Source organism: Papaver somniferum, chromosome 6, assembly GCF_003573695.1.
Source record: "Papaver somniferum cultivar HN1 chromosome 6, ASM357369v1, whole genome shotgun sequence".
NCBI classification, from domain to species: domain Eukaryota; kingdom Viridiplantae; phylum Streptophyta; class Magnoliopsida; order Ranunculales; family Papaveraceae; genus Papaver; species Papaver somniferum.
In genome coordinates this window covers 7,438,480-7,505,908 of record NC_039363.1, presented here as the reverse complement: position 1 = coordinate 7,505,908, position 67,429 = coordinate 7,438,480, and the positions used below count along the sequence as shown (strand labels likewise).

The following is a 67,429-nucleotide window of genomic DNA, read 5'->3' as shown; positions in this document are numbered from 1 at the left end:
CTCTTTATAGGCAGTGTTAGACCGACCATGCACTGTCTAGATTTTTCTGGGCTAAACGACCTTGAACAGCCTCTAGAGAATTCTGTTCTCTATGTTTATCTTGACCAACCAGTTACATTTTCATCTTTTCACACTACTACAACCGACCCAGTTTTGTCTCTAGCATTCTCGAGACATTTCTAACACTTCATATTATGGAGCCTCATTCATATTTACTCAAACTAATCTTGATTACAAAATTACCCTTTCCAACATCCCCCTGTAATTTATAATCTCCACAGAAGTTGTAGTTTTGATCATTACCCAGATCTCCGTCTTCTCTTGCCCGTGCTTGCAGTAATTTGTTCACGTTGGCGTTTCTTCTCGCAAATATTATCTCATCTTCATTTCAATCTCATAGTCGTCTCCCTCTTTGTTTGCTGTTCCTCGACAAGTTTTCTTGTGTTCTTCTTGCATCTTTTGCTAGGTTAGTAGTTTTGCTAGCGTGTTGTCCTTCCATTTTTCTTGTGTTCTTCTTGCATCTTGTGTTCTTCTTCCCTTTTTGTGTTCATCTAGCTTAGTAGTTTTGCTAGCGTCTTAGTGGGTCCTACCCACCGTCTCCTGCCATTTTTGAAGCTTGATCGTCGCGATTCAGAGGCTCCTTTCGGCTGTTTTTTCTCGTTGGGTTTTTACGAAATTTCGAACATGAAGAAGCTGCAACACGAGCATAAGAAGATAAAAATGGATCAGAAAATTGGGCGAATATCAAAACTACAACATCTATGGCGATTACAAATTACGGGGATGCTGGAATATAATTTGTAATCTGGATTAGTTTTAGCAAGTGTGAATGGCGTTTGGTCTTGATGTAAGAATAGTCTAGAGTTAACTAAGGTCGGCTAGTTAGTGTTTAAAGAGAACTAGTTGGTCTAAGTTAAAGATAGAGAACCGAATTCTTTAGAGTCTGTTCAGTCAAAATAGTTTAGTGAAGAAAAATCTAGAAATGTACTGGTCGATCAATTACTGTTAAAAAACTCTAGAGAGTCAGTTGAAGGCTATAAATAGCCATGGTCTATTCCATTGTAATCTTGAGCAAGAATATCAATAAATCAGTGAGTTTACAAAGCATAGTCTTGCTCCATACTAGGGGCTCCGTATGAGCAATTCTAGTTCTATGCTCATATATCTCCGAAGATCATCAAATATTTAAAAAACCAACATGGTATTAGAGTTTGTTCTCGATCCATATGGGCGTAAAGCTTCCGAGATGAGAAGAAGAAATGGAGCCTAAGAAGTAAAGAGAATAAAAAATGAAGTCTAAGAAGACAAGGAGAAGTAGACATGGTATCATAGCTTAGTTTGATCTATATGGGCGTCAAGGTCCGCTGGAAATCGATGAGATGATGTGAAGACAAGAAGATGCAACCCCCAATAGAAGCTATCACCCAAGAATGTAAGAGAAACATGTAAACAGATGAAGAACAAGAAAAAAATATGAAGTGAGATGAAGAACAAGAATATGAAGGAATACTAATGAAGTTCTAAGTATTGAAGAGAAAAATCAAAAAGTAAGGAAAGTTTGCTCGTGGGTTTAGACTAAGAAAAGTTGCAGAAGTTTTCAAGATGAAAATCGTCTCCATGAAATTTAAACAACAACAAAAGAAGGAAAAAAAGTTGTGAGAGGTGCAGACGAATTGCACTTCTGCAAACAGGAAGTTGAGGGTAAGAGCATTACACAATTACTTCCTCAAACACAGAAAAAAAAAATTGAGGGCAAGAGCAATAAGATTGCTCCGTCAATTGCAAATAAAAATTGGAGATGCATAAGAGCATTTCTGAAAACAAGAATTTGAGGGTAAGAGCAATAATCAGATTGCTTCCTCAGATTGAAAAAAAACAAAGCAAAGAGAATTTTTTTGAGTGAAGGTAAACCTCTGAACCAACTAAATGGTCAAGTTCATAAAAATCCGACATGAAAAAACTGCCGGACGGAGCCTCTGAATCTATACGATCAAGCTTCAAATATGGCAACTGAAATGCTAGCACACTACTAAGCTAGCAAGAAAAGAAGAAAACAGAAGACAAGAGATGGAGACAACTACTGGATAGTGAGAAGACAAGACGACGGCGTGACGAAACGCTGGACGGAAGAGGCAACTACTACGAGCAAGGGAAGCTAGAAAACTACCAGGCGAAAATTGGGTGAAGATCAAAAATCAAAGGCCATTACAAATTATTGGGGAGTGTTGGAATATGCTAATTTGTAATGTCCAAATGAAGTCCAAATGAGTTTAGGATAATCTAGTTAGTTTGATAAGTATGAACAAAGTTAAGAAAAATCTAGATCTGGAAATGCCCAGGTCTGTAAAATCGGTCAAATAACTTATGTTAAGAGAGTCCTAGAAAGGCAGGAACTGTATCAGTCTGAATGTTCTCTAGAGAAGAATTCAAGTAATTGTATGGTCGGCAACTATAACATATAAATAGGCACATCTATCATCAGTTGAAACTTGAGCAAGACTAGATTTCTTTAAACTCTCATATCTTATTGTGTTCTTGCTCAAGTTACAACTCATGATAGAAGTTCCTATAGCATGTCGACCATACAATTCCTGGAATTCTCTAGAGAACATTCAAACTGATACAATTGCCGCTCTTCTACGACTCTCTTAACATAATTTATTTGACCGACTTCACAGACCTGGACATTTCCAGACTCTCTAGACATTTCTTTACTGTAGCCAACTCTAGATTTTTCTTAACCTTGTTCATTTGGACATTACAAATTAGCACATTCCAACAATATTCGTAATACAGTCTTTCTTTCAAATGTCGATTTATCTCGTGGAACTGAAAGACGGAAATGGTATGTAGTTTGCAAAGTTTTTCGTGAGAAACCTGTGAACACGCATATTATTGTCATCTGAGTATTCATAAACAACGCGCGCAGAGTCACCATAATACAGTAAATAGACTGCGCCTGGAGGGAATGGATTGGTAATGTCGAGTCCTTGACTCAGAGTTCTAATACTCTTCCTCGTCTCATCAACTACAATCATTGTCCTTGGCTCGTACAATAAGATAAATAGTGGACGAAGTATAAAATGTACGAACATGATATGCCATAAGTAACGAATTGAATATATAAAGTACAGATGCATGAATATAGACGATACGATTAACTTATATGATTCTCACTCAGATCTCTGTCTTCGGGATTGGGTTTTTCATTATATGTGTGAAGGTTACAGAAATAGTCAAATGACTTTGAGACCAATATAAGCCTGCGTAGCAAGAGGAAACTCACTTACACTTTCTCTATTTCTCTCTCTCTCTCTCTCTCTCTCTCTCTCTCTCTCTCTCTCTCTCCTATTGTCTTCTCAATGTTCCTCCCTCCCTCTCTTCACTTGGGAGAGGGGTATATATAGGGTGGTTACATGGGGTCCACTTCTGAGGCCCGTTATAACCTTATCCTCTTGTGTCTTGTGCCGCTTACGCAGAGGTCTTCGTGTTCTTGGTCTTCTCTGCGCAGAGTCATGAATATTCAGTGCTATCTGCGCTTCCTCCACAGGTTGACTGACACATATGCTGTTTATGGGTATTTAATGCGGGTAGTTGAGATGTCTGTCCGCGGTAGACAGCTTTCCTCTGCCCCTGTCTTGTATGCGTCAGTCTGACTATCCTCAGCCGTAGATCTTAGATCTTTCTGGGGATAGGGTAAAGTGAATCTTGGGTTATCCTTCAGTGCTTCTCAGTGTTCTAGTGCTTCCGTCTTCCTCGATCCTCTACCATTGGATCTGGTGGGTGGCGAAGCTATCTTGATAAGGCGCGTCTCTTGGTTGTCCACGTGTGATATCATATCTTGATGTTCTCAGCCGCATGTCCTCCACGTGTGTTTTTGTGGACACGTGGCGGAAGATGAAATGTGTACCTACAAAACCAATGTCAATCACGCTTGTTGTTAATCACGCTCGTCATATTTGGTCTCTGCATAAGGACTTCCAATTTCGTACTCCAGCTCCAAATATCTTTCAAATACGATTCCAGTCTAAAGATGAGTTACTAGAAATCCTCAAAAATGTTTCTTGGTCTCTTGTCGGTTATTTATTTCGTATACATCCCTCGAATCCATCGGTGGATTATAGAAACTTAAACTTTGGTATACAATATTTCTTGCTTGACTTCAAAATTTTAGTACCAGAATTTTTCGATGTGGATGTTATTTATGCTATGGGTGGTCTGGTGGGTCAGGTTCAAGCAATTGTCCCAGAAGATACTAACCCAACTGATTTTAATGTGGTGAGTGTCGGTGTTAATATTGACCTTAAAAAAGACTCTTGTTCGTGAGACTCTTGCGGTTACTGCTGCGGGTTATGTTCAGTGGATTCTTTTATTCTATCAAAAACAGCCTCATAATATATGCCTTTCGTGCTTCATTATTGATCATGTTGAAGCTGAATGTGCTGAAAGATTGCTGAACTTAATGAATGAGCTCGTAGCATTTATAAATTTGGTACGCATGGTGCTGAAGTTGCACCTAATGCTCCTGATACTGATGATGATCCTGATTTTGGCGACGCTGTTGTTATTCGCTTACCACCTCGCTATCGTAGACAACGGACTCATAAGCAGGTTTTGTTAAACCAGATGAGGGGTCAGATGGTTAGTTCTTTCTCAGTCACTAATTCTGTTACCTGAACTGAAAGGTTATCTCTTCGTAAGTACAAACGCACTCGTAATCAAGCCGCTCTCTCTCGACAAGATTCAAGTTCTTTCATCAACCAACCTATGTAAGAGGATAATATTCAGGAGCCAGATATTAATGATCAATGTGGCCTAAAGCATGCTAATAAGTCGGTTAATTACGATCAGATGATGATGATGCAGCATACATCTTCTCAACCAGCTGTTGGGGATTGAGACAAATTTCTTCCTTCGACTGCCAGCAACACCATGAGTTATCTGGCAGGCTGGATTGATCAGGTCCAGTTCTTATCTTCTACTTTTCCTAATGTTTTTGTTCTGATTTCATTCACGTCTTTGCTTTACTTCATTCATCTCTTTACTTTTTATTTTATCTAGGTCTCTTTGTATTATGAGGAAATGTCAAGGGTTTGGTCCTAAGCTGACTCGAGATCATATTTCTACTTGCATCTTTAACTATCAGTGTGACATTCTCTTTTTGTGGTATACTAAGTCGACAAATTAGAAAGTTCAATCTCTTTTCTCTTCCTTGAATTATCCGAATCTGTGGTGTTTCAACAATCGAGGCAGAGCAGGGGGATTGCATTATTACTCTGGAAAGATGGGTTTCAACTTGAGCTCATGCACTATACTTCGTCAATGGTGAATGTCATTATCCATTCAAGTCCAGCTAATAGTGAATGGGTTCTCACATGTCTATATAACTCTACTTATACTGATGAGAGACAACAACAATGGAAGTTGATCAAAGATATGGGAGATCATATGGATTTACCTAGGGTAATTATGAGAGATTTCAATTCTACTCTTTACAGTAATGAGATCCAAAGTTACACCATACGCACTGCTCCCTGCAGGACAGTTGGAAACTTTACAAAGTTAGTAGGAAAAAATCCTGTTGGATTCTTGCAACAATTGAAGAAACGTCAGATGTATCAAACAATAAATATAAAGAACAGTATCAAACAACTCTACCACGAACAAATTGATGAGGGCAGAATCACAGGTTCAACAAGCTGTCCTTAACACATTAGTTCGCGGGTATACTCTGAAGTAATGCTAAACCCCAACGTGCGAAGATGTGTCCAGGATAAGACTGCCCGATATAACTTGAGTTAGCACAATGCAAGTTACCCACTCTTGAACTCATCAACAGGGATGGAAGCAAAACGCCGCACAAAATATAAGAAGAAGAAGAAAAATAGACCTAGAGATAGTCGCTGCTTGTGTGTTTTTAAAAACAGAATTTCGAGTCATATTTATAGTATGAGATACTTGCAAAACAAGTTAGGTTTTCTGTTTTCTTCAAAAACAAGTAAAACTCGTAAAAGGAATTTCCCACATATAAAACTCTTAAAAAATAATTTTGGAATTAAATTCCTAAAGAAAAAATTCTCCCAAAAATAAATCCGTGTAGGAAAGGGACTTGGTGCATGGTATACGCGTATATCGCATGGGTCAAAATATGTATTTTTGCCCACCCGCTCCATCCACGTTTTACAATTCATACATAAGTGTATGATTATATAGTGGAGCTCCTCTTTAGTTTTCCACAATGTGGGACTAAAGGTTCCACTTCATTCACCCAAAAATGAGTGAGTATCCTTAGACCCTTAGATCATTAGATCAAACCATACCAAGACCATAAAATCTTTTTTAATTAAAACTCATTTTCTCCAACAAATCCATGATATGGTAGATAATCCTATATGAAATTTTCTGGGAGATATTATTTGAAGGAGAGGGACAACAGGATTTACGGGGGAAGAGTCAAGCCAGTAGAGGACATTAAGATGTTTGTGAAACAGAATATATGACTCTGGAGTTCGCCGAAAGAAATCTTAAAGGATTACATTTTCAACCAAATCTTGTTTCAATCTTACTATAATAAAGAAAAGGGGTTTTTTCGGTGGTCATGTGTACTTGATAAGACCAAATTACCCTTCATATTTTACATATCTCTCTTCTCCTATTTTATATATAATTTGAGTGGAAATTGCTGGCCTCACATTGAAAGTTAGACCAAAAGCTCGAATTCTAGAGCTCCTGGGCCACGACCAATAAGAATCAAGGATTGACGTAGCAAATTATAATGGATAGGTAAATGAGCGCCGAATCATGCTCTTCCTGGGCCACGACCAATAAGAATCAAGGATTGACGTAGCAAAATAGAATGGATAGGTAAATGAGCGCCGAATCATGCTCTTGGCCCCCCACCAATAAGAATCAAGGATTGACGTAGCACAGTAGAATGGGTAGGTAAATGAGCGTCGAATCATGCTCTTCGTGGGCCACGACCAATAAGAATCAAGGATTGACGTAGCAAAATAGAATGGATAGGTAAATGAGCACCGAATCATGCTCTTGGCCCCCGACCAATAAGAATCAAGGATTGACGTATCACAATAGAACGGGTGGGTAAATGAGCGTCGAATCATGCTCTTGGCCCCCGACCAATAAGAATCGAGGGATTGACGTAGCAAAATAGAATGAGTAGGTAAATGAGCGCCGAATCACTTTCAATATACATAACCTATTTTTTAAATAAAAACCTATACGCTTACATGGATTAATTACCTTTGGGACAACCAATTTGAACACGTGCAACGGACGGGCGCACATCTATTTACCATTGTATTCGGCGATTTTCCTTTCACGCTACATATAAGGTGATGATTACTCCCACGGATTGTGAGTGCCATTAACAGATACCTAACTGCATAAGGTGATGATTACTCCATAAACCATAAACCATAAACAGATACCTAAATTGTAATTTACTTGGAGCTGTTGACCATTTAGGCTAATGAATCTGGGAAGCTTTACATAAATATAGTGCTCGATGTGATTAGTTTTTTTTAGTTGATCTGTATAACGGTTACACTCTCAATTTAACCGTTGCAGAACAAAAAATATATGTGATGCAGGGAAAGACACCTGTTGGCAGTCACATGGGAGAGGATCAAAAGAACAACGAAGAAATGCTAACATTTTTCGACATAAGTTAAAACGAAGACGAGGGAGAGGAGACTGATGACAAAACGCCACCGCTGGTTGAAGATAGTGATGGCGAAATTCCGATATTTATCGACCATAGCAATGGTAAAAACGAAGGTGATGAGAGTGATGACGATTTAACTATTTTATAATTTTTATGATAGCAACGGTTAATTTGTTACTGTTGCATTTTTTCCTTGGATTAGAACTCGATAGAAACATTAATTAGATTCCAAACTGATAATTTCTCCAAACCAAGTTGAATCTGTAAAAAAAAAGTAATAATTTTCTTTTTTTTATTACGAAAATCTAATCATATCTTGATGAAACTGATAGAAGAGAAAATATTTGTCAATTGGTAACTGAAGATGATTAATACAATTTCAGAACCGGGAAAAAATTACAAAATTTAAGCAAAATCCCCGAATATAAAAACATTGAATTAATTAATTTATGCATTTATATCATAGTAACAAATTCGGTATGACAGATTTAAACCCGTGCAACGCACGGGCTCAACACTAGTCCTTATAATTTCGATGAAACTCTAAAACACGAAGCTCTCTTTATTGCACTGCATACCACCAGCGTTGTCATCATTGTAGCCAGCACAACGACCACCACCACCACCGTCGCAGCATCACCAACTACCATAACTAGAAGTACCACTAAATTATGTTATTCCCAATCAAAATCCATACTCTCTTGCTTAGATTCTAATACTCATTCCTTCACCACCAACACCATCACCACCATTGGAACCAGCAGCATGAACCTCCGCCAGCACCTACTGTCATTCATCTCTACCGTAGTCATTATTTGAGGTACACATTTTTCTCCAATTTCAATTTTGACTTTCGATTTTTCCAATTTTCAGTACCGAATTCGAATTTTGATTTTCCCAATTTTGAATTCGAATTATCGTTTTCCCAATTTTGAGTGTTACATTACTCTGTGTTTCGATTCCAACTGGAACAGTACCAACCGGATTTCAATTTAATGAAGAACATGCGAGATCAACTGCAGGTCCTTCAAGTTTGGGCTAAACAAAAACGTAGTATGATGTTAGTGAAATTTAAAGAAAGCACATCTATAAAGCTTCAATAAACTGATTGTAAAGTTTGGGGGTTCAATTTCCACTGTGTAAAATTAGGGCTGTCAATGGGTACCCATTACCCGGAACCGGTAGATTTGGGTCTGGTTCCGGGTCCTAAAGTTGGACCCATTAGCTACTTAGAACTCGACGGGTAATTACCCGATTTGACACGAATCTAAACGGGTCCAAACGGGTAATACCCGTTGGGTACCCGCGGGTATCGGGTACCCGTTTATTCATACTTTTATTCATGTTTTTAGCAAAATTATAAGTATTTTTTCTAGCTTTAGCTTTGATATTTTACTCATTTAAATTTTTTCTCTTACATTTAATCTTTATTTAGTACATTCATAAGAAATAATAATAATTTTTTATAAAAATTACTTAAATCCAAGCTAAAAAGAGAAATATATTAAGTTTTTGAGATTTTTTAAATAGTTTTCTTTAGATCCAATGGGTACCCTGAACAGACGGGTACCCGAATATTTAAACGGGTCCGATTCTGGGTCCACAAATTTAGGAACCAGACCCGGAACCGTTAGGAACCGGATCCGACCTTTATAAGTAGGGTCCGGGTCTAGTGATACCCGGAAGGACCCGGACCCGTTGACACCCCTACGTAAAATACAACTTCCTTTACTGAACTTCAAGTATTTGACAAAATACCCCAGCGAAAAAATTCTAACTAAAACTATTCATTTGGGGATTAAATGTTCACTTCAATATGCTATATCGGTTAATTTGTATATCAAACTGGGGGTTCAAGTCTAACATTGTGATTGAATGATTGGTCAAGTGTATGGTTCTTATTCTTCTTCATAGAAATAAGAGGTAGTTCTTTAAGATTTCGAATGTTGATGAAACTGTCAGTACACTATATGCTGTATATTGGTTACCGACTAAATCATTTCAGTTCCTTTTTCAATTTTGATATCTTGCTTACCAACATCAAATCAAATGAATATTATGTGCTTCAGAGTAATCCTTCATTAACTTAAGTAGTTAGCCTTGGTGTAACTGTTGTGTATTATAACACTGTATGGTCGTGTATTGTTACAAATGCAACCAGGAGTACATTAGTGATCAGTCCATATTTTTGTTTGCAGGGAAAAATGGTAGCAAAGATGTTTTGGACAAGCTGGGCACAAATAGACTAAATGCTCATCTCAAAGAACTCATGCTGGGCCTCACATGTGGTTGATGGAAGTTAAATATCACAACCGAATGAGGTGATCTTGGCTGAAAAGATGGTGTTTTATGAACGTGCAAACCAACAGTTAGTTTTTTTATTTTACGGTTGAATAACCTACTTTATGCTTTACAAATTGACTGTTCAATGTCAATTTTGTAGGTTGCGAAATTATCTTGCAAGTCCCACCGTGCCCAAATGTTAAGTTGAATGAGAAAACAGTTTGAAGGTAACTACCACTTTATAATTTTAAGAAATATGGTTTTTATAGATACCTGTTACAATGTAAATGTAGGTCAAACAAATCAAAAGTTAAAAAAAAGATAGGGGTTAAAATAGCTTTTAGAGATTGAATGAGGGGACAAAGAAAATCTTGACCCCTGAAGTGTACGTGGATATTTCTCTTCTTTACTCCATTAATCGTTATATGGATTATTTTTGGGCAATTTGTTTTTTTTCCATTTAGATGCTATTCAGAACTTGAATATGTTTTTCTTTTCTATTGAACCGAATAACTGATATTACTGCTGTAGAAGAGAAATAGTGGATGCAGGATCGTGTAGTAGTACCTGATCATAAGACTTGATTAGCCAAGGGATAAAATGAGCGCAAAATCATGCTCTTGGCCCCCACCAATAAGAATCAAGGATTGACGTAGCACAGTAGAATGAGTGGGTAAATGAGCGTCGAATCATGCTTTTCGTGGGCCACGACCAATAAGAATCAAGGATTGACGTAGCAAAATAGAATGGATAGGTAAATGAGCGCCGAATCATGCTCTTGGCCCCCGACCAATAAGAATCAAGGATTGACGTAGCACAATAGAACGGGTGGGTAAATGAGCGTCGAATCATGCTCTTGGCCCCCGACCAATAAGAATCGAGGGATTGACGTAGCAAAATAGAATGAGTAGGTAAATGAGCGCCGAATCACTTTCAATATACATAACCTATTTTTTAAATAAAAACCTATACGCTTACATGGATTAATTACCTTTGGGACAACCAATTTGAACACGTGCAACGGACGGGCGCACATCTATTTACCATTGTATTCGGCGATTTTCCTTTCACGCTACATATAAGGTGATGATTACTCCCACGGATTGTGAGTGCCATTAACAGATACCTAACTGCATAAGGTGATGATTACTCCATAAACCATAAACCATAAACAGATACCTAAATTGTAATTTACTTGGAGCTGTTGACCATTTAGGCTAATGAATCTGGGAAGCTTTACATAAATATAGTGCTCGATGTGATTAGTTTTTTTTAGTTGATCTGTATAACGGTTACACTCTCAATTTAACCGTTGCAGAACAAAAAATATATGTGATGCAGGGAAAGACACCTGTTGGCAGTCACATGGGAGAGGATCAAAAGAACAACGAAGAAATGCTAACATTTTTCGACATAAGTTAAAACGAAGACGAGGGAGAGGAGACTGATGACAAAACGCCACCGCTGGTTGAAGATAGTGATGGCGAAATTCCGATATTTATCGACCATAGCAATGGTAAAAACGAAGGTGATGAGAGTGATGACGATTTAACTATTTTATAATTTTTATGATAGCAACGGTTAATTTGTTACTGTTGCATTTTTTCCTTGGATTAGAACTCGATAGAAACATTAATTAGATTCCAAACTGATAATCTCTCCAAACCAAGTTGAATCTGTAAAAAAAAGTAATAATTTTCTTTTTTTTATTACGAAAATCTAATCATATCTTGATGAAACTGATAGAAGAGAAAATATTTGTCAATTGGTAACTGAAGATGATTATACAATTTCAGAACCGGGAAAAAATTACAAAATTTAAGCAAAATCCGAATATAAAAACATTGAATTAATTAATTTATGCATTTATATCATAGTAACAAATTCGGTATGACAGATTTAAACCCGTGCAACGCACGGGCTCAACACTAGTCCTTATAATTTCGATGAAACTCTAAAACACGAAGCTCTCTTTATTGCACTGCATACCACCAGCGTTGTCATCATTGTAGCCAGCACAACGACCACCACCACCACCGTCGCAGCATCACCAACTACCATAACTAGAAGTACCACTAAATTATGCTATTCCCAATCAAAATCCATACTCTCTTGCTTAGATTCTGATACTCATTCCTTCACCACCAACACCATCACCACCATTGGAACCAGCAGCATGAACCTCCGCCAGCACCTACTGTCATTCATCTCTACCGTAGTCATTATTTGAGGTACACATTTTTCTCCAATTTCAATTTTGACTTTCGATTTTTCCAATTTTCAGTACCGAATTCGAATTTTGATTTTCCCAATTTTGAATTCGAATTATCGTTTTCCCAATTTTGAGTGTTACATTACTCTGTGTTTCGATTCCAACTGGAACAGTACCAACCGGATTTCAATTTAATGAAGAACATGCGAGATCAACTGCAGGTCCTTCAAGTTTGGGCTAAACAAAAACGTAGTATGATGTTAGTGAAATTTAAAGAAAGCACATCTATAAAGCTTCAATAAACTGATTGTAAAGTTTGGGGGTTCAATTTCCACTGTGTAAAATTAGGGCTGTCAATGGGTACCCATTACCCGGAACCGGTAGATTTGGGTCCGGTTCCGGGTCCTAAAGTTGGACCCATTAGCTACTTAGAACTCGACGGGTAATTACCCGATTTGACACGAATCTAAACGGGTCCAAACGGGTAATACCCGTTGGGTACCCGCGGGTATCGGGTACCCGTTTATTCATACTTTTATTCATGTTTTTAGCAAAATTATAAGTATTTTTTCTAGCTTTAGCTTTGATATTTTACTCATTTAAATTTTTTCTCTTACATTTAATCTTTATTTAGTACATTCATAAGAAATAATAATAATTTTTTATAAAAATTACTTAAATCCAAGCTAAAAAGAGAAATATATTAAGTTTTTGAGATTTTTTAAATAGTTTTCTTTAGATCCAATGGGTACCCTGAACAGACGGGTACCCGATATTTAAACGGGTCCGATTCTGGGTCCACAAATTTAGGAACCAGACCCGGAACCGTTAGGAACCGGATCCGACCTTTATAAGTAGGGTCCGGGTCTAGTGATACCCGGAAGGACCCGGACCCGTTGACCCCTACGTAAAATACAACTTCCTTTACTGAACTTCAAGTATTTGACAAAATACCCCAGCGAAAAAATTCTAACTAAAACTATTCATTTGGGGATTAAATGTTCACTTCAATATGCTATATCGGTTAATTTGTATATCAAACTGGGGGTTCAAGTCTAACATTGTGATTGAATGATTGGTCAAGTGTATGGTTCTTATTCTTCTTCATAGAAATAAGAGGTAGTTCTTTAAGATTTCGAATGTTGATGAAACTGTCAGTACACTATATGCTGTATATTGGTTACCGACTAAATCATTTCAGTTCCTTTTTCAATTTTGATATCTTGCTTACCAACATCAAATCAAATGAATATTATGTGCTTCAGAGTAATCCTTCATTAACTTAAGTAGTTAGCCTTGGTGTAACTGTTGTGTATTATAACACTGTATGGTCGTGTATTGTTACAAATGCAACCAGGAGTACATTAGTGATCAGTCCATATTTTTGTTTGCAGGGAAAAATGGTAGCAAAGATGTTTTGGACAAGCTGGGCACAAATAGACTAAATGCTCATCTCAAAGAACTCATGCTGGGCCTCACATGTGGTTGATGGAAGTTAAATATCACAACCGAATGAGGTGATCTTGGCTGAAAAGATGGTGTTTTATGAACGTGCAAACCAACAGTTAGTTTTTTTATTTTACGGTTGAATAACCTACTTTATGCTTTACAAATTGACTGTTCAATGTCAATTTTGTAGGTTGCGAAATTATCTTGCAAGTCCCACCGTGCCCAAATGTTAAGTTGAATGAGAAAACAGTTTGAAGGTAACTACCACTTTATAATTTTAAGAAATATGGTTTTTATAGATACCTGTTACAATGTAAATGTAGGTCAAACAAATCAAAAGTTAAAAAAAAGATAGGGGTTAAAATAGCTTTTAGAGATTGAATGATGGGACAAAGAAAATCTTGACCCCTGAAGTGTATGTGGATATTTCTCTTCTTTACTCCATTAATCGTTATATGGATTATTTTTGGGCAATTTGTTTTTTTTCCTTTTAGATGCTATTCAGAACTTGAATATGTTTTTCTTTTCTATTGAACCGAATAACTGATATTACTGCTGTAGAAGAGAAATAGTGGATGCAGGATCGTGTAGTAGTACCTGATCATAAGACTTGATTAGCCAAGGGATAAAATGAGCGCAAAATCATGCTCTTGGCCCCCACCAATAAGAATCAAGGATTGACGTAGCACAGTAGAATGGGTGGGTAAATGAGCGTCGAATCATGCTTTTCGTGGGCCACGACCAATAAGAATCAAGGATTGACGTAGCAAAATAGAATGGATAGGTAAATGAGCGCCGAATCATGCTCTTGGCCCCCGACCAATAAGAATCAAGGATTGACGTAGCACAATAGAACGGGTGGGTAAATGAGCGTCGAATCATGCTCTTGGCCCCCGACCAATAAGAATCGAGGGATTGACGTAGAAAAATAGAATGAGTTGGTAAATGAGCTCCGAATCACTTTCAATATACATAACCTATTTTTTACATAAAAACCTATACGCTTACATGGATTAATTACCTTTGGGACAACCAATTTGAACACGTGCAACGGACGGGCGCACATCTATTTACCATTGTATTCGGCGATTTTCCTTTCACGCTACATATAAGGTGATGATTACTCCCACGGATTGTGAGTGCCATTAACAGATACCTAACTGCATAAGGTGATGATTACTCCATAAACCATAAACCATAAACAGATACCTAAATTGTAATTTACTTGGAGCTGTTGACCATTCAGGCTAATGAATCTGGGAAGCTTTACATAAATATAGTGCTCGATGTGATTAATTTTTTTTAGTTGATCTGTATAACGGTTACACTCTCAATTTAACCGTTGCAGAACAAAAAATATATGTGATGCAGGGAAAGACACCTGTTGGCAGTCACATGGGAGAGGATCAAAAGAGCAACGCAGAAATGCTAACATTTTTCGACATAAGTTAAAACGAAGACGAGGGAGAGGAGACTGATGACAAAACGCCACCGCTGGTTGATAGTGATGGCGAAATTCCGATATTTATCGACCATAGCAATGGTAAAAACGAAGGTGATGAGAGTGATGACGATTTAACTATTTTATAATTTTTATGATAGCAACGGTTAATTTGTTACTGTTGCATTTTTTCCTTGGATTAGAACTCGATAGAAACATTAATTAGATTCCAAACTGATAATCTCTCCAAACCAAGTTGAATCTGTAAAAAAAAGTAATAATTTTCTTTTTTTTATTACGAAAATCTAATCATATCTTGATGAAACTGATAGAAGAGAAAATATTTGTCAATTGGTAGCTGAAGATGATTAGTACAATTTCAGAACCGGGAAAAAATTACAAAATTTAAGCAAAATCCCTGAATATAAAAACATTGAATTACTTAATTTATGCATTTATATCATAGTAACAAATTCGGTATGACAAATTTAAACCCGTGCAACGCACGGGCTCAACACTAGTCCTTATAATTTCGATGAAACTCTAAAACACGAAGCTCTCTTTATTGCACTGCATACCACCAGCGTTGTCATCATTGTAGCCAGCACAACGACCACCACCACCACCGTCGCAGCATCACCAACTACCATAACTAGAAGTACCACTAAATTATGTTATTCCCAATCAAAATCCATACTCTCTTGCTTAGATTCTGATACTCATTCATTCACCACCAACACCATCACCACCATTGGAACCAGCAGCATGAACCTCCGCCAGCACCTACTGTCATTCATCTCTACCGTAATCATTATTTGAGGTACACATTTTTCTCCAATTTCAATTTTGACTTTCGATTTTTCCAATTTTCTGTACCGAATTCGAATTTTGATTTTCCCAATTTTGAATTCGAATTATCGTTTTCCCAATTTTAAGTGTTACATTACTCTGTGTTTCGATTCCAACTGGAACAATACCAATCGGATTTCAATTTAATGAAGAACATGCGAGATCAACTGCAGGTCCTTCAAGTTTGGGCTAAACAAAAACGTAGTATAATGTTACTGAAATTTAAAGAAAGCACATTTACAAAGCTTCAATAAACTGATTGTAAAGTTTGGGGGTTCAATTTCCACTGTGTAAAATTAGGGCTGTCAATGGGTACCCATTACCCGGAACCGGTAGATTTGGGTCCGGTTCCGGGTCCTAAAGTTGGACCCATTAGCTACTTAGGACTCGACGGGTAATTACCCGATTTGACCCGAATCTAAACGGGTCCAAACGGATAATACCCGTTGGGTACCCGCGGGTATCGGGTACCCGTTTATTCATACTTTTATTCATGTTTTTAGCAAAATTATAAGTATTTTTTCTAGTTTTAGCTTTGATATTTTACTCATTTAAATTTTTTCTCTTACATTTAATCTTTATTTAGTACATTCATAAGAAATAATAATAATTTTTTATAAAAATTACTTAAATCCAAGCTAAAAAGAGAAATATATTAAGTTTTTGAGATTTTTTAAATAGTTTTCTTTAGATCCAATGGGTACCCGGGACAGACGGGTACCCGAGTATTTAAACGGGTCCGATTCTGGGTCCACAAATTTAGGAACCAGACCCGGAACCGTTAGGAACCGGATCCGACCTTTATAAGTAGGGTCCGGGTCCGGGTCTAGTGATACCCGGGAGGACCCGGACCCGTTGACACCCCTACGTAAAATACAACTTCCTTTACTGAACTTCAAGTATTTGACAAAATACCCCAGTGAAAAAATTCTAACTAAAACTATTCATTTGGGGATTAAATGTTCACTTCAATATGCTATATCGGTTAATTTGTATATCAAACTGGGGGTTCAAGTCTAACATTGTGATTGAATGATTGGTCAAGTGTATGGTTCTTATTCTTCTTCATAGAAATAAGAGGTAGTTCTTTAAGATTTCAAATGTTGATGAAACTGTCAGTACACTATATGCTGTATATTGGTTACCGACTAAATCATTTCAGTTCCTTTTTCAATTTTGATATCTTGCTTACCAACATCAAATCAAATGAATATTATGTGCTTCAGAGTAATCCTTCATTAACTTAAGTAGTTAGCCTTGGTGTAACTGTTGTGTATTATAACACTGTATGGTCGTGTATTGTTACAAATGCAACCAGGAGTACATTAGTGATCAGTCCATATTTTTGTTTGCAGGGAAAAATGGTAGCAAAGATGTTTTGGACAAGCTGGGCACAAATAGACTAAATGCTCATCTCAAAGAACTCATGCTGGGCCTCACATGTGGTTGATGGAAGTTAAATATCACAACCGAATGAGGTGATCTTGGCTGAAAAGATGGTGTTTTATGAACGTGCAAACCAACAGTTAGTTTTTTTATTTTACGGTTGAATAACCTACTTTATGCTTTACAAATTGACTGTTCAATGTCAATTTTGTAGGTTGCGAAATTATCTTGCAAGTCCCACCGTGCCCAAATGTTAAGTTGAATGAGAAAACAGTTTGAAGGTAACTACCACTTTATAATTTTAAGAAATATGGTTTTTATAGATACCTGTTACAATGTAAATGTAGGTCAAACAAATCAAAAGTTAAAAAAAAGATAGGGGTTAAAATAGCTTTTAGAGATTGAATGAGGGGACAAAGAAAATCTTGACCCCTGAAGTGTACGTGGATATTTCTCTTCTTTACTCCATTAATCGTTATATGGATTATTTTTGGGCAATTTGTTTTTTTTCCATTTAGATGCTATTCAGAACTTGAATATGTTTTTCTTTTCTATTGAACCGAATAACTGATATTACTGCTGTAGAAGAGAAATAGTGGATGCAGGATCGTGTAGTAGTACCTGATCATAAGACTTGATTAGCCAAGGGATAAAATGAGCGCAAAATCATGCTCTTGGCCCCCACCAATAAGAATCAAGGATTGACGTAGCACAGTAGAATGAGTGGGTAAATGAGCGTCGAATCATGCTTTTCGTGGGCCACGACCAATAAGAATCAAGGATTGACGTAGCAAAATAGAATGGATAGGTAAATGAGCGCCGAATCATGCTCTTGGCCCCCGACCAATAAGAATCAAGGATTGACGTAGCACAATAGAACGGGTGGGTAAATGAGCGTCGAATCATGCTCTTGGCCCCCGACCAATAAGAATCGAGGGATTGACGTAGAAAAATAGAATGAGTTGGTAAATGAGCTCCGAATCACTTTCAATATACATAACCTATTTTTTACATAAAAACCTATACGCTTACATGGATTAATTACCTTTGGGACAACCAATTTGAACACGTGCAACGGACGGGCGCACATCTATTTACCATTGTATTCGGCGATTTTCCTTTCACGCTACATATAAGGTGATGATTACTCCCACGGATTGTGAGTGCCATTAACAGATACCTAACTGCATAAGGTGATGATTACTCCATAAACCATAAACCATAAACAGATACCTAAATTGTAATTTACTTGGAGCTGTTGACCATTCAGGCTAATGAATCTGGGAAGCTTTACATAAATATAGTGCTCGATGTGATTAATTTTTTTTAGTTGATCTGTATAACGGTTACACTCTCAATTTAACCGTTGCAGAACAAAAAATATATGTGATGCAGGGAAAGACACCTGTTGGCAGTCACATGGGAGAGGATCAAAAGAGCAACGCAGAAATGCTAACATTTTTCGACATAAGTTAAAACGAAGACGAGGGAGAGGAGACTGATGACAAAACGCCACCGCTGGTTGATAGTGATGGCGAAATTCCGATATTTATCGACCATAGCAATGGTAAAAACGAAGGTGATGAGAGTGATGACGATTTAACTATTTTATAATTTTTATGATAGCAACGGTTAATTTGTTACTGTTGCATTTTTTCCTTGGATTAGAACTCGATAGAAACATTAATTAGATTCCAAACTGATAATCTCTCCAAACCAAGTTGAATCTGTAAAAAAAAGTAATAATTTTCTTTTTTTTATTACGAAAATCTAATCATATCTTGATGAAACTGATAGAAGAGAAAATATTTGTCAATTGGTAGCTGAAGATGATTAGTACAATTTCAGAACCGGGAAAAAATTACAAAATTTAAGCAAAATCCCTGAATATAAAAACATTGAATTACTTAATTTATGCATTTATATCATAGTAACAAATTCGGTATGACAAATTTAAACCCGTGCAACGCACGGGCTCAACACTAGTCCTTATAATTTCGATGAAACTCTAAAACACGAAGCTCTCTTTATTGCACTGCATACCACCAGCGTTGTCATCATTGTAGCCAGCACAACGACCACCACCACCACCGTCGCAGCATCACCAACTACCATAACTAGAAGTACCACTAAATTATGTTATTCCCAATCAAAATCCATACTCTCTTGCTTAGATTCTGATACTCATTCATTCACCACCAACACCATCACCACCATTGGAACCAGCAGCATGAACCTCCGCCAGCACCTACTGTCATTCATCTCTACCGTAATCATTATTTGAGGTACACATTTTTCTCCAATTTCAATTTTGACTTTCGATTTTTCCAATTTTCTGTACCGAATTCGAATTTTGATTTTCCCAATTTTGAATTCGAATTATCGTTTTCCCAATTTTAAGTGTTACATTACTCTGTGTTTCGATTCCAACTGGAACAATACCAATCGGATTTCAATTTAATGAAGAACATGCGAGATCAACTGCAGGTCCTTCAAGTTTGGGCTAAACAAAAACGTAGTATAATGTTACTGAAATTTAAAGAAAGCACATTTACAAAGCTTCAATAAACTGATTGTAAAGTTTGGGGGTTCAATTTCCACTGTGTAAAATTAGGGCTGTCAATGGGTACCCATTACCCGGAACCGGTAGATTTGGGTCCGGTTCCGGGTCCTAAAGTTGGACCCATTAGCTACTTAGGACTCGACGGGTAATTACCCGATTTGACCCGAATCTAAACGGGTCCAAACGGATAATACCCGTTGGGTACCCGCGGGTATCGGGTACCCGTTTATTCATACTTTTATTCATGTTTTTAGCAAAATTATAAGTATTTTTTCTAGTTTTAGCTTTGATATTTTACTCATTTAAATTTTTTCTCTTACATTTAATCTTTATTTAGTACATTCATAAGAAATAATAATAATTTTTTATAAAAATTACTTAAATCCAAGCTAAAAAGAGAAATATATTAAGTTTTTGAGATTTTTTAAATAGTTTTCTTTAGATCCAATGGGTACCCGGGACAGACGGGTACCCGAGTATTTAAACGGGTCCGATTCTGGGTCCACAAATTTAGGAACCAGACCCGGAACCGTTAGGAACCGGATCCGACCTTTATAAGTAGGGTCCGGGTCCGGGTCTAGTGATACCCGGGAGGACCCGGACCCGTTGACACCCCTACGTAAAATACAACTTCCTTTACTGAACTTCAAGTATTTGACAAAATACCCCAGTGAAAAAATTCTAACTAAAACTATTCATTTGGGGATTAAATGTTCACTTCAATATGCTATATCGGTTAATTTGTATATCAAACTGGGGGTTCAAGTCTAACATTGTGATTGAATGATTGGTCAAGTGTATGGTTCTTATTCTTCTTCATAGAAATAAGAGGTAGTTCTTTAAGATTTCAAATGTTGATGAAACTGTCAGTACACTATATGCTGTATATTGGTTACCGACTAAATCATTTCAGTTCCTTTTTCAATTTTGATATCTTGCTTACCAACATCAAATCAAATGAATATTATGTGCTTCAGAGTAATCCTTCATTAACTTAAGTAGTTAGCCTTGGTGTAACTGTTGTGTATTATAACACTGTATGGTCGTGTATTGTTACAAATGCAACCAGGAGTACATTAGTGATCAGTCCATATTTTTGTTTGCAAGGAAAAATGGTAGCAAAGATGTTTTGGACAAGCTGGGCACAAATAGACTAAATGCTCATCTCAAAGAACTCATGCTGGGCCTCACATGTGGTTGATGGAAGTTAAGTATCACAACCGAATGAGGTGATCTTCGCTGAAAAGATGGTGTTTTATGAACGTGCAAACCAACAGTTAGTTTTTTTATTTTGCGGTTGAATAACCTATTTTATGCTTTACAAATTGACTGTTCAATGTCAATTTTGTAGGTTGCGAAATTATCTTGCAAGTCCCACCGTGCCCAAATGTTAAGTTGAATGAGAAAATAGTTTGAAGGTAACTACCACTTTATAATTTTAAGAAATATGGTTTTTATAGATACCCGTTACAATGTAAATGTAGGTTAAACAAATCAAAAGTTAAAAAAAAGATACGGGTTAAAATAGCTTTTAGAGATTGAATGATGGGACAAAGAAAATCTTGACCCCTGAAGTGTATGTGGATATTTCTCTTCTTTACTCCATTAATCGTTATATGGATTTTTTTTGGGCAATTTGTTTTTTTTCCTTTTAGATGCTATTCAGAACTTGAATATTTTTTTCTTTTCTATTGAACCGAATAACTGATATTACTGCTGCAGAAGAGAAATAGTGGATGCAGGATCGTGTAGTAGTACCTGATCATAAGACTTGATTAGCCAAGGGATAAAATGATTTGTTTGTTCATCTAATTGTCAACTTACATTTGTATCATTCTTTCAGAAATTTAAGCAATGAAGCAAGGTCGACTTCGGCAGTGGATTGATACCACAACGGATGGCTGTCAATAATCTTGCTCGCCTTCGACAGTTGCTTCTTTTTTCTATTTTTTATACTGACGAGTTCCGAACTCAGGTCAGCGGTGTCATCACCCAATAACTTTGACAGTTAATTGATACCACAACGGATAGTAGTCAACAATCCAGTCTCTATTGAAGTTGTAGAATAATTTATGTAAATGACTACTTTAAATTGAGACGTTATTGAATGAAAAATTTGATTCCTAGGTCTTAATATTTATCAGTGTGGAACAAGTAAATCCAATGAGACTGTTTTTTTTTCGAAACTGCTTATATGCGTCGCATGTGCCTGCGTTTATGTTTTACAAATTATTTAACAGAACAGCAGGCAACAACGCGCAATCTTCGGTTCAAGCGAAAGGCATGTGGCAGGCGCATCGCGCATGCGGTATCACTAATGGGATATAATAGTTTCTCTGTAATGGGTTTGCTTTTACGTCTTTGATGGTTTATAAGGATTTTCTTAATCCTATGTATATTCTGTAAATATTTTTTATTTTCCAATATATTCCTTTATTTTGAAAAAGAAAAGCCTGGTTATTTCGCATTATTATCTTTGGACAATAGAAACTCTATAAATTTATGTTGTTAGGACCACAAGAATTTATTAATTAAGCGATATATTGATTTATCGGTTAATTAATATCTTATTAACTTATAGATAAATTTAACTTCGATCAACAAATAACATAAGTTTAGACAATTCGGATGAACAGCTAGTCAGTGATATCACTTAAGACTTGCAAAATTTGATCGAAAATTTTGGTTATCGCAATTTAGTTAATGTCAAAATGTCCTGAATATTTGGAAGAAGATGAATATCTGCAAATTTGGTTATTGCAATTGTTGACTGATGAACAAATAATTAGAGAGCGTTATAAGAACTAATAAAGATGGGAATGAAGATGATGAAAGTTCTACAATAGATCCTCTTCATGAGACGAAGTTGTTAAAGCGACAATCACATTGAAAAATTTCTCGCTGCGCTATGAGAGAAATACTAATTCTGACGATGATAAGAAAAATTAGACATGAAATTCAATGTGCTATTTATTTTAACAAAAAACAGAAGCCAATGGATTCATTTTTCAGGAAATCTTTATAAAACATCAATATATTGAATATATATATATAGTGAATTATTAATTTATATTTCACATATAATCTACATATCTACATAGGTAACCAAAATGTTTTTCTTTTGTTAAAGAGCCCATGCCCATGGGTGTGTTTGTCCAAAAAATGAAGTCTTTTGATTTTCACTTTTTCTAGTATGTAAAGTATACCATGGTTAACCTTATCAATAAAAATCTCATCTCTTTCTCTCTTTTTTTTTTTTGATAAACTGAAATATTATTAGAACTTAGCTGAAGTTGTGGTCTTTTGCTAAAAGACTACAGATCAATGAATCATAATCAACATAAGTTTCAATAGGCATTGTTGTTTCTCCGGCATTTTTAGCTATAACATTAGCTACCTTGCAAAAACAAACTCACAGAAAGAAAAACTAGAGATAAAATGTTTTATCCTTTTCATTAAATTCCAATTCTCCCATTGAATAAGTAATGTGCTTCCATTTATGGGTTGTATAAATAATGTGCTCCCACTGAATAAGTAATGAACCCTGGACCCTGAAAGACTACGTCACACCTATCTTTCACAATACCCAAGCACCAATCAAAAGAGAGAAAAGCAATTTGTCATCCTTATTGTTCTTAGAAGAAGAAAACCAGCTGATAACCCACTCAGATACATAATTGCATTCGATTCTAACCGCATCCAAATTAATATTCATACCTCTCCATATGAGCAGGTCGCACACACCGCCGATGAGCATTTTAGGGAGAAAAATATATTTACGGGGGAAGTTGCTAACAATAACATTAGTAATTTAGAGGGAAGTTTAATCACTAATTCGCTTAGGGGATAAACTAAACTACCGCTTATATTTTCTATATCAATTTTCATATTTTTGTATTATGAAATATTGATCTTTTTTTTTTAGAATCGGAAAGCATTTCAACAATGTCTGCAGCACTCGGTCTAAACGGTGCGATTAGCCCCCAAAACCACCCAACCCGAACAAAGGGAATAAAGGGTCATTTTCACTGGGATGTAACTTTTGTCATTATGCATGACAACGTTGCTTGGAATAAAAATAAATTGCTGTCTTAACAACACCCCGAAATGAAGAACTGGTATGTAGTTGTTAAGGCAGGCAAATGAAAGTTGAAGTGTTGGATATGGATTTGTGGTTTGGTCGAGGTCTTCACCAACTCATCGTGGTGTGGTGGTGGTATGAGTTTTGCCAAGTCTGATGGTTGAGTTCAAAGGGGTTCAGATGCCATGGCTCAGTGGGGTCGTGTTCGAGGCTTGATTAGAAGAAACTAACAATAAGCAGGAAAAGTGGTCGATTTGGTTCTTAGTTGGGTTTGAGTGGTGCCATAACATCAGTTGAGAATTGATTGTTATTGATGGATGGTGACTGATTATGAAGGGTATATATAGAGTTGTTATGGGATTATTATCAGACATGAGTCCTAATTGGAAGAGCAGTGAAGTTTTCAGGCGAGAAGTGTTGTTGTTGGTTAGAATAGATCGATGAACGGCTGAGATCTTTGAGTGATTTCGTGTATGATTCAACCTACCTGTTGGGTTTCTATGTTCTTTCTTACAAAATGGCTGGAAATTAACAATCACCAGAAGGACATCTACATCAGTTTCCCTAATTGCTATTGCAGAAAACGCGTTAAGGATGATTGTGTAAAGAACCAGTGAAGGCTAGTGGGGAGCGTTATGGTAAACACATATTTAGCAATGTAGAAGGGTTACGTGTAATCTGTTTCTCCCCAAAAATAGAAACAGGATTTCTTTAATATAATCTCTGCATGCCATAAATTTGTAGGAGTAGTTGTGAGTGATTGTCTTTGTAGGAGCTCTCGTTAGCTTCAGTCTTTGTTTTCTTATTAAAAAAAAATAAAGTTGTGAGTGATTGTCATCAGTTCCACTCTTTCTTCCTCAGTCTGCTTCTTCTTAATCTTAGACTGACATTTCTGTTTTCCTGCTTCTACACAAGGTTCTCTTCTTGGATCTACACACGTTACATTACAAAACAACTGTCTTCTTGGATCAATCTTCGTTTCTCTACTCCACATTCAATGGCGAAGAATCGTGTGGGGACAACTACTATTCCAGGTGAGAACTGAGAAACGAAAAACAAATTATACTCCATTATAGTATTAGAAAAAATCACATTAATATTTGTATTCATGATTCTCTCGTTTTTTGTTTTCGAACTCTGAAAATTTTATTTTCCTTAAAGTTTTTGACTTTTCGTGGACCCATTCAGATCCAAACGTCATCTTCTTCCTCCTCGTTCTTTTTTACAGAGAGTTCCGGTGAAGCCCCATTGAAAGTTCGATCAATTTTTTTTCTTCAAAATCATACCATGGTGAAACTCTTAAACAAAATCTCTTATTATTCTGCACCTTAGATCACATCAGATCACTGATGCCAATTGAAAAATTAAATCGATTAATTTTGAGAGAAATGGGGCTTTGAGGATTATTGATTTTGCAATCATTTTTGCAACCGCATTGTTTTGAGATTGGGCACCCTTTTAAGTTTTTTTTTGAGGCTTGCGAATGATCAGAATACCTAGAAATAGAAAAAGAAATCTATGTTTTTTATAATGGGTTATTAAGTTGCTTGTGAGATCCATTAACATTCTTATCAACTTAATCAATTTGTTTTTTCTCTTTTCTTTTTTGCCAAAGATGATTAACTTTAATAACTAAGAGCACTTGCATTATGGATAATAATAGGCTCTCAATGGTACCATGGGGTTTGTCAAACCCTAGTGAGCATTTTCTACTGAATTTTCAGTTTATTTGATTGCTTAAGTTTATTTGATACTTACTGTATATAAGTTAACATGAAGGAAATGAATTGTATTTAAAAAGAAGGCCTAACTTGTGTGAGTCAATTGGAAGTCCACGTGACTTTGTCAACTTACGCTGACCAAACAATGCTACAGCCTTGATTTTCAATACCTTTGACGCCCTGGAGATGGAGGTTTTGGATGCAGTTAAGTCTCAGTTGCCACTGCCGCCTGTTTACACCGTTGGCCTTTTCATTTACTCCTCAATCAGTTTCCTTTAAGTGAGTTGCATTTTCTTGGATCAAATCTGTGGAAAAAAGATACAAAGTGTCTGAAATGGCTTGATTCCATAGAATCTAACTCAGTTGTGTATGTGAATTTCGGCAGCCTCACTGTTATGAATGGGGACTAGTCAACAGTAAGTATAATTTCTCATGGATCATAAGGGATGATCTAGTAGTTGGTGAGTTGGCTTCATTGCCAGCTGAGTTTCCAGAACAAACTAAAGAAACAGGACTACCAGCAAGTTGGTGCCCACAAGAAGATGTCCTGCATCACGCATCAATAGCTGGATCTTTGACACATTGTGGTTGGAACTCAACTCTCGAAGGCTTGAGTTGTGGGGTTCCGTTGATCTGTTGGCCATTTTTTGGAGACCAGCAAACAAACTGCAGGTACTCATGTAACCACTGGCAAGTCGGTATTCAGAGAGATGAAGTTAAGAGGTTGGTGAGAGAGTTAATGGAAGGAGAGAAAGGTAAGAAGATGAAGAAAATAGTCTTGGAATGGAAGAAGAAAGCGGAGGAAGCCGCTTCACATGGTGGTTCCTCTTATGCTACTATAGACAAGATTATAAGCGAAATACTTGGTAGCAAAAGAAAGAGTACCCACTATCATTTGCAATTTACAGATTATAATTCTTAAATTTCTTATCCACAATGGGTTTTAAAATTAAGCAGATTTAATCTGGTGACTTCTTAGATTGCAGAACAACAAATAGATTCACGTGTCAAATAAAGCATGTTTTAGTGTATTGTGGGTGAGCTCGGTATTTAAATGAGACTCTTAATTAATATGGATACTGGATAGTGACTGTAGTACTATACTGTAACCATATTGGGCCCAGCCCAACTACTCAACAATCAAGACTAGTTACTTGTGTATTTGCCAACAATAATGCATTCGCAATTATATATCTTCAGTTGTTTCCAGAAAGTAAAACTTTAAAAACGAGAAAAGAGAATGTACCGTATTAAAATGTAAAAAACCAGAAACTTAGGCTTACATCAGGAAGATACTAATGACAAGAACGAGTCAGATGTCTGAAATGTACACTATACAATCCAATTACAGAAGTAGTCACACATGAAATGATGCTTTCCAGTGCTTCTTGATATTTTTGATACAAAACAAACCATTACGCAAGCCAATTCAAAACATAAATCCAAAATCCTCCAGCTACCTAACATCATAGTGTGGCTTTAAATATTACGGCCTCAACATAGTTAAATTTTAGATCATTCCAAAATCAGGATCACCCTTAAATGCTATTCATTTTTATGCTCATAAAACGAATCAACAACTACATGATCCTTCTTGCTTTAACGTGAAAAACTATAGAACCCAATCAATAACAAAACTGAAAAACAAAAGAACAAGTCCTCGTAATCTAATGTCATCAACCGCAATCTAATAGACATCAACCGCCTAGAAAGATCACAAGATTGCATTATTTTACTCCTAATTACAACATGGTTCAAAATGTCAGTGTCAGGTAGAGGGAGAGACCTAGATCAAATTGTCACTCTCAATACATTAAAACGAGAACAGGTTGGCATCGCTATGAACCAGAATATATTTACAGATTGAGAAAGGACTCAAAAACTATTGATGCGGGGCAAGATCGTTTATCTATCATTACATTTTTAATTACACTATCCATCAGACCTTCATTCATGGTTTTCGTTGTAATGTTCCACGAGAGATTGTTTCCATGGTTGAAAGATATCCACGACCAAAAAGTTGTGGTATACCTGAAATACACGACAGCCTACTGTGTTCCTATAAAAATGCGAAACAAGCAGTAATCTCTCCAACTCTACAGAGAGAGGGAGAGAGAGAGACTGAGACCGAGAGACAAAGATTAAACAGCATGGACAAGATTCATGCGGTTTGCATACCATACCCAGTTCAGAGTCACATAAGCTCCATGATGAAGCTAGCAAAGATTCTTCATTTCAGAGGGTTTGAAATAACCTTTGTAAACACAGAAGTCAATCATCAGCGTTTACTAAATGCAAGAGGGCCAGATTCGCTTAAAGGCTTAGCTGATTTTCGTTTTGAAACAATACCTGACGGTCTACCACTACCAAGCAATCCAAATGCCAGCCAAGATATCCCAACCCTGTCCATGTCAACACAAAAGAACTGCTTAGAACCTTTTCGAAACCTTATTCATAGACTAAACAATACTACATATTCAAATGTCCCTCCTGTGAGTTGTATCGTTTCTGATGGTTGTATGAGCTTCACGCTACAAGCTGCTAAAGAGTTTGGAATTCCAGACACTGGCCAATCAGCTTTTGTGCCTTTGTTTGTGTTCTGCACTTCTCTAATCTCGTCCAAAGAGGTCTTGTTCCACTCAAAGGTATGCAGAATCGATATAAAACTGGTACTGAATCTATCAACATTTATTTACTTATGGACTATATGTATAGTACTTTCAACTTTTGAATTATTGACATACTGTCTGACCTGCAGACGAGAGTTACCTAACAAACGGGTACATGGAGAACACACTAGTTGACTGGATTCCTGGTGTAAAAGATATCAGATTTAGAGATTTACCTAGTCTTGTTCGGACTAGCAATCCTAATGATGCCCTGCTCAATTTTATTATGCTAGAAATTGGAAGAACTTATGATGCTACAGCCTTAATATTCAATACATTCGATACCCTGGAGATGGAGGTTTTGGATGCACTCAAGTCCGAGTTATCACTACCCCCTGTTTACACCGTCGGTCCTCTTCATTTACTCCTCAATCAGATACCTTTAAGTGAGTCGCACTCTCTTGGATCAAATCTGTGGAAAGAAGATACAGAGTGTATGAAATGGCTTGATTCCAAAGAACCCAAATCAGTTGTGTATGTGAATTTTGGCAGCATCGCTGTTATGACACCTCAACAACTCGTCGAATTCGCATGGGGACTAGCAAACAGTGAACATAATTTCTTATGGATAATAAGACCTGATCTTGTAGTTGGGGAGTCGGCTACCTTGCCACCTGAATTTGCAGAAGAAATTAAAGAAAGAGGACTACTAGAAAATTGGTGCCCGCAAGAAGATGTCCTAAATCATGTATCAATAGCTGGATTCTTGACACATTGTGGTTGGAATTCAACTCTGGAAAGCTTGAGTTGTGGGGTTCCGATGATCTCTTGGCCGTTTTTCGCAGACCAACAAACAAACTGCAGGTACTTATGCAAGCACTGGGAAGTCAGTATGGAGATCAATAGCAATGTTGAGAGATCTGAAGTTGAGAGGTTAGTGAGAGAGTTAATGGAAGGATAGAAAGGTAAAAACATGAGGAAAAAAGCCATGGAGTGGAAGAAGAAAGCGGTGGAAGCCACCTCACCTGGTGGTTCCTCTTATGTTACTATAGACAAGATTGTAAGCAAAATACTTGCTAGCAAAATTACAGACCAGTAAACCTAATGATTGTCGGGGCTCTGGAAGAATTACACATACAACTAGCTGAATATTCCTAGTTACATTCTCCATTCTGGTAAAATTTATCAGGAAATATGTAATTTTCAAGTATGAGTATCAAATCTGTGAGGTCTAATAAGCTTGTAAATCAGCATTTTATTTGTGTTTAATTTGTGAATACCATTCTAGTTTTTCGGCATTCAAAAACATAAATCAAGTGTTATACTTGAAACGTAATCAATGAACTTACCTGAAGAAGCGAAAATCCTATGAGTAATCCAGCCTTCCATTCTTTCTGTTGATATTGCATTACCAGCACTAGCAACTCCATTACTTGTCCAGGTCTAGCCACATACTTCACTTAAAATTCCCCATCCTGGAATTGATGGAATATCTTAGAAGAGATGAAATCGATTGGGTGAAGACTGAGATTAGAACCATCTTGAAACTGTGTTTAGAAAGAGAAATTAGTAGGGTTTTAAGGATTTGCTAATTATGCAGGTTCAAACCATAACCTCATTAGACTTTGATCATGATTCTGTGAGCAGTGTACTGGAGACCTAATTTGGGTTCTTCTGTTTTCCTTTTTGTTTTTTTTCCTTTTCTATATGGATATCCAAGCCTGTAGACAATAGGGGAGCCACCCATTAATATCTTTCTCTGTACCACACATCGCAGACAATTTTGGGAAGACTTGAACATCCCATACCTAAAACAAAGGCAACGTGGGTCTTTTCAAATGTTTGGTTATAACCTACGTGTCCCCAGGGATATTTGCTTAACTCAGCAAGGTCGTCTACCAAGTGCCATGTTATCGCCTCAATACCAGTGATGTCTTGATGTCCATATATAAAACAGTGCACAACATAGACTAACGCAACCTTAACCCTGTCCACAACATTGAGTTTCACCCTCTCTTTATTCCCACTGTCGCACTTTTTTGTCATTTCAGCTTTTTCCTCTCTTTCTTATCTTCAGACTTTTTTTATCTCGTCAGCATCTAGATCAACTAGAATCGTATCGAAAAAAGGAAGTTAAACAATTCTGATCCGGCTACTTTTTTTTCATGACAAAAATACTTCTCCATGAGTTGGCTCCGCCCCAGAGGGGATGTCAAGTAAATGACCATTTGTAGTTGCTCGGAACAGGCCTAACAGGGCTTTCTCAGCGTTCGCGTAAACTGTTATTCCATTGTGTACACATTGCTAAAGGTATGGCATGATTGTAAATACATAGTAAACTTTGTCCAGTTACTTAAGAAAATCACCGTTGAAAACATTTTTGGTAATTTACAACATTTTTGGTAATACCTAAAATAAAACAGACACTTACGAAAATTTCCTCGAAAACAACCCCAACCAAAACAAAAAATTCCAGGAAAATACAAAAAACAACAAAGGCATCTTGACAAATTTTAGAAACTAAGCTACCATAGTACTTGCGAACTAAATCAAGAGCGCAAGCTACATTAAAGTAGGATTTTCATCAACCTCTTCCATGATTAAACCTTGTGATTTTTCTCCACACCACTAAACATTTCGTTACGATTTTCTTTCGAAGAGGGAAAGCTTAGCCTCATTATAGAACCAAATTCCATGAGATTACCTGCTGAAATCTTATTAGGACTAGGAAGAGATTTCGAGGAGCATTTCTTTTTTCTGCACACCTTAGTGTTGGCTCATAGAACCGACTCCGACACTGCTGGTTTGGTAATGCTGGTATCAGCTATTTTTGAAACAACTTCCTGACCTTCTTGGAAATGGTTATATGTTTCGAATCCGGGGATAATTGACGGGTCCGAACAAAGGGAATTTTCTCCTTGTTTCATTTGATCCAAATCCTGAGACTCATCCCGGAGACTAGGAGAAATTCGTGATGGAATAGGAATTTCACTAGAAACTGCCTTTTCCCCTTCACTAATTTGGTCTTTGAAAGCATCAACATGTAATTGAATTACATGTATAATCATCTCCATAAATTCTTCTTTTGAATCAGGAATAGTCGTCCTGATAAGCCACTTATAATCGTCGTGAAGGAAAAGAAGATCAACAACTTAAAAGGGGAAAATATGATTTAAAGCAGATGCAGGTTATGGAAGAAGGAGATGATCATAGTGATGATGGGTTGGGAGAGTAGAGGATTTTTAGATGAGGGCTGAATTAAAACATATGATGTAAAAAATAAAGTCAAAATATATGAAGGTAGTATTTAGGATGTCTTAAAAGATATTTGGGTGGTAAATAAGATAATTAGAGTTGGCAAAAAGGAAAAATGTGGATAACAAATAGGTGAAACTATATAAAACTTGTGTATAATTTTATGGTTAAATGATTATAAGGATCTGTATAAATTCTAGTGTATTAGTTCTTTGGTAATCATCTAGCTAATCTCCGGCTTGTGGTTATTCTATTTCAATCATCCCATTTTGTCAAAATAAAATAAAATTTGTTATCAGAAAGATATCTTTCTTCGGCAGCCTGCATTATTTAAGCATGGAGTGATTAGTTAAATTATCTAAAAGAAGGTTTATATCACATTGGGATGATCTTTTGGGTAAATGAATTGCGCTAAACAATTGTTGTGCACTTCACGGAGATGATATTGAAACTCATAACCATCTTTTCCTCCACCACAAAGTTTCTTTCAATGTGTGGTCCATGTTGCTTCCAAGTTGTTGGTTTGCTTAGGTTCTTCCACTGGACTTACAGATGTTAGCTCATCGGCGTAGTACCATCTTCTCTAGCTATGGAAGTTGTGTGTAGAGTTTAATATCGGCTGCAATTTTATGGTCTTATAGAGGGAACGAAACAACTGAATCTTTGATGTTAATCACACATTCAAAACTGATGGCGACCTGGGTAATGAAGCAAAAACATCAATTCTTCATTTCGGGGGAGAGAGTTTATGTGAACTTCGCAAGTTCAGTGACAAATGATTGGGATAATCTGATTTGGTGATCTAAGCTTTTCTTTTTTCCTTTCTTTCTAGCTTTGGTGATAGACATATGTACATACTCCATTCCTAATAATGTGTAATCTCTTTTCTGATCAAAAGAAAAGAATGGGATGATCACATATTTTGGTCAGCAGGGTATTAGAAATTTCCGGGAAAGACTATACTACCTATTTATTGTATGCCTAATTATAATAAAAATAGAGAAACATTTCAGTGTGATATGTAACAAAACAATGAACTGAAATGTGACAATCATTTCAGTGTGATACAAGTATAAGGAGAAGAAGGAAAACAAAAACAAGAGAATGAAAAGAAACATAATACATAAAGGAGGGTAGAAAACAACTATTAGTTACAAAGGGCACAATTAATTAATGTAAATGCTCAACAATCATCGGTTTCTTCGATGAAGGAAATGTCTCCTTCTCTTCTGATGGAATTTGTGTATTACCACCTTTAACTTGTGCTTACCCAAGAATGATGAAGACATAATTCCATACATTCAGGCACATATCCCCACTTACTCCCACCGTGTTGTTCTGCTTTTTCCTTTGCACAATCGTATGCGCACGGCCATGCTTCAGCTTTACCGATATACAAAGCCATCACCACAACCACAAACATTACCCAACTTATTATATTTGCTCTTTCCATCCCTATATATTCTCTTCTTCTTGTTTTCTTTGATATTATTTTTCTGCCAATTTATTTATAACACAGAAGAGAAAGGAGAAGTACTTGTATGGTATTGGGTATAAGTTGTTTATATATGCAATTATTTTTTGGCAAGTTTCAAGGAAAAAACTAAACTAACTCATTTGTATCCATTTATTAAAAACAAAGGCAATCTTAAATTGGGTATGCCAATCGAACTAGTTTTCCAAATTTAGGTATTATTTATTTAATATCTATGAAGATTTGTTGTATATCGATTAAAAACATTTATTTAACATATATGAAAATTTGCTGGGTTAATTGCAGAAATGTGTTGGACAACCATAAAATATTTTATTTTGAGAAAGACTACTAAAAATAAAGAACCCACAATTGGAGAATACTCATACAAATTTGGGGATATTCAAAAACAAATAAAAAAAATATTACAAAATATTTTGAAAAACCTCTTATCCAAATAAGCTTAGATTTGGATTTTGATTTTTTAGATTATGATTTTCTGCCCAGTGTTAGAGTGTAATAGAAGAAGAAGAATGATTTTAGGAGTTTGGAGAATTCTAAGTTTTATGAGTTTTTTTTTCAATTTGTTTACTTACATAATTTAAAAGTAAACCACGTATTATTTATTTAATATCTATTGAGATTTGTTGTATCAACCAAAATAATTTATTTAATATATATGGAAATTTGTTGGGATAGTTGGAGAAATGTGTTGGATAACCATAAGATATTTTATTTTGATAAAGACAAACATAAAATATGAAAGTCATCTTGGGGGATACTCACGTAAATTATGGGATATCCCAAAATAAATAAAAACATTACTAAGTAATTTGAAGAAACCCTTATCCATATAATTTTGGTAATGGCTAAATTACCCCTAAATATCCCAGGTGTATTAAAATTGAACTTAGATTTTGATTTTGTGCTAAGTATTAGAGAGTAGAAGAAGAAAAAGGATTCTTGTAGTCGGAGAATTCTAAGTTTTTTCTTTCATTTTGTTTATTTTCATAATTCAAAACTAAAACGCGACACTATGAAATTGTGCCAATTGGATGGATGAAGAAGGGGATCTTTGTTGTTATAACTTATTAGAATTGATGGATTCATATTAGATATTCCTTAAACAAACATTCCACCGAAGGAGATTCATATTATATCACTTCATGAAAGATATAAAATGGGCTCACTTAGATCATCACCGCATCTTATATGTCCAAACGAATGTTTCACCAAATCACTGTAATTTATGAAAGTATGAACTCACGAAGACCAACAGTCAATATTGTAAAAACAAAGTAAAGTTCACGTGCGGCGTTGAAAAATGTTTGTCGACAATGTCGATTGTGGTTAATTTTAAAGCCGAGAAATGAAATTTTGAAAACAAGTACAATCCTCACTGCATTCATACACAGACCAATGCTGACAATGACTCTATAATTCTTCAATTTGACCTAATTTTTGACTTGAAAGTTAAACAAATCAATCACAAAACTAGGAAAATTAATGGACGAAGAAATTTTCGGAATCGTCGACTAACTGAGGATCAAATGAAGAAATTATGGAAGAAGAGAATAAGAAGAGGAGAAGTCGGTGTGGAGGGAATTGGGATGTCAACTTAAAATGATTTAGATTTTTTTAGTTTTTATTAAGGTGTTTACATTTCACAACATAAAAAGATTCACCTTAGTGAAAATCCAATTTCATGTAACCGTGAGTACTGAGTATCCCCAATTTATGAGAATATTCCTAATTGTGGGTTTAAAATAAAGCCAATTTTTGTCTAGCTTATTTGATGTTGGGTCGGCATAAGGTTGGTTTAAAAAGCTATACCACAGTTATTTTAAGCCGTGTTTTAGCCAAAAACGGGTTACGGGTGGAATCGACTTACCCACCGACCTCATAATTAATAGTATATGGTGAATCATGAGTTATATTCAACTAGTGAACTATTACATGTGGGTACATAGTACTTATAGAGTCATTTTTAATAATGTAGTTAAGAAAATATGGATTTTTTTGTTACGACACCAACACCTTCTGCTTAGGTTTCCTTATTTAGTTTGCTTAAGTTCTCTTTATTTGGTTTACTTATTTTTAGTTAGTTTCCTTGTTTAGATAAAACTCTTAAACTTAGTATTTCTTTACGTATTCTCCAAGTATTGGTAGAGTATAAATACTTAGATCTGAGTTGTATTAATCATCAATCAATATAACACAGTTAAGTTTATTTAATTTTCTTCTCAAAGCTGGTGGCTAACCCCCAACTCAAAGGTTTATCCAGTTCTTTTCTTGTGTTTAAGCTTTTCTCCAGTGTTTAAATGTTTAGAACCCTAACCCCTGGATCAAAGCAGGTTTAGATCAAACCCTAAATTCACCAATTTGTTTTTCCTAATGGGTCAAAATTATACAGAGAATCTGAAACTCGTAAGTGATAGCATTACTGATATGTCTAAAAACCTTGATAATTACTGCTTTGGATAAACAACAACTTGACGAAGACGAGAAGAGCAAGACCAAGGATGTTGCAAAACATCAACAAAGAGAAGAAGAACAAGTTGCTCGTAAACTAGAAACAACTGAGAATAATAAAGTTTTAGCAGATACCATTACAACCAGCATAACAACAACTGTGAATACTTTGTCCACGACTCTGTCGACAAGTATATCCACAGCTTTATCTACTCACCTCACTCAAAATCTAAACACATAGATCACCAATTCGTTGAAAACAGTTTTTCCTGAATTTATTCCTCAGCCTAACAATAATAATGGTAATGGTAACAATCGTGGTGCAAATCCTCCACCTCCACCTCCACCTCCTCATGCTAGAGCTAGTGTCATTAACCTCAAGTTTCCTTACTTTGACGGAGAGGATCCTGATGGCTGGATTTTTAATGCTGATAAATATTTTTCGGTTTATACAGCTGATGATGATCTAAAGATTACTATTGTTGTTGCTAGTTTGAAAGGTGATGCTAATGTATGATATCTTTGGAAAAAAACCAAAGTTACGATAGTTACATGGGCAAAATTTTGTTCTCATGTTCATGCTAGATTTGCTCCTGCCAAATTTGTTGATGCTCGGCTAGCCATTAGCTCAATCGAACAGAAAGGGTCAGTACGAGAACATATTCCAAAATTTGAAAGATTATTAAATTTTATTGATTTTCCAGAGGATTATTTGATTAGCTGCTTTATTCGTTCATTAAAACCTCACATTGGTGCTACGGTTAAACTTTTGTCTCCACAAACTTTAACTGAGGCTTTTACTAAAGCAATCCATCAATAAGAATCTTATGAAGCTGTTAATAAGGCTGTTACACGACAACCTTATCGTCCTCCTCAATTCATACCTGCATCCACGGTACAACCTACCCTATATAATAAATATTCTTTACCTCCTTGAGCTAGAATATTATCTCCAGCTGAACAAAGAGAACGACGAGCTCAAGGTCTTTGTTTTAACTGTGATAAATTATTCACACCCAATCATATCTGTGAAAATCCAAGATTAACTCTACTGGACATTGATGAGGTTGAATCTGATTCTTCTGCTGCACAAACTGAAGAAACTACTATTTTTGATAATATTGAGATATCTGAGTCCGAGCCTAAGATTTCTTTGCGTTCATTGATGGGATCTCACTTTCCTAGAACAATGAGGATTACTGGTGTTACTAATTTACCACTTAGTGTTACTATTGGAGATGGTGGTAAATTAGACAATCGAGGAGTTTGTCTTAATGTTCCATTTTTTCTTCAGGAGCAGAATTTTACAAAATTTTTTAATCTACTTGATATTAGTGGATGTGATGCATTCTTAGGGGTTCAATGGTTGCGAACTTTAGGACAGATTAAATGGGATTTTGCAAAGTTGACCATGCAGTTTCACATTGATGGCGCAACTATTTCATTAATTGGAGATAACATCCCTTCGGTCATGATTATGGAAGCAGACTCAATGAAGCGTTTATTATGCACTGAAACTCATGCAGTTTTCGTTTAACTATCTGCAATAAATACTTCATTAACTACAGATCTTCCACCTGACTCAGATCTGCCACCTGAAATATCCACATTAATTTCACAGTTTGCTGACATTTTCAAAACCCTTACATCTCTTCCACCAGAACGGGTTCATGATCATAAATTTCCACTATTACCTGGTACTTCTCCTGTCAATGTGATGCCTTATAGATATACCCACTTTCAGAAGGATGAGATCGAGAAGATAGTTCAATAACTTCAACAAGCTGGATTTATACGGCCAAGATCCAGTCCTTACTCTTCTCCTATACGTATGGTACGTAAAAAGGATGATTCTTGGCGCATGTGTGTAGATTATCGAGCTCTAAACAGAGTCACCATCAAGGATCGTTTTCCTATTCCAATGGTAGATGAATTTCTAGATGAGTTATTTGGAGCAACTGTTTTTACAAAATTGGATTTAAGATCAGGTATTATCAAATTAGACTTCATGGAGATGATATTTTAAAAACTGCATTTAGAACACATGTGGTCATTTTGAATTCTTAGTTATTCCCTTTGGATTATCAAATGCTCTTGCCACATTTCAGAGTTTGATGAACCATATTTTCAGGCCACATTTGCGAAGATTCGTTCTTGTCTTCTTTGATGATATATTAGTTCTCAGCAAGAATATGAAGGAGCATATTGAACACTTATCTATTGTGTTTAATATATTACGAGCTAATTATTTATTTGTCAAAGAATCCAAATGTACATTCGTACAACTAATAGTGGGTTATCTTGGTCATGTAATTTCTGTTAAGGGTGTCTCAGTAGAGAATGACAAGATTCAATGCATCATTTCATGGAAAATTCCTTATACAATAAAGGAATTACGAGGTTTTCTTGGCTTAGCTGAGTATTATGGAAAGTTTGTCAAATATTATGGAAAGATCAGTGCTCCATTAACACAATTGCTCAAAAAAGATGCTTTTGTATGGTCTGACAAGGAAACTACGGCATTTCATTTGTTGAAAAAAGCTCTCACTACAACTTCAGTATTACATCTGCCAGATTTCACAAAGAGTTTACTTTGGAATGTGATGCTTCGGGAAATGGCATTGGTGTTGTTTTAACTCAATAACAACGTCCAGTTGCATTCTATAGTAAATCACTTTCTGGGAAGATTCTTAATCTCTCTATTTATGATAAAGAGATGCTTTCCATTGTTTCAGCAGTTCAAAAATGGCGTCCTTACTTACTTGGCAGATACTTTAGGATTTTTACGGATCATCGCAGTCTTAAATTCTTCCTTGATCAGAAATTATCTTCAATGGAGCAACAAAAGTGGTTATCTAAGTTATTGGGCTACGATTATGAAATCATTTTTCGTCATGGCAAAGAAAATGTTGCAGCTGATGTCCTATCAAGAAATGTTGGCTCTAATTTTCATATTTCTACACCTGTCTTTTCTGGAGTTCATGAAATTAGTAAAGAATGCCATGATGATGCTGAATTGGGAATCATTATCCAACAATTGCAACAAGATTCGACTTGTAAGGTACATTTCTCCTATACTGATGGTATATTACGTTTTAAAAGTCGTATAGTTGTACCTTCAAATTCTACTTGATGCACAAAATTACTAGAAGAATTTCATTCTAACCCTATTGGAGGGCACTCTGGATATTTAAGGACTTACAAGCGTTTGTAGCAAAAAATTTATTGGAGAGGCATGAAACATTCGGTGAAAGAATTTGTCTTTCATTGTGATATATGCCAGCGTAATAAGTCTGACGCATTATCTCCACCAGGATTTTAAGTCCTCTTCTAATTCCAGCTGACATTTGGATGGAAATTTCATTATATTTCATTGATGGATTTCCAACTTCTAGTCGAAGGAATTATATTTTGGTCATTGTCGACAGACTATCCAAGTATGCTCATTTTATACCTCTTTCTCATCCATATACTGCAAGTTCAGTTGCTGAAGTTTTAGTGCGCGTCAGACGTCATGGTATGCCAAAGAGTATAGTAAGTGATAGAGACCCAATTTTTGGGAAGCATTCTTTGCCATGCAGAATACCAAACTATGTCTAAGTACTGCATACCATCCACAATCAGATGGGAAAACAGAGGTGACAAATAGGACTTTAGAATGTCATCTTCGATGTTTTGCAGGTATGAAGCCAACTGAATGGGTTAAATGGATTCCATGGGAAGAATGGTGGTACAACACCAGTCATCATTCTGCTATTAACATGACACTGTATCAAGAGGCATGAACCAAAATACGACAGTATAAATTGTTATGCATCATTTGTGGCGGCTCCATAATTCGTTATGAATCTTTTTTGGGGAATGATATTTTTAAGCATATACTATCTCTGTTTCATAAAAAGATATACTTCCATAATTTCATTTTTGCCTAACAAAGGCCAAATTGAAAAAGTAAAAATATTTCTTGAAACAGAAAAGTATCACTTTTTATGAAACGAAATGTGAAAGTATCACTTTTCCTGAACCGGAAAATTAGTCTATGTATAACCAAAATATGGCGGCATAATGTGGGATGCATCCTTTGTGGTGGTTTGCATAAAGTATATACATTTATTTCTTAAAATTGTGCCTAAAATGATAAATACCTCCTGATGGGTCGGAAAACCGACTTTGATTTACCGCAAGTGCACGGTGTCGAAATTGTAGACAACACAAATGTGGTTCGTTCCCTCAAGGAGCGTGAAAATACCTCTAACTGATACTAATCAAAGAAAATAAATATATAGGATAATCTAAGCTAAACGACTCAAATGACTATGGGCAAAAAATGACAAACATGTTAGGGATTCGGGAATTCCATTGCAGAGTTAAATTTATATGTCTGTCACAAAAGTCTCATATTTCTCATATATGGTAGCAACACATGAAAAAGAGGGGGTCTAACAACGACACCCAATATTTCGATTAGCAATTTGTATGGACTAACTCCAATATACTTTTAAGAGAATCAACTAGACAGCCAGACTCAATCTTAATAAAAGTATATCAAAGAGTTATATCTCTCTTTCTGAATTAAATACTTACTCAAACAAATAAAAATCTGCATGTCCAATTGAATACAAGAGAAATCACTTGAACGGTACCAAAGACCAATGTTCAAGTAACAATCAATTTCAATAAACAACCAAAGGTTGGATTTCCAAATTGATTGATTCAACGCACAACCTGTGATATTTCAATTATATAACAAAATATAATGTGGAAAAGAAATAACACAGACACCAGAAGTTTTGTTAACGAGGAAACCGCAAATGCAGAAAAACTTCGGGACCTAGTCCATATTAAACACACACTGTATTAAGACGCTACAAACACTAGCCTACTACAAACTAGCTTCGGTTTGGACTGTAGTTGAACCCCAATCAATCTCACACCGATCCACGGTACGGTTGCGCTCCTACGTCTCTGATCCCAACAGGATACTACGCACTTGATTCCCTTAGATGATCTCACCCACAACTAAGAGTTGCTACGAACCAAAGTCGAAGACTTTAATAAACAAATCTGTATCACACAGAAAAGTCTATGGTAATAGATAACTCCGACTCCCACAGAAATACATACGAGATTTGTTCTGTCTTTTGATAAATCAAGGTGAACAGGAACCAATTGATAAACCAGACTTATATTCCCGAAGAACAGCTCAGTATTATCAATCACCTCACAATAATCTTAATCGACTAGCGAAAGAAGATATTGTGGAATCACAAACGATTAGACGAAGATGTTTGTGACTACTTTTATATCTTTCCTTTCGGAGAAATCAATCTCAAGCCAATCTTACGATTGTACTTAGTACGATAGAAACATCAAGATCAGATCACACAACTACAAGAAAAGTAGTATCGGTCTGGCTTCACAATCCCAATGAAGTCTTCAAGTCGTTAACCTATAGAGTCTCGATATAAACCTAAGGTTAAAGGAGAATCGACTCTAGCTAATACAACTAGTATCACACAGGAGGTGTGGGGATTAGGTTTCCCAGTTGCTAGAGTTATCCCTTATATAGTCTTTCAAATCAGGGTTTGCAACCAATGTTAGCTTAGTACAAAGCATTCAATATGATGAAAACCTAATTAGATTCAATCTAATATCTTTCAACCGTTAGATCGAAACTTAGCTTGTTACACACAAATTAAATGCAGTTTATTTAGGTTTGTGTAACCGTACCCAAACATGTGACGCCCCAACCTAATCACATGCTTATCTAATAGGATTACAATCTAATTGAAACATCCAATCTGGACTATCGATTTTAAGAATCATAATTACATAAAAAGCTAATAACATAACCCGAACTCTCTGATATTATATAAATGGAAGTCTCTCGGGATGATATGTATATAATAATGTGTTGTTTACAGAGAAAGAGTACATATATAAAGATAAATAAACATCATTCGTTCGCTAAGACTTTATGCTATAACCAGATATTTTCACGTGCACCATTTCTTCTGATCGCTGAAACTGAAGTGAGAACGAGTGAGCACATCATCCCAAAGGGGTTCCCAAAAGAAACAAATAACTCTCAAGTAATCAATAACATACTACTAAAAGATAGAATAACTAAAGTACAATAATAAAGGAAAAACAGCTGACACGTTCTTTCTCAAATCTAAACGAAATATCGAAATAAGACATCCAAGAAAAAAATTAGAAAGATAACGTTTCATAGCACAATCAACATAAGACAATCAAGTATAATATGCATACAAATAATTTTCCCAAATAATATATATTATAATATTGATACGACCTCTCGTGCTATATAGATAATATTCAACGACATCCCGCCTAATCTTGAGAGAATTTAATTTATAAAATAAAAATTAATAATATCATCACAACCTCTCGTATATTAAGTGCTTAGCGAGGATCTGTGGGGTTACACAGTCACTCCTCGCGGGAAACCATACAATGCATAACACACACGTATATCAAAGTACACACCACATATGCAAAAATAATAAAGACATATCATGCTCGCAAATAGAAAGGAGTCTTAATGATTACAAGAGGGTTACAGAGTTCCTACCTCTTTTGATGACAAGCCACGCCTACCTAGAGATGTACAATCCACTGGTTCATCTTTTGAATCGATCGTTGTTAACAAAGAGTAATTATTAATCACATAAGCACTCTAAGATTATACAAAAGACCCACACAAGCCTCATAACATAATCTCAAGCAATTCTCTAATTATACGCTAAGTCAACTATCTAATGGTTCTAAACCCATTTATGGTACTACGCATTTTCATTATCTATTTTTATCACAAATTATAGGCTAAGTGAACTCAGACCACAAAGGTCCAACATGTACAATAGGAAAACTGTATTTAAGCCCAAGTCCACTAAACAATCCCATTTACATAAGGTCCGGTCCATCTGGATCAAACTAACGGTCAGAGACGGTCAAAGGGTTTAACTAACAGTCATTGTCCATTCGCGGTCAAGGTGCAGGTCAAGTCAGGTATGGTAAACTGAGTCAAGTCTATTTCAACACTAGACGACTCATTCAGCTTACTGAGTCAAACAACTGACTAGGATGACTATTTCAGGTTAAATAAGCCAAAGCCAAAACAAGGTGCAACACAACCTAACAACCACTCTAACTGCAGCCTTCAAAATCAAACATCAGTTACAGTTGCAACTCCAACTTCATTTCATTCCACTTAACAACTATAATCAATCTTCCTACAACTCTGCAATTCAACTACAGTCTAGACCTAACTATTACAAATATGCTCTAAACCATACCTCCCTCACATTCTAATAAACTTCTGCCATATCCTCTTTTCCTCAAAACAATACAGTAATTCAACTTCTCTTCACACATGCCACTCCAAACCCATCTGCACGAACAGTTCAACTACAATTTCACCCCCAACAGCTGCAATCACAGATACATTAACAACACCATCTCTAGTACCAACTCCCACTGCCACTGGACTGCCATTGCAACACCAGTACACAAAACCATTCAAACATAACTCCTGACCATCTTCCTTAACTTGCACTAGCTAACATATTCCTAATCCATACATCTAAATTTCAGCTCAGTTCTTCTCCTTGTACTGTATAACATCACCCTACTCAATTACAGCCACCAGCAGGTCTATCTCATGACGTAACATCCTCAGCTTGTATTTCAGATCATCTACAACCCATCTAAACCCCCAGCACCACCAGTTCAACTGAATCACAACACACCCCCTTCACGGCCTCAAGCCAATACAATAACCTGCAGAAATGCAAGCTTCCTCAAATCCCATTTACAAGTCCACAATCTAATTCTTCTTCATACTTTGTAATTCAACTTACAACCTTAACTTCTCAACTTCACAGACCACAAACAATCATCATCATTTTCCTGTCACAGAATTCTAATTCCAAACCACTAACAGCTGCCTTAATTCTCAATTTATCTTCCTCCCAATACTATTCAGCTAATTTCCAATTACAAACTCAAACTCAAACCCTAGTTTCCATTTCTTATTTGCAGAACCTTAAAATCAACACCCAACTTCAATCCTCCAACCAATTCATCTTCATCATCTGCTGATTCCCGATTCAAACACCTTCACATGAACCCTAATTCCCAAATTGATTTGATAAAGAAACTAAAATTAAACTCAAAATATCTAACTATTCTTCAATCGAGCACAGACCCAAAACTAATTACTCAGCTATCAATTAAAACACACAAGAATTAATCATTAAACAGAAACCCTAAATAACAGTTCCCTGCGTACCTATTTCGGTTGGTTTGAGTTCACCAGAACATTCAACCACCACCATCAACTAATACTTGATCGCTCCTAGCTTCTCTTGATCACAAAATTTTCTAATTCAGATTCCTAATGCATCAACAGAGATGAAGAAACGGGGAGAAGAAGAAAGAAGAAGAAAAACAGAGAAATGAATTACTCTTTGACACGTCTTAATGATAAGGCCGGCCAAGATGATAAAAGCACCCGAGACGGATAAGGGAAGCCAGGCGTTTATGATGAGAGAAGTACATTTTTACTCTTCATATATCCGAAGATATCTTCTTTTTCTGGTATCCAAATAACACGTTCGAGTAGTTTCGCATAATTTTTCGATATCTATCTAACGATGCTAGTTTCGTATTTAGATCGTTGTTAGATTAATTTTTAGTAACTAAAAATCTACATTAACTAATCGAATCATTAACGGCTTTGTCATCTCTTGATCATCGCTAGACCAGTCAAACAACGATGACGAGCTTGAGGGTCCTTACAAAACATGTACATCTAGTAGGTTCAACAGTAGTTAACCAAATGGTTAGCCATATGAGCACTTTCATATCAACCATATTCTTCTTTACCAAAACTAGTTCAAACTATTCTTAGAGGATATTATATAATTGTTGTTTACAAACTATTTTTCGTCAAAGCAATTTTCAAGTAATTGAAACTCAATATGACTTTCGTCACTAATAAACATGAACTTTGCCAAAGCAAAAGCTTACCAACACATATTTCGAGAAAAAAATAAGCGAGATAAACTCGGCTCGAAATAACAAATGTGTATAATCAAAGTATATATAGCAAAACTACTTTTGTCTCAAGATAGGAGATAGAGTATATAGACTTTTGAGTGATAGATAAGTTCAAGGTTCCACATACCTTTTAGTAGATGAAGTTCCACCGATTCCTTGAATAGTTCTTCGTCTTTGTATGATGATCGCCATGGAGTCTTGAGCTCAACTACACTTTTTATCCTAGTTCGAGACTTAGCTATAGGTAGACTAGAAATCAAGACTTATAGTTTTCATCACTAACATTGACAAACATGCTTGAGATAGAAACGCATGCGAGCTCGACCGAGCAGTGCTCTAACAACACATAGCATCATACCCAGAGGATTTATCAATAAAAACCGCAATTATAATTGTCAAAAGATATGTTTGGTCTCGACTTAAAATTAGATATTCGAAGCACTAAATATACATGGCATAAATAGTCAATGAATAATCATAGGAAAATAATCAATCAAGTCTATAGAATGAATTTGTTTAGTATCAAATTATGAGATATACTTGGCATAAAACATGAAGGAGTTATAAATCAAACCCATAAATTAAGACACTCAAACATCATTAGGCATAAATCTGACTTTGTTTTAGAACATAAAATAAACTAACATCTACAAGTTCATCCGGCGCCCTAACATGGAAATCTAGCCAGCCATAGCAAGAGAAAATGATAAACAGCAGAATAGGCTTTGTCGCCTCCTCCCTCTTCTTTCTTCGTTTTCCTTCTCTTTTAACATTTCTTCGAACCTCTTGTTCACAGCCATGGCGGCAACATCAGTTGCTACTTCTTCGTTCTCTCAATTCCTCACCCGTGGTTTCTCGATCTCAGACAATAGAAATGGTTACAATTGCTCGAAATGACGCTCATATTCAAGAGAAGATGGTTTTGTTGTGGTTGCATAAAGAGAGAATGAAATGTGGTGGGGAGATGTACACGTCACCCTTACCACTTAAGCACCTGCCTTAGCCACCAGCAAAATCAATGAGCAATTCCCTTGTAGACTTCTTTGGTTCACTGTCACGTGAAATACACATCCAGGCAAGTGGATCGAGTGGTGAGCAGCATGGGCATACAAGGCAGACCACCACTGGCCGGGTCTCTTTTGGTTCTTTGAGTCTCCAACTCCAATATAGCTTTTAATTAAGCTATTTATCTTCCGAGTGAAAAGAATTTCTTGTATCTCCTGTAAAAGTTCTAAAATATAATTATTTGCGAATTAAAGAGACCTAGCTAGTATAAATGTGGGTATAAAAAATACCGCACTTGCGTGCTTATCATCTCTAAATTATATTCTTTGTAAAAACTTTAAATTTGATATTGTTGTTTGTACTCACTGCGTAGTTTTTTTAAAACCTTTCCAACGAGATAAAATTCTCAGACACGAATTTTTAGATATAATATATTAAAGTTCGGGTGCCGATTATATCCCTAGAAAAATACTACTTAGAATACACAAGAAATTATAATACAATTTGATGCAGATGTCACTATGGTACAGTGATAAAGTCGTTGGGTGATGATACCAGAGACCTGAGTTCGAAACTCGTCAGCATCGAGGTGTGGGGATTTTCTCTTTCTTTTCCTATTCCTAGCTACATGGGCTTGTAGGTAGTAAATCTTTTTGATGTTTAAAATTTAATATAACCTTTGGGCTTTGAACCCAGTATTTTTTGAAAAAAAAATGCAAGTTGACTCTTATATCTATTTGTCATTCCTCTTTTGGTTTGTTTACGAAAATGTCTAATACCTATTTTCCTTTCCTCTTTGGTTTATTTACGAAAATGTCTAATACTTATTGCCCTTCCTCTTCAGTTTATTTACGAAAATATCTAAAGGAAAAAAGAAAATTTTTATTTAGAGGGGCATCTTTGGTTTTTCGGCCCGGACCATTTCCAATCTTTTTTGTGTCAATTGATCATTTAAATTTTATAAAAAAGTGGCCATATAGAAGGTCCTCCCTCCTTCGTTTCGGTCGGTCGGTCGGCCCAAAAATATTACGATAATGAGGGAGGATCCCTTCACTCTTTAATTCTTACACCATCTCACACTTTAGGCTCCTATTAAAATCGGATGGTATCGAATTTGAAGCTAATATTTCGAGGATACATACCTATCGAAAATGAACGCATTCCATAACATATAACACACAATGGATCAAAGTAATAGATAGTGGTTAAAAATCCGTTAATTTCACCTGCTCGTTTTCAAAGTAATAGATGACATCGAAAATATGAGATAACGTGAAATAAAAGTACTATGGATCCTCCTAGAAGATAATAACACAAAAAAGATGAAATCCAAAGATAAGACAAGGAAAACGATTAAAGATATATGAAATGAAGATGAAAATGAAAATCAAACTTTTTTCATCTACTGAGTTGACTCAGTAGATTCCCATGATCCTCCAATACCGATGTAAATTATATTATACACGCATGCCAACGAATAGTAACCGGACGTGTACGCTTGTTTATCATTCGTTTCGCGTGGGTATATTCTTACAAATTCTGTGAGACCAAATAAGCTAGCCTAGTTAATTATAAGAAAAATAGAGCAACATAAATGTAAGAAAAACCAACTTATAGTAATATTTATTGATGTACAATGAAATGAAATGTGAAAATCATTTGGCTGTGATACAAGTACGGGCAGAAGAAGGAAAACCAAAAGAAGAGGGAATATTAGAAGAAGAAGCAAAAGAGGGCAGGAGAGCAACTACATTAGTTACAAAGGGCACAGACGCACAGTTCATGTCGATGTGTGAGAATTATTTCATAGATCACAGTTAATATAACTCCTCAAATCAATGGTTGTTTCGGAGGAGAAAATGCCTTTCTCCCTACTGATGGGTACTTTTCGAAGTCAGGTGCTTGAGCCAAAAACTCGATGACTTTTTGCGTCTTAGCTGATGGTTTAGCTGCACAAAAACAAAAATCCACACAAATGGGAATACCCCCGTATTGGTAAAAAAATGATTGTTATTACCAAAAATAAAGAAATTGAAAGGTCCAACGGGAAGCCAAAAACTACAATCCAGGTTTGGGGTTTCCAGACCCCCAACCACACTTGCATATGGATTAGTTGTTGGAAAAAAAATGGGTTTCACAAAGGATGAATGACACAGAGAAGAAATTGTTGCACTCCAAAACTTTCAAGGCTTGTATAAATTTCTTTTAGACAAATATTTCTACCCTTCCAATAACAATTGGCGATTACAACAGGTATGCGAAATATTGCCTTCAGGATACAATGAAAGCCCTGCAACGAAAACTGAATTCAAGGTTTGTACCCCTTGATTCAATCAAGAACACACAAAGAGATTTCTGATTTCTGATGATGCTTTTTGAAATAGAGAAAACAGATTGATTTTTCTTATATGTTAAACGAAACTGGGAGAAGCTATTTATAAAGGGTTTTGCACCTGTTGGGAATAGGTTTTTTATTCGCCAACAGGTTTCTATTCACGAAACGTCAGGTTCCTTCATCAACAGACATCAATGGTGTCTTTTGGATTCGAAATTTTCGAACAGGCTTTTATCGGCCAAATAAAACCTTCAGTTCAAAAAATTCTTTTGGTTTTCCTTTGGTTAGCGGCGTTGAAAATATTCCAACATTAGTTTCAACTTTAAGTATTGGTTTGTGGTTCTGTCTCCACGATTGTTCGGGCCGGTGGTCGTTGGAGTCTGGGCGTGTACGTGTGTGCGTGGTGGATGGTCTATATAATAGGGAATTGTATATTACCTTTATGTACGTCTTTCAGAGAATGATCATGACATGATCCAAAACAGTTATACATGTGTGACATAACAGATCCACCTTGTTCTTGTGCATGTTCTCGTGCACAATCGAGTTGGCACGGCCATGCTTCAGCTTTACCGACATACAAAGCCATCAAAGCAACCAATAACATTGCCCAGCCGATCATATTTCCTCTTGCCATACCTTTTTGTTTGTTTTTCTCTCTTCTTCTTGTCTTCTTCTTCTCCCCTCTCAATCTCTCCGCAATACGAAAAGAAATGGAGAGATTTATGTTGCAACTGTAACAATAAAATACTCAAAGAAGATGTTAGAAATAAATTTCTGAAACGCTTAAATACACACTCAATGGAATCATCAAACAGAGGACAGAGTCGTGTGTTCAACACACTTTCCTTAACACGATAGTTGGCCGGTACGCCTCAAGAATGAGTGATGTCTATACCCTATGATCAAGTCGTATCCAAGATAAAACTGCCCCTTGCAAATATTGTTAGCACTACAATACTTGCCCACTCATATGAACTCAACAACAATGATACAAAGAATAAAAACCACACAGAGGGAGAAAGACGAAAAGAAGAGGATAGTAGCTCTTCTGGACACAAATTGGAATGAAGAAACCAAAAGGTTTATATAGTGGAGAAGAGAGATAATCGAGAATAATGTGCATTAAGAGTGAATTAAAAAGAATATAATTTTGTAATAAAACCAAAATAAATTTTCATTGATTCAAGATTTTCCAAAACGGTAAAAAACAGTTACGCAATTAACTGCACATTATGTCGACATAAAAATAAAAACGTAAATAAATAAATCCCTTCCAAGTCAGACGCCCCCACATTAAAGAAAAAAATTATTTGATATTAGAATATTTAAAAAAATATTTCAAAAGAATTTTGTCCAAAAAGATACATCTTGGTTGACCTACGTCCACGGCGTATGAACGAGCCCGAGCCTTAAGCCCAAGCCTTAGTGAAAACAAGTATTGTTTGTCCCACCCGTTCCACCCACATTGTTTGTCTGACTATCCATAAAGGAATAGTTAAATAGTGGAGCTCCTCTTTAGTTATACTCTATGTAGACTAAAAGTCATATTTCATTCAGTCATAAGAAAATGAGCAAGTTCCCTTAGAGACTCAAAGCTCCTAAGTTTCATTCCCACCAAGACTACAAAACCGAAACAATAAAACTCATTTTCTCCAACAATCCCCCACATGAATGAAATACCGATAAAAATCAGAAAACGGAAAACGAGAAATACCACTTAGGCAAGAGGTGTCCATGAGGTCTTGAACCTTTGCTTAGTGAGAAATTGCCGGAACTACTTGATGGAAAGTGAACGCGATGTCTTGAACTGCCATCGTATGGTGTAATTCGCAATAATAACCACACGTGATATCTCTCTAGGTGTTGTCGAGTTCGTGCCGTTGTGTCCTTTTTGGCCCTGGACAAATCCCGTTTCTCAGAATGCTCTAGAGAATCAACTATATTCTCATAGGAAGCGACCCACTTCCACATTCAGATAGGTGAGTTCCATCAAGAGTGTTTACTGCTACACCCCACTTCAATCTTAAACTGAAACTATAGAACTCATTAAGACTTAGTTAAAAGTCATCCTTCACATGTAGTCACACTATCACGTCTACACCATAGGGAAGGGGCAGAGAATGAAATTCTCTGATAGTGTTTACCTTGACCCACCAAAAATTAGTTGTCTCATTCAAAACCTTGATCTTGGGATCTCCAGTGTGCAAGGTTGAGTATCCTTCATGGCAAGTTTATTTAATGAGCTTAAGCCCAATCCCCTTTGATGCATTATTAACCATCTCTTTGGAAAAACCTTTCGTCAAAGGGTCTGCGATATTCTCCTTGGACATAATTCAATCAATGTAAATAACGCCAATTGAGATTAGTTATTCTTAGCTTTAGCTATTACTGCTTGGCTAACACAAAGTATAGATATAGCTGGCACAGGCCTATGCCAGAGAGAAATGTCTTCTAAAAAGCATCTTAGTCGCTCGGACCACTCTCGTGCTTTATCTAACGTAATACTCTCAAATTCCATAGTGAATTTGAGAAAAACATGTCTGTTTGGAAATCTTCCAAAAACAGACCCTCAAACTAGAGCGAAAATATATCCACTCGTAGATTAGACTCCTATAGTTAACTATCCAGTTAGCATCACAAAATCCATCAAGGAAAGCAAGATACATTTCATAAACCAAACAAAAGGTAATAGAGTAATTTAGGTACCATATTACTCTACTAAGTGTATCCCAATGCGCTTGCTCTGGATTACAGGTTATATCTACCTAACTTACTCACAATATATGCAATGTCTGGACTCTTATAGTTCATTAAGTTTATCAGACATCCTATAACTCTTGAGTATTCAAATTAAGATACTCCTTACCCTTATTTATCGTGAGTCTATAAGAAGAATCGTACGGACTACAAGCATGATTACAATCATACTGATTGAATCTCTTAACCACAAATTCAACATAATGAGAACGACTAACACTATAAATAATAGATTATCTTGTAATCATCATCCCTAAGATTACATCAACAGAGCCTAAGTCTTTCAAGCCAACGTTCTCATTCAGCGCATGTTTTTAGTGGAATTAATCACATCTATGTTTGTATCAAGTATAAGCATATCAGCAACATACATACAATCACACATGCGTCCTTAACAAGTTACTTGTAAATATACTTATTGCATTCATTAACTTAAATCCACTACTTATTAGCATATGATCAAATTTTCATATAACTGTTTTAAAAAAAAACCATACAAAAATTTGTTCAACTTACAAACTTTGTCTTCATAATCTTTCACTACAAAGTCCTCGGGTTGGTCTATGTAAATTTCTTTATCTAATTCACGTTTATAAAAAAGTTTTCTTAACATCCATCTGATGTATCTCTAAGTTTTTTATGACACCAATAGCAATTAGCATCTCAAAGGAAGTAATTCTCGTCACATGTGAATAAGAATCAAGGAAATCTACACCTTCTTTCAGTTTATAGCCTTTAGCTACCAACCTAGACTTATATTTTTTTCATAGTTCCATCTACCTTACGTTTCCTCTTAAAGACTCATTTACATCCTATGGTCTTACTCCCTGGAGGTAAACTAGCAATCTCCCAAGTCTGGTTCAGATGGACTGAGTCCATTTCACTAAATGAGGCTTCTTACCAGAATGGGGTTTCAGTAAATGTTATGGCTTCTTTACGAGTTTGAGGATCAGTCTCGGCTAGTGTTACGAAGTCAGGTCGAAAGGAATTCTTGGTTTTTGCCCCTTTACTTCTCCTAGGATCAATTTCTATTTCATCTTCCTCTAAAGGTAATGTCTGACTGGTTGAAGGTACATATAGGGGATCAACACCTCTCTTACGAGAGTCAAATTTAATGGAAAAATATTTTCAAAAAACACAGCATCCCTAGATTCCATAATAGTATTCACACCAACTTCAGAAATTTCGGAACTCACAACCTTAAATCTATATGTAGTAGTATGCTCAGGATACCCTATGAAGACACAGTCAACAGTTTTGGGTCCTATCTTGGTTGTTTTAGGTTTAGGGATGGAAAACTTAGCCAAACACCCCCACACTTTGAAGTATGCAAAATAAGTTTGTCTACCTTTCCACAGTTCATATGGAGTTTTATCTGATCCTTTAAAGGGTACTCTATTCAGGATATAGCAGGATGAGAGGACAGCTTCCCTCCACAAGTTCGAACGTAATCCTGAACTAATTAACATGGCATTCATCATCTCCTTAAGGGTACGGTTCTTACGTTCAGTTACTCCATTAGACTGAGGTGAATAAGGAGGGGTAACCTCGTGTATTATGCCATGTTCTATACAGAAATCTTCTATAGGAATTCTGTATTCACCACCACGGTCAGACCTAATGGTTTTCATGGTAGTATTCAGTTGGTTTTCAACTTCTAGTTTATACATCTTAAAGGCTTCTAAGGCATCATCCTTACCTCTAAGCAAATATAAATGACAATACCTCGTACAGTCGTCTATAAAAGTAACAAACCATTTCTTACCACCTCTAGTTTGAACGGATTTCAATTCAAATAGGTCCGAGTGAAATAATTCTAAGGGTTTAGAATTTCTATGAACATTTTTGCTAAAAAGATTTTTCTAGCATATTTTGATTCTACGCAAATTTCACATTTTTTTTCTTTTTCCAAACTAAATTTGGGTATGCAACCTATATTAGCTAGTTTATGCATTGACTTTAATTTAATCCAAGTCTACCATGCAAAACATTCAAACACACACAAAATATTAAAAATGTTAACTTCATCAATTTTCCTTTAAGCTTATATAAACCCTAAGTCATATAACCGATGCCTGAAAAATCATTCCTTGGTTACTACAAGTTTTTTACTAATTCATTTAATATCTTAAATATTTTACCATCTTCAGTAGAACAAGATACAAGATTCTAGCTTGCATATGCCCGGAACATGAAAATTCATTCAATGTGAGAATGTTATAGATATGAGCTTCTGCTCGACCTTTCCCTTTTATGCAACCTCTGTCGCAAATGAGTTACTCATATAGAGTTTCTCAACATCCTTTATTCTCAGATAAGAGGTGAACAGGTATTTGTTTTAAAAAACATGCTTAGTGGCTCCAGAGTCCACTCCAGTCTCTCACATAGGTTATCATGCCACTAAACTCTTTCTACTTTGTTTCAACTAAATTAGCATTAACTTTCTGCTTCTTAAGGTTTTATGTTGTCAACACATTAATGCCATTTGACAAAGAATTTTACAAACATAACAAACACCCTTAATTAAATTAATGCTAGATTTAGGTCTGTGAAACATACCTTTGTTACGAGATCTATGCAAAGTGTTGCATTTGATGTTCTCACATTTGCCATCTTTGAAAGATTTATTTTCAGCCACATGCGCCTATTAGCCATGTCCTTTGTAGATGGAACCTTTATTCACAAACCAAAATTCCGAATCAGAAAATAAAATATGAATTTTGAAGATAGCATCTAGATTTACAAACTTCGTTTGAACCACCATTTCAAAAAAAAACACTCATGGTTACCCCATAAAAACTAATATTGTCAACAACAAATTTCTGTTTGTCCACTAGTGGAAAATGGAAGTTAAACCACTGTCGGGACAAGAAGTAATATCACTAAAAACGACTGTATCCATCAGCAGTAATCTAGGAGTGGTTTTTCTCAAAACGACTGTGTCTGGCAAACATTGAATTCTTTAAAAAAACGACTTTCTTCAACAGTTACATACATATACTGATGGACATAGTTGTTTTACGGGTGATATTTTATTAAAAAAAATGATATTGATTCAGCTGAATCCAAAGTTGATTCAACTGAATTATTAAAAGCTCAATCGCAATTAAGAAAAAAATTACTTCAAAACTGGATCTAACAAAATTAAATTGATAACGACTTTAAAACTTAATTTGTATTAAAAAGTGTATTCAGTATTCGATTTCAACATTCAAAAATACTACAAGTTCCAAGTCTGAAAAAGTTGGAGACTGAGTTAGAAAAACTTGACCAATATCCTACTACAAGCTAAACAAACCATAAAGTTTCAACACTAAGTTGAAGGTAAAACTTCACCATCCATGCCTTCATTTTCTGACAACTTAGCTCAAATCAGGTCCATTGCTCCAGACCTAAGTTGTCAACAAAAACCAACCAAGACTACATCAATTAACAGCAAAAAAAAGGAGAGGAAATGAGACAAGGAATCTGCTCGACACCAGAACCACCTAAACACATACAAGTATCCACTCAAATTGAAATTTAAATAAAACACATGAACTGCAGCTAATTTACATATGTAAAATATCATGTCCATAACTCATGAAGAAATTGAGATCCTAAATTCCTGATCAAAAACGTACAAAGTAAATTGGTAGAAGTCTTAGGAGAAAATCCAAAAACTTCACCAATTGAGATCCTTACCGAGCAGCCTTGTCAGTTGACACTCGTAGGGAGGTCCATCCATAGCTGCATCAAACTTTAATTCCACCTGCCCCCTCTTGGAATTTCTACTACCTGAAATTATTAGGAAGGTTATCAGTACAAATTCATTTGGCCTAAACTCTGTCCATTTTAAAATAAGCAGTTCCAGCAGCTTACGAAATGGATTCAAACAATATTATCTGAGCAATCGTCATTACCAGGGGCTTCATCTTTGCATTAACTTCCTGCAAATAAACAGTGATTAAATGCAACCAATTTGATTTGCACTGGACAAACATCATTACCAGCAGCTTCATCTTTCATCGTAACTTCCTGCAAATAAATATTGATAGTTAGTTTAAATTTAGAGAATTCAAAAAATAATACATACAAGAAGTAAAACATAGTTAAAAATAATGATGTTATATTATAATTAAAAACAATGAAAAGAATTTATGGAAGAAAAAATGATCAATTATAAAGCTACTCAACTAAAAAGAATCACGCCAGACACAAGTTCCAGAAAACTACTCAACTGAAAATCACGCTTATGAGAGATTTGATCTTCGTGTACTGCAACCAACTGAACAAAATGTTCTACGCTATCCAGTAAGACCTGAACATGTGAATCCAAGAATTAAAACTAATAACATATTCGACTAGCGGTACCATACCTATTGTGAAACTTCACCATTACGTAGTCTACAAAAATCTCTTAAAGTTTACATTATAAACGAAATCTGCTTCCTAGGTATAATCAATCCGCAAAGGATATGCGCAATATGTTTAGTGCTTTTAACAGGGAAAAAAAATCAAACAAAGTGATGGCTATAAGTGGCTTCGGTCGGATATTGTTCCCTAAAGCCTAAAGAACAATTCTGACTTCAAAACTACCCAAGCTATAAATACAGTGCTATCTTGCCATTTTTTACCAGTCAGTGACTAATGGTAATGATAACCCAAATAATCAGTAATCGGGTAAGAAAGTATCTGCGGCTTATAATTGGAAACAAATTACACTGCATACAAGTTATTAAAGGAATCAAAAACAAAATAAAATTACCTCGCCAGCATCTGTAAGATAACCACCCATAGAAGTAAACTCTTCTTATATACATGCATGAGTAGAGTAATAGCACCCTGAGTCTAAAAAGACAATTGTTAGGAAAAACATAAAAGCCACCACCGTCGTATGACTGTAAAAATGCTTGGACACTAAGGTTCTAAAATCATTGACAAATATGAAGAACTAGATTGAGATTTTAACATCCGCAGAACAGATGTGTGATTCAAATACCTCACGTATTTCCAATTTTGGTATGTGAGGAAGGAAATCATTGCCAACAAAAAAACACAGGAAAACAAAATCATCGATTATCCTTTCTAAGTTTATCACAAACGAGGGATTGGGAATGTCCATTTCATACTGTAAATACTCTCGCAACACCCAGATGTTGAGAAACTGCGAATGGAACAAGTCAGAAGCGAGTTGAAAGCATGGCCAAAATTTAACAAGATTAAATTTAAGACGGTTTCACTAAAAAAAACTTGTCCAACGATACTTCACCTGATATTTCTTTTTGTGAATCGGTGTTTCATCTTTTTCAGCGGGCTTGCCATAGCACTTGGCTGCAAGATAACCAAATTGGCCACATGCATAACATTTTTCTTGTTGCTCTGGGTACGTGATAACCTGCAAATAACAAAATCTCCTTATTTAGTTATCAATGGACAAGTAATAGAATGACTAGGCGTTCAAAAATCCAATTTGACGAACCTATCTTAATATGGAAAAGTGAAACTCATGAGTAGTCAGTTATAACATAATTAGATCAACATCTTATGGATAACAAAGCAAACAGTTTGTCCCAAAATTGCAATTAGAAGAAAAATGAAGATATGGAAATTTAAGGAAATAAAAAGAATAAAGTTTTGGAGTTGAAACACACCGGGCCATAGAGATAATGCACTGTGTTTGGATTGTAACCTGGAAGAATCCTACGTAAGCGAATGTAGGACATGACCTTGTGCTCACCCTCACCAGGAACATTTGAATCAGAAAGAATAACCTTCAAATAATCACCCAATCCAGCCCCATGAATAATTAGAGAGATACACAGAGAAGTATCCTGAAAACAAGGTATTCGGGGAAAGAGACTAAAACAGATTACTATGCAGGAATAGAACTAATCATCCTTGAGGGAAACAAGACTTTGTTCTGTAAGTAGGACTCACTAGTCCCTACCTTAGTGTAACACCACCCAGGATGGTGGTTCATCCTAGAGCATATGTAATACTGAAGGCGTTGGACAACACAGCCATGAATGGAGTTCCTGGAGTAATGACACTTGAATCACCCGTTTCCGGCTTAGCTCCAATTATCTTCTTCCTTTATCAAACACCCTTACGCAGGCAACAAAATTCAAATTAAATCACAGATATACAACTTAATTTATCAAAATTACCTGGCTAGAAAACCTCACAATTCGTTACGTTGAGATTAAGATTCTCATTGCTCTCGAAGACTATGAGCAAGTTACAGAATAGCTTATGCCATGACTTACTAGGATATTCACACCATAAATTATGTAAACATATATAACAAACCCAATGCTAATTCCAGTTGCAATCAAATTAACCCAGATTGTTAAAATTAAAAATAACCAAAATAACAATAGGTACTCAACTGAAAATCATACCATAGGTTCATGTATTACGTATGTCATAGTATGAGTCTAAACATGTGTTAAAGCAAAAATTGAACTACTATTACCAAAGCACTTATTGCACCATTAGTCAAGTAAAACAGTAATCAAGATCGGGGCAAAATATTATTCATGAACCGAAATGCGCAGGACGAACAACAAGTGCAGCCCATGGAGGTAAAACAATCGCTTCCTATAACATAAACACAACATCAAATCCTCACATGGATGTAAAACTTGTTCCATTTATCATCATTCATCAAATCCTCACCTGCTCACTTTGTGAACTTTCGCTTTCTATAAATTAAACACGACAAAAAATCGAATCACAATCAAAAACTTAAGCAAATAATGTAAAATTTGTACAGGCTATCATCATTCATCAAATCCTCACCTGCTGAGATTGTAAGACTTTGTTAGATACACCTTAGGTTTTTCGTTGCTTCCTGCAAATACTACAACAAATTCAACCACAGTTGATGGGGCTGCGAAATTACTTTCCTCTAGCCTCCATCCTACACATCACATAATACAATAAAAATCAAACACTAAAACCTTGCTGCTAATTATATGATTTATATAACACAAACACCCTTACACAGGCAACAAAATTCAAATTAAATCAGGAATATACTACAAAATTTATCAACAGTCACCTTGATAGAAAAACTCACAATTCGTTATAGTGAGAATGTCTCTCGAAGACTATGAACAATTTCCAGAACATGCTCCACCATGACTTATTAGGATATACGCACCATAAATTCTATAAACATAGATAACAAACCCAATATTGTTAATTTCAGTTGAAATCAAATTAACCCAGATTGTCGAAATTAAATATAACCAAGATAACAAGTTCTAGAAGCTTAAACAGAAATTTAATGTTTAGAGTTCAAATCTAAATAAAAGACTGATAGTTAATCTTACCGTTTTCACTATTTCCCAAGATCTCCATACTTGTGGTCATCTTCTTTTCTTACTGATATCCCTAAAAAATGAAGTAAAAATGGATATCTTAGAACTCTTAAGGATTGTAAGAAAAACTGAAAGAAGAAAGGAACCCTAACCAGAAGATTGTAAAATCATCCCTTGACGATTTCTCCGTCTTGATCAACATCCTCCACTTATTTTTCTGCTACTTCTTTGGTGCTATTTTTGTTGTTTAATTAGAGAGAGTATAAGAAAGGCAGGGATAAAAGACTGATTGATTTGGTTTACTGGGTTTTAGTTGATGGCTAGGGCTTGTCTATTCTTTTCGCGGATCTAATATTGTCAAGAAATTTTTGGTGAAAGTGAAGGATGAAGAGATAAATTGGATTTTAAATTAGAAAATTTTGGGTTTTTCTGAAAGATCGAAAAAGATTGAAGTTGTGAGTGAATGGACAAGAAGAATAAAGATGGTGGCGGAGTGAACGAAGAAAAGATGGGGTCTTTTTAGAATTTTCTTATCATAGAAAATTCTGACTCTCACAGTGGTTTCTCTAGTCCATAGGACACGTAGATTTCCACAAAATACCTACGCATAAAACGACTGTGTCAGAAACATGTTTTCTTTTTTCCTTTCAGAACTACTGGGTCTCACAGAACTTATAATTACCCTGGTTCGAGGAAGTCGTTTTTTCAAAGCCCAGGAAGTGGTTAAAATCCTATTCTCCACTAGTGGTCGGAATTTTTCAAGAACATTGCTCTGTTTTGTAAAATACCGGAAAAATACTTTTACAACTCCAAAAATTCTGAAATTTTACGTGGGTAACTATCAAGATGTCTACTACATTATGCCAAAAGGGTTTATCAAAATTATTTCTAGGTTAAGAGATAAACTTGAAATTCTACAAATGACCCAAAAATTCATTTTTTGTTTTTTCACTCCACAAATAACATCCATGATTGGTGGGTGAAATAATTAAATACAAGGAACAATCAAATAAACAAAAATTATTGATAGTTATCTCCTTTATAATGGAAGTGATCATTTTCACAAAACGGAAGAGCTCCGCAGAAATTTTTTCTAACCCATCAACATCGTTCTTACCCATTGTTACAGATAGAAAAGACTATCGTGTTAAGATTGTTGCAACTGTAACAATAAAATACTCAAAGAAGATGTCAGAAATAAATTTCTGAAACGCTTAAATAAACACTCAATGGAATCGGCAAACAGAGGACAGAGTCACGTGTTCAACACGCTGTCCTTAACACGATAGTTGACCGGTATGCCTCAAGAATGAGTGATGCCTATACCCTGTTGTCAAGTCGTATCCAGGATAAAACTGCCCGTTGCAAATATTGTTAGCACTACAATACTTGCCCACTCATACGAACTCAACAACAATCGCACAAAGAATAAAAACCACACAGAGGAAGAAAGACGAAAAGAAGAGGATAATAGCTCTTCTGAACACAAATTGGAATGAAGAAACCAAAAGGTTTATATAGTGGAGAAGAGAAATAATCGAGAATAATGTGCATTAAGAGTGAATTAAAGAGAATATAATTTTATAATAAAACCAAAATAAATTTTCATTAATTCAAGATTTTCCAAAACGGTAAAAAACAGTTACGCAATTAACTACACATTATGTCGACATAAAAATAAAAACGGAAATAAATAAATCCCCTCCAAGTCATACGCCCCCCACATTAAAGACAAAAATTATTTGATATTAGAATATTTAAAAAAATATTTCAAAAAAATTTTGTCCAAAAAGATACGTCTTGGTTGACCTATATCCACGGCGTAAGAACGAGCCCGGGCCTTAAGCCCAAGCCTTAGTGAAAGCAAGTATTGTTTGCCCCACCCGTTCCACCCACATTGTTTGTCTAACTATCCATAAAGGAACAATTAAATAGTGAAACTCCTCTTTAGTTATACCCTATGTAGAACTAAAGGTCATACTTCATTCACTCATAAGAAAAGAGCAAGTGCCCTTAGAGATTCAAAGGTCCTAAATTCTATTCCCACCAAGACTTCAAAACCGAAACAATAAAACTCATTTACTCCAACTGTTTATTTGTTTGTACTTTTACGAAACTTATGTTAAAATTGCCAAGATTCCAAGAAAAAACTAAATTAACTAAACTAACTAGTTTATGTCCATTTATTTAAACCTTAATTGGGCCATGCCGATCGAGCAAGTTTTCCCAAATTTAGGATTGTTCTTACGTGTTATTTGATATGGAGATCTGCTGGGATAACTGCAGATATGTGTTGGACAATGGACAGGACAACATAGCATGAAGGCATGAAGCTATACCCCAAGGGTATGGCTGACCAGAGGCTAGCAGCTAGCCGTGCTAATCTTACAACCCATGACACTTTAGAAATAGCGTCCATATGGTGATCTTAAGTTATAGAGGTCTCTGTGTACCTGCACTAATATCCAGACCCGACCTCCTCTACAAATTATAGCCATCTAGCTAGATGCGGGACTAACCTGAAAAGTTTTACTGGATATCGTTACAGTTATTGCTGAGGGGTTATTTAGATGGATTCGAGAATGGAGAGAAACGAGGAGTTGGGTACCGGGAAAGAGTAGATTTGAAATTGAGTACTTCTAGACAAACAATGCAGGTGAAACCGTTGTTTTTACTGCATCCGCTTCCTCCAGATTAGCAGGAGACTTATTTTTTTGTGGTGAGAGGGACGGTCCTGAGATGGTTTTGTTTGTCTGCAATTCGATGTCTCTTGTATAAAAGAAACGCACCGAAATAGCAATCCCAACCGAAGCATAAAATTGGTCGAAAATGTCACAGGTGAGGCTATAAGCTCTAGAAATTGGAGCATCATTCAGCTTCCAAACCAAGCGATCTTGAAAAAGACCTCGAGCTATGTATATACCCCTTCATCTTAGTTTACTTGATAAAATAGGATTTTAGGATTTGACATGCATATTAAGAAACGCAAGATTGGTCAATTAATCCAATAAAGGTAATTTCTGGGTGAAAAACACATGTAAAATTTGGTACTGTTTAAATGGACGAGAATGTAAAAATAGTCATGATGTAAACAGTTTCATCCTACACATTTTCAAATATTTTTTCTTATTTTTAATTTACATCAGGATGCATCCAGTTTCATCCTCGATATTTTTTAAGTTTAAGCCAGGATGGATCCAGATTCATTCTTGCTGTATATTTTGGTGTCCGTTTTACCTATACTAATATTTAGTCGTCCATTATAACCATATTTTAAAAATATTTGGGCAATTAAACCAATTTCTCTAGAAAATTTTGGTCAAGTGCCGGTTGCGTGGAATTTTAATGGAAAAGATTGCTTGAGCAAATACGATCTAGCATTGGTTTGACCATGGTTATATCCTAGTATGTTCAACCCAACTAAAATAACCTCTGAACTTTTAACTGCCGTATATTGATTCTGCCAAACTGTTTAGCTTCTCTCGTTCATTTTTGTTTGAGACACTCATCATCCTTTTAAAGTTCTGTTTTTTAGAGCTTTCATTGTGGGTATGGCAATACTAGAGTTTTTCGATCAAGATTAATATTTCATCGGTTTACACTTCTTTCGGATCGAAAAGACGTACAAATCTTTACTAAGCTCTCACAACTGATACCTGAGAAAGAAACTCGGATTTGGCTATTCTACTGTATTGTATGTCTAGCTAATTAATCAAACAGTGTTCATACCCTCCGTTCTACTCGGCAAAGCAAAATTATTAGATTACTTGATTAAACACCAAAAACGCTATTAACTTTGCTTTACACAGTTAACATAACATGCCACAGAATCCATGTGTATGCTAACCTTCCATTTTTCTGAGGATCACTTTGATCATGAACAATAAGGTCTGTCAATAACTGTGCACCCTCTCTGGCATAACCATCAAAATCAGATGGAGAAAACATCACGCCATGAAATGAGAGTATCCAAGTGTAAATGGCTAATGCACGGAATGAAGAGCTCCTTAATCATGAGCAAAGCTTTGAAAGTTTTGATTCCTACTCACAGATGAGTTTGGTGAATATGTCGTCCAAGCTCAGATCACTTGATCATATATGTTTAGGTATTCTTCCAAAATACGGCGAAACAAATACTAATCCGGTAGCTAAAAATACGTTAGAAATACCCACAGTCAAACCAAGGTTAGATGACGTCAAAATCTGCCAAATGCCCTCCATCGGTGCTGCTAGATCATATTTGCTCTAGCACTGCTAATGAGACGAGATCCTATGTCAAGATTTGGGTAATTCTCTTTCTTGTTTTTCATTCATGCATCACGTTAGCTATTTATACAAGATCATACTTGGTGTACAAGTTATTAACCCTAGACACCAACTTGAGCCCTTAATTATCGGTCTCAAGATAGCTAACCCTATACACCAACTTGAGCCCTTAATTATCGGTCTCAAGATAACTACTTCCCAACACAGTCTCGGAAATACTTGGGACTCAAGACACATTCTTGAGTCCTACAATACTACGACACTTACCATATATATATCGTATTTCCTAATACCCCCCTCAAGACGGAGCATGCAGGTCACAAATGTCCATCTTGGATAAAAGTCTTTGAAACTGTGCTTTCCCCAAGGATTTGGTGAAGATATCCGCCAACTGCACCTCCGTAGGTGTGTAGGAAGGTGATAGAATTTTCTGTACTATAGCATCCCTGACAAGATGACAGTCTACCTCAATATGCTTGGTACGTTCATGAAAAACTGGATTCTGAGCAATATATAATGCAGACTGACTATCACAGAGAAGACTCATTCCGTGTGGATGATGAACTCCCAAATCTCTAAGTAATTGTTTCAACCATTTCAATTCACATGTAGCTGCAGCCATTGATCTGTATTCTGCTTCTGCTGAGCTACGTGACACAGTTTGTTGCTTCTTTGTCTTCCATGACACCGGAGAATCTCCAAGAAGTACAAACCATCCTGTCAAAGATCGTCTAGTCAAAGGACAACTAGCCCAATCTGAATCACACCAGCCTTTTAAACTCAGGCTACTATCAGAGCGCAACAGGATTCCTTGCCCAGGATTCTTATTTAAATACCTCACCACACGAAGCGCTGCTTCCCAATGATCTACTCTCGGCTGTTGCATAAACTGTGACAATGTATGAACCGAATAAGTAAGATCAGGTCTGGTTACTGACAAGTAAATCAGTCTACCAATTAGTCTTTTATATTTCTCCACGTCTTTGAACAACTCTCCCATCGTCAAAGCAAGTCTATGATTAGTCTCCATTGGAAACTCTGCAGGTTTGGGTCCCAATAAATCCGCTTCCATGATAATATCCAATGCATATTTCCGCTGGCATACATAAAAACCTTGTTTACTACGAGCTATCTCCAAACCCAGAAAATATTTCAACTTTCCCAAGTCTTTCATCTTGAAGCATTGTCCCAAGTAGGTTTTAAATTTATTAATCTCTTCCAGATTATTTCCTGCAACAATTAAATCATCTACATACACCAAAACATTAAGCTGCATCTTTCCCTTGATCATAGTGAAAAGAGAATAATCTGAATATGATTGCCGGAACCCATAATTTTTCAAGGTTGTTGATAGTTTTGCAAACCAACAACGTGGAGCCTGTTTCAAACCATATAATGATTTCTTCATTCTATATACCAGATTAGAATTACCTTTGGTAAATCCCGGTGGTATCTTCATATACACTTCTTCCTCCAAGTCTCCATGAAGGAAAGCGTTATGTACATCCATCTGATGTACTTCCCAGTTTTTAACTGCTGCAACAGACAGAAAAGTACGTACGGTTGTCATCTTTGCGACTGGTGCAAATGTCTCTTTGTAATCCAACCCCTCAACTTGATGATTTCCAAAGATCACAAATGTTGCTTTTAGCCGTACCAACTCCCCATTTGCACCATACATCTATGTGTAAATCCATTTACTCCCAAGTGCTTTCTTCCCCGGTGGCAATTCTTGCAATTCCCACGTACCTTGTTCTTCCAGTGCTCGTATTTCTGCTTCCATGGCTTTCCGCCACCCTGGATGCTTCATAGCTTCCTTAAAATTGCGAGGCTCAGACCCAGCTGTTAATGCTGCTAGAAATTTCTTATGAACTGCAGAAAACCTATCACAACTAACATAATATGTCAAAGGATAAGGCGTACCTGAGGATGGTGATTGTGTTGAGTGAGGATGAGATGGACTATTTTCTCGAATGGTGTGTGTCACAAAGCCTTTTAGACTACTAGAAGGAATCTTCCGACGCCTTCCCTTGTCCAACTCTTCTGCAGCTGTAGTATCATTGCTAGGATTGACATCCTCTACAGGTTGTTCTAGTGTGTCGTCTTCATTAACATCAACACTGCCACAATCATCGATGTTCTCAGTCCCTGTCAAGACACTAGGCATATCGGTCTCAGTGTCTGCAGTGGACTCGGTCTCAGCTGGATCATCAACATCAGTCTCAGAACCTCCAGAATCCGACTGATCCTTCTCAGTCGATGGATTGGACCCCAGCTGTACTGTCTTAGTCAATTCTCCCTTCAAATCATTCCTATACGGAAACTGATATTCACAAAACTTCACGTCTCTTGACACTAGAAACCTTCTTGCATCTAAATCATACACTTGCCATGCCTTCTTACCAAAAGGATAGCCAAGAAATACACATCTTCTTCCTATACTCGCTAACTTATCTCTGTTACTACCTTGATCATGTACATAGCACAAGCATCCAAACACCTTCAACTGATTATATGGAGGCTTCTTTCCAAATAATATTTCATATGGAGTTTTATTGTTTAGAATAGGTATAGGTGTACGATTAATTAAATATGCAGCAGTTAAGGCGCATTCTCCCCAAAAATATATTGGAAAATTGGCTTGAAATCTCAAAGCTCTTGCAACATTCAGTATATGTTGATGCTTTCTCTCAACTCTCCCATTCTGTTGAGGCGTACCAACACATGATGTCTCAAACACTATCCCATTAGTCCTAAAATATCCACGCAATGCATTAAACTCGGTTCCATTATCACTTCTAACAATTTTGATTTCTTTACTAAATTGACGTTTCACAAGAGCAATAAAGTTAAGAAATGTTTGTGAAACTTCTGTTTTATTTTGAATCAAATATATCCACACACCTCTTGAAAAATCATCTATTATTGTCAAAAAATATTTAGCTCCACAAGATGACTGAGTCTTATAAGGACCCCATAAATTTATATGAACCAACTCAAAAATACAATTGGATTTAGTCAGACAACTAGCAAAACTACTCCTACGATGTTTCGCTCGTGGACAAATATCAGACGCATCATTATTCTTCTTAAAAAAATTACTCCCACCTGGTAACCTTTGTAACACTTTGTCTGATGGATGTCCCATTCGTCGATGCCACAGCTCATACGTATTTCCACTGACAACCATTACTTCAACTTGAGGCACACCACATAAAATATATAGTCCACCTTGTCGTTCACCCACTCCAATCACCTTCCTCATCGACCAGTCCTGTATAAGACATAAGCTGTTAGTACATTGAACACTACATTCCAACTCATCAATAAGCTGTGTGACTGAAATTAAGTTACACGTTATTTGAGGCACATAAAACACGTTTTCTAGTCTTAAACCACCAGGCAGAATAACGGTTCCTATTTTCTCAGACTGTGCATATTTCCCATCTGGGAGACCAACTGAACATGCCTTAATATCTCTCACATCTATCATGTCATCCCTTTTACACGTGACATGGTTTGTAGCCCCTGTGTCTACAATCCATACTGTTTTCTTACCTTGGAGCTGAGACGTGGATTTTCTTGTATTTAAAAACTCAAGCACCTGTTGAAGCTGTGTTGCTGTTACTCCCGTCAAACCTGAGCCATCTGATGAGCACGCACCACCTGCATACGTCTTCTCTGATATATTCAGATTGTGTGCTCTAACCTGATTGCCATTTCCTTGTCCTCTACCTCCTCTGCCATTGGCAAAACCAGCTCGGCCTCTACCACCTGTTCTGCCTCCTCTACCATTTCCTTTTTCGCCTCTAGGTCTGTCTCCCCACCATTCTGGGTATCCAATGATCTGAAAACACCCTTCATCTGAGTGTCCTTCTCTGCTACAGTGCTTGCAAAACTTGTCAGGATCATATGTATTATTGAACTGACGCTGATCAGACTGAACCCTAAAAGCCATCACATTCTCTTGTACTTCCGTTGACACAGCTACATCACCTATCCTCAGACGCTCCGAATTCACCATTGTCTGGTAGGCTACGTCTATTGATGGCAATGGATCACTTGCCAACAACTGCTCACGCAGTGAGCTATACACAGAATCTAATCCAATCAAAAAATAATGTAGGAAGTCCTCGTCGCTTAACGTACTAACCTGGCTTGCTATATTACAAGCGCACTTACCACACTTACACTGAGGTACCTTCACATATGTCACCAACTCATCCCATACCTTGTTTAATCTTCCAAAGTAGACAGCTACACCTTCCTTATTCTTTTGTTTGCACTCACTCAGAGACACTTTAAGCTGACAGATCCTTGTTCCGTTTACAACACAAAATCTTCTCTTCAAGTGTGTCCACATCAAGTTTGCATTATCATAGTCACCCAAACTTGATCTGATTGATGGCTCTAACGTGTTGCTGATCCAAGAAACAAGCATTGACTGGACCGCAATCCATTCTTCTAGATGGTCACAATCTTCAGGTTTTGTGATAGTCATCAACAAAACCGAACTTCCTCTTGGCAATCAAAGATCTTCGTATGGCTCTAGCCCATTCATCATAGTTAGTGCCTTTTAGAACAATCGGTGTGATGATAATTCCTGGGCCATCACTCGACCCTAGATGATATATTGGGTTCTTCTTTTTCATGTCATACTCTGTACTTTTGCCTTTGGTTGATGATTCCGTCTCATCACCCATCTTATATAGCTTTACGATTTAGGGTTTTTTTTTTTTTTTTTTTTTTCTCTTTCGGTTTCTCAACTGGCTCTTGATGCCATGTCAAGATTTGGGTAATTCTTTTTCTTGTTTTTCATTCATGCATCACGTTAGCTATTTATACAAGACCATACTTGGTGTACAAGTTATTAACCCTAGACACCAACTTGAGCCCTTAATTATCGGTCTCAAGATAGCTAACCCTATACACTAACTTGAGCCCTTAATTATCGGTCTCAAGATAACTACTTCCCAACACAGTCTCGGAAATGCTTGGGACTCAAGACACATTCTTAAATCCTACAATACTACGACACTTACCATATATATATCGTATTTCCTAATATCCTATTTTCTTCCAAATCCTCATTGAAGCAACCATGGCTACCGCGATCATCATCATTGAAGATATCTCATCAATGATATTTAGAGCTTGTTCTGTGTGCTGAAAAAATGAAATGAGTATTGAGAA

At 36.2% G+C, this 67,429-nt stretch overlaps 1 protein-coding gene, 2 long non-coding RNA genes and 1 pseudogene across 3 annotated transcripts; 2 read left to right on the top strand and 2 right to left on the bottom strand.

The window, feature by feature from the left end:
* The first annotated feature begins 15,788 nt into the window (after positions 1-15,788).
* Positions 15,789-17,585, top strand: LOC113286598. The gene is made up of 3 exons (XR_003329371.1): positions 15,789-15,889; positions 17,274-17,396; positions 17,519-17,585. It is a non-coding gene; the product is annotated as an uncharacterized LOC113286598 (long non-coding RNA).
* A 10,205-nt stretch (positions 17,586-27,790) lies between these two features.
* On the top strand, positions 27,791-29,599 carry LOC113286836 (annotated as a pseudogene).
* On the bottom strand, positions 27,798-29,977 carry LOC113286837. The gene is made up of 3 exons (XR_003329535.1): positions 29,628-29,977; positions 28,019-28,071; positions 27,798-27,923 (listed from the first exon to the last, which is right to left on the bottom strand). It is a non-coding gene; the product is annotated as an uncharacterized LOC113286837 (long non-coding RNA).
* A 33,940-nt stretch (positions 29,978-63,917) lies between these two features.
* On the bottom strand, positions 63,918-66,737 carry LOC113290410. Its single transcript, XM_026540017.1, has 4 exons — positions 65,537-66,737; positions 65,353-65,434; positions 64,241-65,055; positions 63,918-64,108 (listed from the first exon to the last, which is right to left on the bottom strand). Exons 1-4 carry the CDS (start codon positions 66,735-66,737, stop codon positions 63,918-63,920), a joined length of 2,289 nt encoding a protein of 762 aa, XP_026395802.1.
* Between the last annotated feature and the right edge of the window lie 692 nt (positions 66,738-67,429).

Coding starts and splice junctions, on each gene's coding strand:
- LOC113290410 (XM_026540017.1), bottom strand. CDS start 66,737: ATGACTATCACAAAACCTGAAGATTGTGACCATCTAGAAGAATGGATT. Junction 65,056..65,352: donor TCAGACAAAGTGTTACAAAG/GTTACCAGGTGG, acceptor ACGTCAATTTAG/TAAAGAAATCAAAATTGTTA. Junction 64,109..64,240: donor GCGTCGGAAGATTCCTTCTA/GTAGTCTAAAAG, acceptor GGTTTTCTGCAG/TTCATAAGAAATTTCTAGCA.